A 72,089-nucleotide genomic window follows, 5' to 3' on the forward strand; every position below is an offset into this window, starting at 1 on the left:
TATGGGTTGAAACCCTCAAATTAAGTGATTAGAAATTACCCAATCCATTTTGACTCATTTTAAATATGGTTCACCCAAAACCATTAAAAAGCAGGCGAATATAAACGGATTGATGGGTTGTGACCCATTTTGCCACCCCTATTATAGAATCTATAGTATGTTCATGCATCGACTCTACTGTGTGTTATGATATGTTGCAAATATATATATATATATATATATTGAAAATGAAGAGTGTTTTTACCTTAGGTTAATAGTGTATATAAATTTCATTAATATATACTTAGTGTTTTCACTAAGCATGTCCAAGAAAAAATCTCAAATTTTTTCATATTTTTTTTTTCTTGGATTACCATTAATATCATGCATAAAATAATGATGAAACCTAATAATTTTTATGACGACTCCTCTTCTCCGATCTATTTTTCATGAAAACATCATTCATTTCATGTGGCGTTTAAGATGGTGCAGTAAAACTGAAATGAAATCAATTAGACGGTTTTGGGTTTACCTGACATAATTATTCTTTTTTATTCGCAAACTAGGGAGAGGGAGAGGGAGAGGGAGAGGGAGAGGGAGACTCCAACATAAGACACTCACCCAAAGGAGTCGACATAAACTTGGGTTACTCTTTTTCCAACTAATAAATTCCAAAAATCACTCGCTTGACATTGGTTGAAATGGTCCAAGATAGTGTTTTTGCTAATCTCTCGAATCTAGATAATAACTTCATTTTCATTGTAGTGACACTATTCCTCAAAATAGTTTTTTTTTTTTTTTTTTTTTCCTTTTTTTTCAAACTTACAAGCAGACACACCCATTACATATATTATGCATCAATCCGAAAAGACTTTTTTTTTTTAGGGCATCCAAGGAGAATCGAATGCTATTTGGAGAGGGAGAACTTATACCATTTAGTTTAGTTTAGTACCCATTGAGTAACGTATTCAATTTTGTGAGTGTGATTTTGTCAGTTTAAAATAAAAATAATAAATTTCAAGTGTTGGGTTATGAGTGGCTTGATTGGTCTCTGTATCGGGGAGCAGTCTTGCACCTCCCCCTCCCTCTCTCCAGTAACCCCTGACATGTGTGTCATAAAAAAAATAATAATAATAAAATAAATTCATAACTAAGATTACTAATTAATTTTGTAGAATTTACTTGCTAATGTAATACTCCATATGTAAATAGGATTTTGAAAATGACAAAATTTTGGTAAGTAATTTATATATATATAAAATAAATTCTACAAAATTATATAGGGGAGTACTTTTTTGGTAAGTAAATTATAATATATAAAATAAATTCTACAAAATTATTTAGGGGCGGAGGATGCCATATATATATCAAAAAGATGAGTACATATATGATTCTATAATAGTTTATATATATATATATATATATAAATTTAAATTGTTATAGAAACATATATGTAAATGGATACGGATCCTCCCCTAAAGACATCTCTTCTTTTTCTCTCTCTCTAAATCTTAGATACAATACCAAATTTTTCCCTTCCCTTTTTAATAACTTCCATATGTACCCTAATTTGGCTTGGTAATGTTCTTCTTGTGCTTCTTCACTACTGGTTTAAGCTGGTATATTTATAAAAATAATATACACATATATATAAAAGAAAAAAAATAATTAATTCTGGAAATAAAAAATAAAAATAAATAATGAAGAGGTAGATGAGGATCTTAGATCACTCTCTACACGAGAAAGACCATCTTCAGCTCGTTCCGATCCCAACTCCAAGTGGCTTTCTTCATTCAGAAACACCATTAATGACGGTAACGATAAGGAGACACGTTTTTGAGGCGTGAGAAAGTTGTTTTTTTTTTTTTTTTTGGCAGGTGTGAGGAAGTTCATCAACATTGCCTGATCTCATCCGAGACATCGTTGCCGACTCGATCAATCTATTCATTATTTATTTATTATTATTTTTTTGTTTCCAAAATTAATCATTTTTTTCTTTTATATCTATACATATATACTAGGAAAAGGCACGTGCGATACACGTGACGAATATTTTGTAACTTTTAAAATTTTTGCCTTCATATTGATTAATAACTATTTATTTTATATTAATAAATAAATACTGGAATATTTTGAAATTGGTGATAGAGTTTAACTTTCGTAAATTAATATTTCTTTAATGTTTTTATATTAATACTGAAATATGTATATTTTATTTTTTATTAAATAACAATTTTTTATTTTAATAGTGAAATATTTGAGTTTTGCAAAGTAAAAATTTTTTTTAGGTAATTTGAATTTTATTAGGTAATTTGTAATTTGAATTTTATTAGATAATTCGAAATTTAGTATAATTTTTAATTTACAATAGAAATTCAATTCTTTTAATTTTTAATTAAATTTTAAAATAGAAATTCAATTATACTAATTACACATTAGATTGAAATTGATATAAAAATTTATTATATGGAGTTTGTGGTTTTTGGAAGACCCTAGGTTATATTTTATTTTCTTTAAATATGTAATTTGTGGTAGAATTTTATAGAAATTATTTTATTTTATTTAGATATATCTTTGTAAAATTATTTTTATTCTATTAAAATCCTCATAAAAAATAGATAAATACAAGGGTTATATATTTATATGTAATAGAGTTCTCTTTTTGTATTAATTAATAAATATTTTTTATATTAAAAAATAAATACTTAAATGTTCAAATTCTTTAACATTTATATTTTATTTATATGTATTATTATATTATTATATATTTTCTTTAAATATATCATTGTCTAATCTGATAGAGTTATAGAAATTGTTTTATTTTCTTTAAATATATCCTTATTTTATTAGATAAATACAGGTTATATGTGATAGAGTTTTAAAGAAAATAAAATACTTAATTAGTGGAAAAGTTTTGATAATTTGTGTTAGAGTTTTATAAAAACTATTTAAATATATCCTTATCTAATGTGATAGAGTTTCATTGCAAATAAAATAGGTAATTTGTGGTATAATTTTATATAAATTACTTATTTTCTTTAAATATATATATCCTTGTCTAATTAGATTTTTTTTTATTAAAAAACTCATCATAAAAGATAATTTGTGGTAGAATTTTAGAAAAATTATTTTATTTTTTATACCAATTATTAAATATTTTTTATATTAATAATTCTTGTCTACTTATATTATATTTTATTAAAAAATTCATAATAAATACATAAATAGGTAATTTGTATTATAATTTTATATAAACTCTTTTAAAAATATATTTTATTTTCTTTAAATATATCGTTGTCTAATTAGATTTCCTTCATAAAAAAACTCACAATAAATAGATAAAAACAAGTTATATGTGATATAGTTTTAAAGAAAATAAAATAGATAATTTGTGGTAGAGTTTTATAGAAATTATTGTATTTTCTGCAAATCTATTTATAATAAATAAATAAATTGGTAATTTGTGTTACAGTTTAATAGAAATTCTTTAAAAAACACTTTTTATATCAACTAATAAATATTTTTTTATATTAATAATTCTTAGCTAATTAGATTTCCTTTTATTAAAAAACTCATAATAAATAGGTAATTTGTGTTAGAGTTTTATAGAAATTCTTTTCAAACCTCTTTTTATATTAATTAATAAATATTCTTTTATCTTAATAATGCTTGTCTAATTAGATTTCTTCTGTTAAAAAAACTCATAATAAATAGATAAATCGGTAATTTGTAATATAGTTTTATAGAAACTCTTTTAAAAACTCTTTTTAGATCAATTAATAAATAATTATTTATATTAATAATACTTGTCTAATTAGATCTCCTTTTATTAAAAAACACTTAATAAATAGAAAATTTGAGTTAAAATTTTATATAAACTCTTTAAATATTATATATTTGTCTACTGTGATAGAGTTTTATTTCAACTAAAATTTGTGAATTGTGATAGAGTTTTATAAAAATTATTTTATTTTCTTTAAATATATCCTTGTTTAATTAGATTTAATTTTATTAAGAAACTCATAATAAAAGTTAATTTGTGGTAGAGTTTTAGAAAAATTATTTTATTTTATATGTCAATTAATAAATATTTTTTATATTAATAATTATAGTCTAATTAGATTTTCTTTTATTAAAAAATTCATAATAATAAATAGATAAATAGATTAACTAAATTTTATTAGATAGATTTTAGAGTTTGATTGACATTTTTTTTTTTTTTTTTATGAAAACTCTTTGCATATCAATTAATAAATATTTTTTTTATAAAAATAGATAGTTAAATACTGAAACTCTTTGCATATGTAATAATACTATAGATAAAAAAAAAATTTATACCAATTAATAAATAATTTTTTTATATAATTAAATAAATAGTTAAATACCTTGGCACAACTTCTGTATTTTACTCAGAAAATTAGGTTTTCTTTTATTATAAATAAGTAAATTTGAATTTTATTAGGTAGATTTTAGAGTTTTATAGAAGTTTTTTTTCTATAAAAACTCTTTTCATATCAATTAATTAATATTTTTTTATATAAATAAATAAATACTGAAATACTGAAACTATTTCCACATTTAATAAATATTTTTTAAATAAATACAGAAACTTTAGATTTACTTTTATTAAAAAATTTATAATAATAAATAGATAAATAGGTTAATTTGAATTTTATTAGGTAGATTTTAGAGTTTTATAGAGTTTTTTTTTTTTCTTTCATTTTTTTTTTTTTTATAAAAACTCTTTTCATATCAATTAATAAATATTTTTTATATAAATAAATAAATACTAAAACTCTTTGCACATTTAATATTTTATTTTTTAAAAATATATCCTTGTCTAATGAAATTTAATTTTATTAAGAAATTCATAATAAAATTTATTTGTGGTATATTTTTAGAAAAATTATTTTATTTTATTTATCAATTAATAAATATTTTTTATATTAATAATTCTTGTCTAATTCAATTTTCTTTTATTAAAAAATTCATAATAATAAATAGATAAATAGGTTAATTTAAATTGTATTAGATAGATTTTTGAGTTTGATAGAGTTTTTTTTTTTTTTTTTTTAAATACTTTTCATAACAATTAATAAATATATTTTTTTATAAATAGATACTTAAATACTAAAACTCTTTGCACATTTAATAGTAGTATAGATAAAATCTTTTTTTATATTAATTAATAAATATTTTTTATATAATTAAATAAATACTGAAACACTTTAGTAGCACTTCTGTATACTCTGAAAATAAGATTTTCTTTTATTAAAAAATTGTAATTTGTAATACGTGTTAGAGTATTATAGAAAATATTTTTAAACTCTTTTTACATGAATTAATAAATATTTTTATATTTTAATAATTCCTATCTAATTAGATTAGCTTTTATTATATAAAAAAAAAATGATAATAAAAGGTAATTTGTGGTAGAATTTTAAAAAAATTATTTTATTTTTTATATCAATTAAAAATATTTTTTATATTAATAATTTTTGTCTACTTAGATTTTCTTTTATTAAAAAACTTGTAATAAATAAATAGGTAATTTGTGTTAGAGTTTAATATAAACTCTTTTAAAAACTCTTTTTATATCAGTTAATAAATATTTTTTATTTTAATAATTATTGTCTAATTACATTTAATTTCTTTAAAAAACTAATAATAAATAGATAAATAGGTAATTTGTGTTAGAGTTTTTTAAAAACTCTTTTAAAACCTCTTTTTATATCAGTTAATAAATAATTTTTTGTATTAATAATACTTGTTTAATTAGGTTTCTTTTTATTCAAAAACTCATAATAAATAGATAAACAGGTAATTTGTGTTAGAGTTTTATAGAAACTCTGTTGATAGAGTTTTATGGAAAATAAAATAGGTAATTTGTAATAGAGTTTTATAAAAATTATTTTATTTTCTTTAAATATATATTTGTCTAATTAGATTTAATTTTATTAAGAAACTCAAAGTAGAGTTATACAAAAATTATTTTCTTTTATATATCAATTAATAAATATTTTTTATATTAATAATTCTTATCTAATTAGATTTATTTTATTAAAAAATTTATAATAATAAATAGATAAATAGGTTAATTTAAATTTTATTATGTAGATTTTAGGTTAAATACTAAATCTCTTTACACATCTAATAATAATATAAATAAAAACTTTTCAAACTCTTTGACAGAGCTTCTATATTGGAATTCAACTCTTTTTATATCAATTAAAAAATAATTTTTTATATAAATAAATAAATACTGAAACTCTTTGGCAAAACTTCTATATTTTACTCTAAAATTTTAGATTTCTAGAATTCTCAATTTATGTACCCCTTCCTCCTTCCTCCATGCCTCTATTTATAGGTTTTTTGAATAAATAGGATAATGACATGTGTCCTTTTCTGATAATGAAATAATCATAATTAGGCCGGGCCGGTTATATTGTGATAATTATTCATAAAAAATAACTAAAAATAAGAGTTTTATATAGAATATGATTAATTTTATTAGGTAATTTTTAAATTTTTATAAAAACTATAATTATCCATAAATAAATAAAAAACTAAAAATAAGAGTTTTATATAGAATGTGATTGGTTTTATTAGGTAAATTAAATTTTCTTTTATTAAAAAACTTGTAATAAATAAATAAATTGGTAATTTGTATTAGAGTTTAATATAAACTCTTTTAAAAACTCTTTTTATATTAATTAATAAATATTTTTTATTTTAATAATTCTTGTCTAATTAGATTTACTTTTAGTAAAAAAACTCAAAATAAATAGATAAATAGGTAATTTGTGTTTTAAAAACTCTTTAAAAACCTCCTTTTGTATCAATTAATAAATAATTTTTATATTAATAATACTTGTCTAATTATGTTTCCTTTTATTAAAAACGTATTAGAGAGTTATAGGGAGTTATAGGGAGTCTGGTGAGATAAATTAGTTTTTTTTTTAAATTTAAATTATTTAACAAACTAAAGGAAATAAGGAAAAATAGTATTATTATTCTAAAAATATTGGGGTATGTCCAGAATTTGGTACTCTAAGTGGTTGGGTCATTAGAGTTCTGTTTTTAAATTAAAAGTGTATTTGGGTGCATTCACTATTAATTTGAATTATTAATTAATGATATATCTCATAATTCACTATAATTAATAATGATGAGTTTGGATTAGTCGGAGGGCAGTCAGGGACTGACCTTATGATGACTCTTGGGTATGGTCAGGGACCTACCTATTTGGGAGTGCACTACCCTTTTGTTATGGCCATGGGTCTAATGAGCCCTTATTGTGTGGACGTGATCAGGAATCATCTGGGGAGTAGACGTACAATCCAGCCACACGTGTGTTTTTGATAGTCAGGGACTATACGATTCACACCATTTTATTGGACGGGAGCCCAGGGCTCATGTGAAATATGCCGATTTATTAAAAATAAAAGATGGTTATTTATTAAGTTTATAATTAACTGGGTTATACACATTTGAATAATGAACTTATTTGAGTTGCTTTTATATACAGGAATACAAGGTAAGGTTAATTTGCTGAACGATGATTGTGTTTAGCATTTATTGCTGAGCTTGTGAGCTCACCCCATTATCACATTTCAGGTACACGTTGAGTAGGAACGTGATGGGATTACATGATGGTGATGGATTTTGGCTTGTTTGTCGTATTCTTTGGTTTAGTTCAATTTTTGCATTGTAATAAGAATGACGATATTTTTTTTGAAAGTTAGTTCATTTTGTTCAATTATCATGGATTATTTTTGAACCGAGTTTTAAAATCATCCCAGGTCATAGTTGTAATGTCCACAACCATCCTGGTCTCTGACTGCCACCACTGGCGCGCCTCACCAGATAAAAGAAATGCACCAATCTTCCTTTTCTGCACCTCAATGCAGTCCATCATCTCAAAATACTTTTCCATATCTTCAATCCACTTCTCAGCATCAAGTGGATCGGTAGCTCTAGCAAATTCAATAGCCCCCAATTTGCGGATATCTCTGATAAATCCAATCATAGGATTCGGCACATGAGGTGCATCCTCCAACTGAACATCGTCCTCTGCCTCTTCCAGCTCCTGACATCCTATTTTCAGTAAAGAATGTCAATGATAAGTCTCACAAGTAATTTATACCTAAACTGGAGCATGGTAAGAGAGCAATAATTCGTATAAGTATATGCTCATATTCTTACTATCACTTTTCTTAGCCAGGTAATTCTTAACCTAGGCTCTGATACCAAACTGTCACGCCCCAAAATCCTAAATACATAAACTCTTGTCTCGTATTAAGATTTGGCATGACTTTCTTTACACAACCACAACCTTACAATAAAAATAATTAAATAAAGAAGTACATGTAAACCACCCTCTAATTTATTAAATCGATACAACCATAATATCAAACAACCTTGTCAAAAATAATCCATGATAATTGGACAAAATGAACTAACTCTCAAAAAAAATATCGTCATTCTTATTACAATGCGAAAATTGAACTAAACCAAAGAATACGACAAACAAGCCAAAATCCATCACCATCATGTAATCCCATCACGTTCCTACTCAACGTGTACCTGAAATGTGATAATGGGGTGAGTTCACAAGCTCAGCAATAAATGCTAAACACAATCACCGTTCAACAAAGTAACCTTACCTTATATTCCTGTATATATAAGCAACTCAAATAAGTTCATTATTGAAATGTGTATAACCCAGTTAATTATAAACTTAATAAATAACCATCTTTTATTTTTAATAAATCGGCATATCTCACATGAGCCCCGGGCTCCCGTCCAATAAAATGGTGTGAATCGTATAGTCCCTGACTACCAAAAACACACGTGTGGCTGGATTGTACGTCTACTCCCCAGATGATCCCTGATCACGTCCACACAATAAAGGCTCATTAGACCCATGGCCATAACAAAAGGGTAGTGCACTCTCAAATAGGTAGGTCCCTGACCATACCCAAAAGTCATCATAGGGCCAGTCCCTGACTACCCCTCCGACTAATCCAAACTCATTCATTAATTAATAATTATAGTGTATTATGAAAGGTATTATTAATTAATAATTCAGATTAATAATTAATACACCCAAATACCATTTCAAATAAAAAAACAGAACCTTAAAGACCCAACTAGTGAGAGTACAAAATTCCTAGACATAGCCTAACATTAGATATAATACCCCGCAAAAATTTAGAATCTAACTCTTAATAATTTTTCTGTACTCTCCCTTTTGGTGCTGAAAAAATAATACTTTTTCATATTTAAATTTTGTAAAACTAACGAATAGTCAATTAAAAATCTAGATTTCAGCACAAATAAGATCATTATACCTAAAACTAATATTCTGGAATTTAACACAATTTTTGAAATAACAGTACTATTTTCCATAATTTTCTAATGTAAAACTAATTAAAAAAATAATAATAATAGTTAAATGCATTATTTCAATTCAATACAACAACATACTGTTCCACACCCACTGTCGCCGAGAATGGTTGAATCATAAAAGACACCAAAGTGGGTCTTCTTGCCCACAATCATATCTGTATCATTTTTCTCAACTATCTAGTCTGTTTTAGTTAATTCCCAACATTCACTATATATTATAGTGTCATAGGACTTTGTTTTGAAATATTACAGTGAATCTAAAACTTAAACTATACATTAATTTATGTGTCACGCCTCAAAATCCTAAATACATGAACTCTTGTCTCGTATGAAGATTTGGCATGACTTTCTTTACACAACCACAACCTTACAATAAAAATAATTAAATAAAGAAGTAGATGTAAACCACCCTCTAATTTATTAAATCGATACAACCATAATATCAAACAACCTTGTCAAAAATAATCCATGATAATTGAACAAAATGAACTAACTCTCAAAAAAAATATCGTCATTCTTATTACAATGCGAAAATTGAACTAAACCAAAGAATACGACAAACAAGCCAAAATCCATCACCATCATGTAATCCCATCACGTTCCTACTCAACGTATACCTGAAATGTGATAATGGGGTGAGCTCACAAGCTCAGCAATAAATGCTAAACACAATCATCGTTCAGCAAATTAACCTTACCTTGTATTCCTGTATATATAAGCAACTCAAATAAGTTCATTATTCAAATGTGTATAACCCAGTTAATTATAAACTTAATAAATAACCATCTTTTATTTTTAATAAATCGGCATATCTCACATGAGCCCCGGGCTCCCGTCCAATAAAATGGTATGAATCGTATAGTCCCTGACTACCAAAAACACACGTGTGGCTGGATTGTACGTCTACTCCCCAGATGATCCCTGATCACGTCCACACAATAAGGGCTCATTAGACCCATGGCCAAAACAAAAGGGTAGTGCACTCTCAAATAGGTAGGTCCCTGACCATACCCAAAAGTCATCATAGGGCCAGTCCCTGACTACCCCTCCGACTAATCCAAACCCATCCATTAATTAATAATTATAGTGAATTATGAAAGGTATTATTAATTAATAATTCAGATTAATAATTAATACACCCAAATACCATTTCAAATAAAAAAACAGAAACTTAAAGACCCAACTAGTGAGAGTACAATATTCCTAGACATAGCCTAACATTAGATATAATACCCCGCCAAAATTTAGAATCTAACTCTTAATAATTTTTCTGTACTCTCCCTTTTGGTGTTGAAAAAATAATACTTTTTCATGTTTAAATTTCGTAAAACTAATAAATAGTCAATTAAAAATCTAGATTTCAGCACAAATAAGATCATTATACCTAAAACTAATATTCTGGAATTTAACACAATTTTTAAAATAACAATACTATTTTCCATAATTTTCTAATGTAAAACTAATTAAAAAAATAATAATAATAGTTAAATGCATTATTTCAATTCAATACAACAACACACTGTTCCACACCCACTGTCGCCGAGAATGGTTGAATCATAAAAGACACCAAAGTGGGTCTTCTTGCCCACAATCATATCTGTATCATTTTTCTCAACTATCTAGTCTGTTTTAGTTGATTCCCAACATTCACTATATATTATAGTGTCATAGGACTTTGTTTTGAAATATTACAGTGAATCTAAAACTTAAACTATACATTAATTTATGTATAAAATATATATATATTCTAACAGCCTCTAATTCTCATTCAAAAAAGAAATATAATCACACCAAATCAGATTCTTATATATTCATTTATATATATATATATATATATATATATATATATATATATATCCGTACACATGCATTATTTCCACCAAGATGATTTCACATTCAATCATACACAAATAACTAATAGGAAACGATTACTTTAATATTATAAATGTTTAATTCCATACAATTTATTATTCATAATGCTGCCATCCTAAACTAACATGACCTTGATATACTGTAACCCATTAACACTTGCTATAATGATTTATAAGTAATACACATAGATCAAGTCACAAATATATATAAGTGTACAAAGCAAGATTAACTTGTTTGGGATAATAATTAATTCTTCCTTCCTACGCGAATTCCAGATTATCGTTCCTTCCCTCGGCTACTGCAGAAAGACACGACGTCAGATCACTCTCTCTAGGTCTCCGTCCTATCGCGCTGTATCGTGCTAATATTATTATTATTTTTTTAAAATAAATCCTCATAGAACTGATACAACGTGAAAATATAAAGGATAAATATAACTGCATTTGAGATAACCTAGGACTCTTATTTAAAGTTTTAAATTTTAAAAGAAAAACTCTATTATCTCTACTATCACATTAAAATACTAAATACTAAATAATAAAAATAATGTACGAAATTTTAGGGTTTTACATTCTACCCACCTAAAAAGAAATTTCGTCCTCGAAATTTGCATACCTTATTCGAAGAGTTGTGGGTACTTTTCCTTCATTTCTGACTCTAGCTCCCAAGTAGCCTCTCTCTCGTCCTGATGATTCCACTGCACCTTCACCAAAGGTATCTCTGCCCGCCTCAACTGTTTCACCATACTGTCAACAATGCAAACAGGCGTCTCAACATAGGTTGCATTAGGACGAATCTGGACCTCTGTGCAGTCAATGGCCTGAGTTTCATCCCTCAAGCACCTCCTCAACATAGAGACATGGAAAACATCGTGAACAGCTGATAGTCTAGGTGGTAGAGCCAATCTATACGCCACCTTCCCAATCCTCTTTGTGATCTCAAAAGGTCCGATGAATCGAGGAGCTAACTTCCCTTTCTTTCTACCAAATCTCATAACCCCCTTCATTGGTGATACTTTCAAGAACACCAAGTCACCCACACTAAACTCCAAAGCACGACGGCGTCGATCTGCATAACTCTTCTGTCGACTCTGTGCTGTGCGAAGTCGATCTCGAATGATGGTAACCTTCTCCGTAGTCTCTTGTACCAACTCTGGCCCCAAAAAACTACCATCACCAACCTCAGCCCAACATACAGGTGAACGACAAGGTCTACCATAAAGTGCCTCATATGGTGCCATGCCGATACTAGCCTGATAGCTATTATTATAAGCGAACTCAACCAATGGAATGTGATCCTCCCAACTGCCCCGAAAATCTAGCACACAAGCACGAAGCATATCCTCCAACACCTGAATGACCCTCTCGGACTGGCCATCAGTCTGAGGATGAAAAGCAGTACTCAAACTCAAAGGAGTACCAAAAGCTACTTGGAAACTACTCCAAAATCGAGATGAAAAACGAGGATCACGATCTGAGACAATAGACACCGGCACTCCATGAAGCTTAACTATGTCTCTAATGTAGATCTTACACAATTCCTTTACAGTATCAGTAGCTCGAATGGGTAGAAAATGAGCTGATTTAGTCAATCGGTCCACTATCACCCACACTGTATCATGGTTATGTATCGAACTCGGTAACCCCACAACAAAATCCATCGTCACATGTTCCCATTTCCACTCAGGCACAGGCAAAGGCTGTAATAGTCCTGCTGGTCTCTGGTGCTCAGCTTTCACTCGCTGACAAGTGAGACATCTAGATACAAACTCTGCCACATCACGTTTCATGCCTTCCCACCAGAACTGCCTCTTAAGATCATGATACATCTTAGTGCCACCTGGGTGCACTGTGTACCTAGAGTGATGTGCCTCCTCTAAAATCTCTCTCTTGAGGTCTGCTAAGTCTGGAACACATAGCCTACCTCGAAATCTCATACCACCATCAGCTCCATACGCCCAGTCAACATTACCTTCATCATTAACAGACTCAACTGCTCTGGTCTGTAACCTGTCATCCTGAGTCTGAAAATGAATGATCCGGCTGATCAAAGTAGGTTGTACAGTCAAACTACAAAGAATAGCCCCTGTACTCTGAGAACTCGGCATGATAGAAAACTCTGCCAATGCCTCTAACATCATCCACTCCTGAATCATCATAAAGGCAACTAATCCTCTCGGTTTCTGACTCAAGGCATCTGCTACCACATTCGCCTTTCCAGGATGATACTGAAGAGTCATATCAAAATCCTTCATCTTTTCCATCCACCTCCGTTGCCTCATATTCAACTCCTTCTGAGTGTAGAGGTATTTGAGGCTCTTGTGATCAGAGAATAACTCAAATTCCTCGTCATACAAGTAATGCCTCCACACCTTTAATGCAAGAACCACTGCTGCCAATTCCAGGTCATGTGTAGGGTAATTTTGCTCATGTGGCTTAAGCTGCCTAGAGGCATACGCTACCACCTTATCATCTTGCATCAATACATAGTCAAGACCCTGATGTGATGCATCTGTGTAGATCACAAATCTCTCACCACTAGCAGGAATGGTAAGAACTGGTGCTGATGTCAATCTCGTCTTCAGCTCCTCAAACGCCTGCTCATAGCGGTGGTCCCAACCAAACTTCACATCCTTCCGAGTCAACCGGGTCAAAGGTGCAGCAATCTTGGAGAAACCCTCAATAAAGCGCCTGTAGTATCCTGCCAGTCCTAAGAAGCTACGAATCTTAGTGACAGTAGTAGGCCGTTTCCAACTCATCACAGCCTCCACCTTGGCAGAATCTACTGAAACTCTATCCTTAGAGATCACATGCCCCAAAAACTGAATCTGCTCATGCCAAAAGTCACACTTCTCAAACTTAGCATAGAGCTGATGCTCACGCAAAGTCTGAAGTGTAATGCTCAAGTGTCTCTCATGCTCCTCCTTCGTCTTGGAATATATCAGGATGTCATCAACAAATACTACAACAAACTGATCCAAGTAAGGTCGAAACACTCGGTTCATCAAATCCATAAAAGCTGCCTGAGCGTTAGTCAACCCAAAAGGCATGACTAAAAACTCATAGAGGCCATAACGAGTCCTGAAGGCAGTCTTAGGAATATCCTCCTCCTTAATCCTCAGTTGATGGTATCCAATCCTCAAGTCAATCTTAAAAAACAACTGCGCCCCTCTAAATTGATCAAACAAGTCATTAATGCGTGGCAATGGGTACTTATTCTTAATAGTGACCTTATTTAGCGCACGGTAGTCAACACATAAGCGGAGTGACCCATCTTTCTTCTTGACAAATAAAACAGGTGCTCCCCAAGGTGATGTGCTAGGTCGAATAAACCCCTGATCTTGCAACTCTTGAGTCTGCTTTTTCAACTCACTCAATTCAACTGGCGCCATTCTGTAGGGTGCCCTAAAGATATGTGAAATACCAGGAGTGAGGTCGATGCAGAAATCCACTGCCCTCTTAGGAGGCAAACTCGGAATATCCCGAAACACATCTGCATACTCTGACACTGTAGGCAACTACTCTATAGTCACGCATTGCTCAACCACCTCGATGTGGGCCAGAAATCCCATAGTCATGGTGCCCTCAAACTCCCCACACTTATATCGAGAAGGAAACTATCCCGGAACTGAGAATACAATAATCCTCTCATGGCAGTCCAACTAAGCATGATATCTAGCCAACCAATCCATACCCAGTATAGCATCAAATTCTCTCATACGTAATACTATTAAATCAATAGGATACTCCAACTCCCCAACTGTAACAGGGCAAGCACGACATATTCTATCAAGTGTCGTCGCGCTCCCGAGTGGAGTTGTAATAGATAAGGCATTACTTATATGTCCAGGTTCTAATCCCAGTGTATTCACAAATGATAGTGCAATTAAAGAATATGAAGAACCTGAATCAAATAGTACTCTAGCTATACTGCCATAAATAGTAAGTGTACCTTCCACTGTTGGTGGTGTACGATCCTGTCTCCCATCTGGAACAACTGCATAAACCCTTGCACCTCCTTGTTGCTGTGGTGCCTGACCTTTCTGCTGGTTATTCTTGTGAGGCTTGGGACAATTACGAGCCAAATGTCCTTGCTCACGACAATTGTAGCAATGCCCGCTGAACTGATATGGCTGTGCATCATGAGGTGTGGCTGGTACTAAAGCTGTGGATTGCTCACCTTCACCAACTCTCTGCCGTTTTCCTGCTCGCCAATCTTGTCTACCTCTCTGCCAAGATTGACCCTGCCAGTTTCTCTGAGTCTGCTGCTGCTGACCCCTCTGATTCTGTTGAGAGCTACTCTGATTCTGTTGAGTGCTGCTAGCCCCCTTACCTTTCTGTTCTGCCCTACGCTCCTTCTGTTTCTGAAAGGCAATGTTATTATTCTCCTCTACTGCCATAGCACATTCCACCACTCTAGCATAAGTGTCAAAACGATGACCCACCACAAACTTCTTCACATAAGAGACCAATCCTCGCTCAAACTTTCTAACCTTATGTAACTCATTCGCAACAATGTGAGGAGCGAATCGGGATAGCTCTGTAAACTTCCTCTCATACTCACTAACTGACATCTCATTATTCTGTTCCAGCTGCATGAACTCTGCTGCCTTCTTCTCCTTCACTGATTTTGGAAAGTATTTGTCATTGAACCGAGTTTTAAAATCATCCCAGGTCATAGTTGTAATGTCCACAACCATCCTGGTCTCTGACTGCCACCACTGGCGCGCCTCACCAGATAAAAGAAATGCACCAATCTTCCTTTTCTGCACCTCAGTGCAGTCCATCATCTCAAAATACTTTTCCATATCTTCAATCCACTTCTCAGCATCAAGTGGATCGGTAGCTCTAGCAAATTCAACAGCCCCCAATTTGCGGATATCTCTGATAAATCCAATCATAGGATTTGGCACATGAGGTGCATCCTCTAACTGAACATCGTCATGGTTAACACCACCACGACCGACACCTCCCTGACCTCTGCCTCTAGCAGGTCGTCCTCTGCCTTTTCCAGCTCCTGACATCCTATTTTCAGTAAAGAATGTCAATGATAAGTCTCACAAGTAATTTATACCTAAACTGGAGCATGGTAAGAGAGCAATAATTCGTATAAGTATATGCTCCTATTCTTACTATCACTTTTCTTAGCCAGGTAATTCTTAACCTGGCTCTGATACCATTTGTAACGACCCACTCCACCACATGGTATGATATTGTCCGCTTTGGGCCTGAGCCCGCACGGTTTTGCTCTTGGGCTTTACCCCAAAAGGCCTCATACCAATTGGAGATGATGCACTTACATATAAACACTTCACCTTTCCTCTACCCAGGCGATGTGGGACTTGTGCACCCGTAGCTCGCCAGTGTGGTAGCCTGACAGTGTCTTTTGCACCCGCCCATGGCACACCCACCCACAAGGTCATCACAATGGCGACCAACCAAGTGATGGTGATGGCAAGGATTATGTTATTGGCAACGGTGGCGGTGGCGAGGATTATTATGATATACTCCCTGGTTACAAGGATGCAGGGACTCGGGCGACAATTGCCGCCCTTCAATTTTTTTGTTCACTATTCGGCCCCATTATTATTGTCAGTCTGATATATATACTAGAGAAATATTATCCTTAGTTCCTTACCCCTCTTAAAATTATTTAAAAAATTTAATATTGCCCCACTCCCTTAAGTTTCTGGGTCTGTGTTACATTTATTTTTTAAGATTGACAACTATGTTATGTTATTATTGCTTTGAAATATGAAATTTAAATAACGTGGTTATTCAAAAAAATTTACTTAAATAAACATCATTACTATTCTTGTTTGTTTTCATAAAATACTCTATTTCCTTTTTCTTATTTTTTCGCTTTTCTATAGCCATTTCCTTTTTCTTTTTTTTTTTTCTTTTTTTTTCTCGATAACCATATCATCTTTTTTTCTTTTAATTTTCACACTAAGTATCATGATACTCAAATTTAATAATTTGATTTGTACAAAATCTAGATCAAGAACTGCAATGTTTTATAATTTTTTCATGCTTTTACAATTTTTTTTTTTTACATTTCTCTTCTTATCTTTGTTTTTGAGATTAGATAGGTAATTAGCTTTGATCATTGTAGCAATTAACAAATGCTTATCAAAGTAATCAAAAACACAATCAGAAGTATCTCAATGGTCCTTACAGATATGCAATTTGAAATATAAAACAAATATCCATATAATCATCTACAAAGATACTAAATTAAGATAAATTTAGAAAGAAAAAAAAAGATTTCAACTTTTCAAATAGTTAATTACCTTATATTATAACATAAGTCTCATTATATTTGACACATGGGTAGGCACATAGACTTGGTGAAGTAGTTTCCAAATAGCAGGACTCTTTCAAGAACTCTAAACTTTATCATTTCAAAATTCATTTTTCTTTTCTTTTAGTATTTCTTAAAATACTCTTTTATAAGTGCAGATTTAAATAATTTTCTTCTTTTATTTTATATTTGTCAAACTTTCAAATACAAGACCCTTTTTTACATAAGGTGTGTTTGGGCTAGGGATAGTAAAAGTTGACACAACTAGAACACGACACAAGTTAAATAGGTTTGGGTTGACCTTAAACATGTTCGGGTTATAAACGGGTCAACACAATTTACCCGCTTAATTAAAAGTCGTGTGTCGGTTAAGGGGTTCAACCACGTTTAACTATATATATCTTAAATAAATTTCTATTTAAGTTCTAAAATTACTATATAAATTTGTGTCTCATAATTTAATCTTTTTAAACTAAAATTATTTAGTAATTTGGTTGATTAAAATTTATATATTTTTTAGTATTTATTATTTTATTGAGTATTATTGATAATTTAAATAATATATATATATTTTTTATAAATAGGTCATTAAAATGGTTACACGTGTAACCTATTTAATAAACAGAGTTAGTGTTGAGAGTTCTAACACGATTATTAAACGGGTCGTGTTCAGGTTGAGTTGTTTAGTATGATATCCTTAAGTTGACACGTCACGATTACGACCTGCGAACATGAATTGCCACCCCTAGTTTAGGCCTTTAAACTTTTTGTATCTTCTTCCATTTTTCTTTTCTTTTTTTAAGTCCATGTCCTAAATTTTGAGGCCATTCCAGAATTTCAATATGGAATGGTCTCAAAATTATAATTAAAAAGATATGGACTAACTGCAATTTATACCATTATTCCAAGTTCTTTGATATAGATTATCTATTCTTAATTGTGGTAAACGGAAAAAAAAAAAAAAAAAAAAACCCTGGTGAGAAAAATAAAAATTCGGATCAATCCCTAATTTCTAACCTTAGGTCAATTTACTTTCTCGAAAGGGAAAAAAATTGTCTTCTAACTAATCCTTTTATATTCGAATGGGTCCTTTTATACTTGAATGGGTGAAGAGCCTCAATTCCTCGTGAGGGGATGAATCAAGAGAATTTTGAATCAGACCAAAGATTAGGGCATGGACTAAAAAAAAAAAAAGTTACATACAAGTTTAAAAGGCCCAAACATACCTTATATATAAAGGATTTCACATTAAAAAGTTTGATAAATATAAAGTATGAAAGAAGGAAATTATTCAAATATGCACTTATAAAAGAATAATTTAAGAGATATAAAAATATATACATATATATATATGGAAAAAAAAAATGAGAGAATTTTGAAGAAAAAAGTTAGACTTCGATTGAGGAAAAAATATTTGACTTTTTTTTCTTTAAGGAATTTGAATAGTAAAAGAGAAAATAAAGAAGTTCAGTGATAATTTTAGAAACTAAAAAATTTAGCGTGCTACATATAAAAAATTTCATATATATATATATATATATATATATTTATATATTTATATATTTACACACACCATATATTATAAAGAGTGTGGTTAGGTGGGGGAATTACCTGGCCTACATTGACTCTATCACGAATGATGATTCCTCTCTCAAATTCTGAATTACATATTATATACTCCATTTCGTCTTTGTTCTATATTCGAAAGTTTGTTTTGATGTGTTTGACTGGGTCTGGGGTTTGTCACAAAAAATTTCATTTTTGTATTAGGCTTTGCCATGTTTTATTCTGGCCTTTTTACCTGGGTTTTGGTCTCATCAAACCAGTTGCAACATTTTCTTCTATTAGTATACCATTTGCTTTTCCTTTTTTTTTTTCCCCCAAAACATGAGATTAATGAAATTAAAAATTAAAGGACATAATTAAAAACCTAGATTATGGATATTAATCATAAAATAATTTTGTTGAAAACTATTATGGAGAAAGGTATTATTAATTTGATGTAAGTGGAAAAAATTTGTACCAAATTTGAATCTTAGTGTTGAAAATATTAGCTAACATAAATTTTACAACTAAATTTATAGGATAGGTTGAGTTTCGATTAAAATAAATAAATTAAGCGTGTTATATAGTGAAAATTCTATAATTCTTTCTCGAAAATGAGACCTATTGATGGTTACTTAAATAGTCACCTTATCACTATATTGTTAAATTAAGTTGATAAATACTTTAGATATTTTTATACACACCGTGGCTTTGACAAACCAATCATAATAATTTGTCATGACTTGTCTCGCACTAGTAGACATCGTCTGTTTTGCACTCCTCGTTACTCACGTTTTTGCTCAAAATACATCAAGTCTTTAACAATTTATTCCCCAAGTGATGAGATACACCACAATCGCCCATCTTGAGACCCATCATCCTCTTTCGCCACGTGGCCTTGTGTAGGCCCCTATTTTTTTTGGGTAAGTTTTGGGTGAATTTATTGCTAAATTATTCTTAAAAATTTTGTGGGATTCCGTCCAAAACTATTTTTGCAACCAAACCGACTACTTTGGGTAGATGTAAAGTGCAGAAGATGAGCTTATTATTATACTAGTATCATGTTGTCACCAAATTATAAAAGAATTTACTTTATCGATAAAATGAGTTTAAGGGGTTTCAAAGGACTTACTTTGTCCATAACATGAGATAACAATATATATATATATATATATATATATATATATATATATATATATATTAAACATGTTCGTCAATTGGCAACAACATTTTAGTACTGAAATTCTGAGTGAAATAGCTATTAGAGGCCTGCATGTTTTGGTAGGGGAGATTTTCTATCACACTATGAGATAAAACGACCACCATAATTAGTGTAGCCTCGCAATATAAATGGTTTATATATATATTTGTATATTATGCTGTATATTATGCTCCCTAAAATTATTAATTTCTATCACACTATGAGATAAAACGACCACCATAATTAGTGTGGCCTCGCAATATAAATGGTTTATATATATATTTGTATATTATGCTGTATATTATGCTCCCTAAAATTATTAATTTTCAAAATTCTTTTAAACTTTATGTGTGTGTGTGTATATATATATATATATATATGTATATTACTCTTTAAATTTCTTTAATTACTCACAGATTGGAACACTGGTAATTATTTAACGATTTAATGGAAGGGGGTTCTTATTCACAAAAAAAGAGATCCAAAAAATAGAAATACAAGAGTTTAGATTACACAAGACGAAGCAGAGAGGGAGAGAGTCGGTTCTCCCTTGGAGGGAGCCGGCTCCTTTAGGATTTCTAAACTATTCTCAACATTTCAACATCATATAAACAAAAATGGTCCTCCACACATCAAGCAATAATCAAATTTTAGCCTTTAATATAAAGTGATAAACAATAATACATGACATCACATATATTAAATAATACCTCTATAATTCCAAACCATGGATAAATATACAAAGTCTACCGGGAAATAGAATTTGTCCACTTTAATAATGACATCCTCAAGAATGCCTCGTGGGTGCTTAACCGATCTATCGGCAAGCTGCAAGACCACAGAGGTTGGCTTCAGGGGCCTACAGTGCATTGCAGGCCCCTGCAAATTTTGAATCTTTCTGCCTAGAATTGTGGGTGCCCACAGCTCCTTGCACTTTTGTGTAATTTTCCCCTTATTTATTATGATAATATGAGAATATGTTGATTGCCAAATGATTGAATTGTGTTGCTTGATTGTGGGTATCATCTCTGAAAATCCTTACGAGACTTCACTCGTCTAAACTAAATTGTACATCTCCATGTTCTGATTAAATTAATTTAAATTTACACAATTGATTAAAATAATTTAATCCCACAATATTTAATTAATTTATCTTTTTTACTTTATTTTTAAAAACCCTAGCTAGATTTATTGTATAAATCTTACTACATTAACTCTGGAATGACAATACTCTATTTACTAAATCTATTGATAGTAACTTATTGATTGTTCAAATTTACGGTTCTTCCCTCCTCCACTATTTGATTGTGGAAAAGTAGGAGAATATATAAATGGGCGATTGCTTCTATTTTTTTTGAGTTTACTCAAATATCTTAAAATTTTCATGGCATTAATAAATAAATAAAAAATTGTTACTTGAATTTGAATAGTAATAATATGTATTAGATCGAGTCAGTTTTTTTATGCAGGATACGAGGGATGAAAAAAAATAAAATAAAATAATCATGTAAATTGGTGGTTCTGTCATGAACTGATCATTGCAAGTGGTATCTTACACAAATCATAACTAATAATGACTAAAAAAAAAGAAAGAAAACTCAATTTAGCTGCAATGGATGAGGATGATGTCATGCCATTCCAATTTATTAGTTTTAAACTCACTCCAAATTTTTTTTTTTTCTTTTCTCATACACCTTTTCTCTCATAATGCTTAATTGATAAAGCTCTGAATATATAAAACCCAATAGTTTTAAAGTCACCTGGGTTCAACAAGTCTTTCCTGTGAACCGCTACCACAAAAATAAATAAAATAAAATAATTACACCATATCGTGACCAAAAAAAAAAAAATTACAATTTAGCCACTTTCGAACACTAACTATCAACCAAAAAAATCACCCATTTTATGGACAAGAAAAGCAAAAACATAAAGTATTGTTAATTTATAACCTTATTGCAACCTCAAGTGCTAAGCCTCACATATAAAGTTGGATTCTTTTCATCTTCTAAGACTTAATGAATTATGAACAATTATAATATCAGAATTTAATAGACTTATTTATTTCTATGATGTGAGAATTATTTATTTATTTTTCCCCTTATTATTATTATTTTTAACCAAACTATATTTACAATCAACATACAAAGAAACAGCTCCAAACAAAAAACATGGCAAAAGAAAACTCCTCAGACAATAGAGTGCATTATGATTCAAAGGAAATTAATATAATTCAATCACTCACGCGACCATGATAAAGATATATTTTCTAGAACAGGGTGGGATAAAACCACTATATGATTAATGTTTTTTTTTTTTTTTTTTTTTTTTTTTTTTTTTTTTTTTTTTTTTGGGTTGGAAAAAAGAATCGTGGTTGAGATATTTGGTGCTGATGAGATATAAATGGGGAAATGATAATACACGAAGAGGTGCCCAAATTGCCAAGCAGAGACGCACGGTTTTGTGCCCTTCTATACTTCATGTAAACTTTAATAATTCATGTTAAGCCATTAATCACAAATTTATATGAATTCAATATTTTAAAACTTCATGATATTCATATATCTATAATGCATAAATAAATTGTTAGATATAAATACCTCGATTCATGATATCAAACCTTATTGAGATTAAATCCAACGTCTAGATTCTTTAACCACGAACTAATTTGCAACTCTGATCAACAGGCAAATGTGGAAACTGGTTTCTCTCTCTTAACTTTTTGCACACATAAAACTTTTACGTATTGTATCATTAATCGTACATAATTGATGGAGTATATGCACTTTTATAAAGGCATGAGAGGACCAGTTTTCCTTTTAGTAACATAATTCTACTTTCCATCAAAGAAAAGAATAAGAAAAGAAAACACTTCTCCAATAAATAATTACCAAAAAGGTAATTATAAATTAACCAAAAATAAATAATATTAATTGATATCTATTTATTTAGCCACCAAGTAATATGTCACATGTCCAAATTATGTATACCACAATTAAATAAATAATCTTACATTCTCCTACTTGGCACATATGATAATTTCTGTAGTGGTTTAGTAAAATAATCATTAGTGTGCACCATAAATCAGATTAAGGTATTAAGTTGGTCATCATAAATACCATGGTAAACAAACTACCAATGTGAGTCATGGTGGTTGTATGTCCCTAAATGACGCAGTCCCTTCCATGTACCACAACACTAGTAACATATTCAACACAGTCTATAAATGAGAAGTATCAATAATGATCTAACAATAATGTCTTTTCCAAGACTATTCCTATTACCACTTATTAAAGCAATACGTACATGTACATTAATTAATAGGAAATATCATAAACACATTTAATAAGCGCAAAATGTCAAATATATATAAGCATTGTTAAGCCATCCACAATTAAAAAATAATCATCATGTTCAAGACCCATTCTTTTAACATGTTACATAAATGTCTTGGGTGGTAGTCCATTCGTTAATGAATTGCAATCATAAGTTGTATACTTATATATTCAATAGACATTCGTTATTTCTAAACATCTTCTTTAATGATAAAGTATTTCAACTTTAGAATATCTATCATTTTCATACAAGAAGATCAACAATTGCAGCAAAAATTTTCAGCAATCTGAAAATGGTACCCATAACTCCAAATCCTGAAATAAATTCAGCAATAATAAATTGTAACCTCAAAGCATGCTACTAATTAAAAACTCATAATAGAAAGTAATAAAAAAATTACTTTATATCATAATATTGTTCTCACAGCCAAAAAAAACAAATAACCAATTAAAAAATATATTTCTAAGTGTGAGCATATAATATTTTTTCCCCTACCAACTTGTATATACATCAAACTCTACAATATATGCATAAGGAATATTTTTCGTTTCTTTACCTTCTAGCAAACTCATTCTTTGGGATTGCATTAGGCTGAATTTATCCCCTTTTATGTATGGAACAATACTGGTTGAATAATATTTCATACCAAATCTTTCTAAAACTCTTTCAATATATGTTTTCTGAGACAATGCTAAAAATTCACGTGATCTATCATGAAATATTTCTATTCCTATCATGTAGGATGTCTCATCCATATCTTTCATTTCAAAGTTCTTAGAGATAACTTTTAGTTTCATATAATAAACTAAGATCACTACTAGCAAATAAAATATCATCAATATATAGAATCAGACATATATACTTACTCCCACTAACTTTCTAGTATATACACTGATTAACAATGTTTTCTTTAAAACCAAAAGAAATAATGGTATCATTAAATTTAATATATCATTGTTAGAAAGTTTGTTTAAATTCATATATTGGCATCTTAAGTTTACAGACCATGAATTCTTTACCCTCTAATGTGAAGCCTTCAAATTATTCTATATGGACTTTCTCTTATAAACTCCAATTCATAAAATTTGTATTCACATTCATTTAATGTAACTCTAAATCATAATAAGTTACTAATGCCATGATATTTTTAAAAATTCCTTCTTAAATACTGGAGAGAATATTTCTTTATAATCTCTTCATTCATGGTACAAACCCATTTAGTAAAATCATTACTATTAATGGCTTGTGAATATGTAACCGGATCCGTATATAACTCACTATATATCAAAATCAAATTCTTGCAGATATATCACATAGTCATCCAGAATAGCATATCTCCTTTCTCTTTAAGATCGTCTTAATGTTATTCCTTATGATTCTTCTACAATCTATTCATTAGTGACAATTTCATTATAGAGTTGTTGATCATTCAATTGTTCTTCGTTGTTATACGGTTCAACAACTGTAGGAACAATTATTTCCTTAGAAGTTATGGGTAAAAAGATTTGTACCCTGACTTCTGGAATGATTAAATTCTTATTTTTATCACTCCCACTGATTTCACCATTTTTAATGAATCTGTCATTACCGGTTTCAATAATTATCGTACTATGTTTAGGATAGTAAAACTTGTACCCTTTAGATTACTTAATATCCACAACATTATGGGTAACAAAGAATTACTTAACATACTCCTAACCAATTCCATAAGAGTACGATTACGTCTTACAGTTACACGTTTTTGCTGTGGCATGTATAGCAAAGTGTATTGAGCACAAATGCCATATATTTCAAGGAGTTTAACAAACGGTTAGAATATTAACCCGTTTCATCATACTTTCCATAATAAATAACCACCTCTATATGACCTTATGATTTTCATTTTTCTATCTAATTATTTTTCAACCTCATTTATGTATACTTCAAGAATACTCACTATTTGAGATTTTTCATGCAACAAATAGATATATCATTAACGTGAAAAAATCAACTATAAAGGTGAAAAAATCAACCATAAAGGCGATAAAATACTTTTCTCCACCAAAAGATGGAATATCAGAAGGTTTACAAATGTCTTTATGAATAATTTAAAGAAGTTATGTACTTATTGTGGCTCATTTCTTTGTATATTTGGTTTGTTTATCCTTAATACAATCCACACACATATCAAAAACAGTAAAGTTTAGATTCAGAAGAATCACATCCTTTACTAATTTTCCTAACCTTTCACTAGATATTGACCTAGTCTTTTATGCCACAAAAAAGATAAATTTTCTATTAATTGAGCCATGCTTAATTCTAACATTATGATGTAAGATCAAAAGGTTTTTAATAAATAAACTATCAGGTTTGAATTTGCAGAAATCATCAAAAGAATACCATAACCCACAAATTAAAATTTCTAAAATAAACATCATTATCAAATTTAAAGGAAAAATCATTAACATAAAGTTTTTAAAATAAAATCAAATTATGGGAAATTGAAAAAACATAAAGAGTTTAAAATAAATTTAAATAAAATCAACTGTCTAACATTAGACATAATGTCACTATGGTTTCAACAAAACTTTTTCCCAATTATCATAAGTAAGAAATTCTTATTTGAATTTGTGGTTTAGGCCATAAGAAATTTTTGCATCTATTAGAAACATCAACATTAGTACTTAAATCAACATATCATGTATTAGAAGGAATATCAATAAGTGATTCGAAATATACAAAAACCAAAAACTTACCATTCTTTTTCGAATCATTCTTTATATTTCATGTAATCTTTCTAAAAGTGTTCAATACATTAATGACACTTTTTCATTATTACATTCCTTTCTTTTAGTAGATTGACCTAAATATTTTAATTTTGGGTGTTGCTCACTTAATGCCTTTTTTTAGGCTTATTCCCAAAATTTATTTATAACTTCTTGAGTCATCGGATGAACATAATGATTACCTTACTACTTAAGTCTTGTCTCCTCCTAAATTAACATAATGGTCAATTAAATCACTTTCCACTTGTCTTAATAATTTTAATTCTCTAAATGACCCATACTGAATAGACAAGAAATTGAGAATAAATTGAATAAGAAAATTCTCATTCGCAATCATCCTTAAGGTTCTTAATTTTGCAGCAACATTAGTCATCTAAAAAAAAAAAAAAAAAACATACTCATACATGGTAAGAGTACCAACAAAATTGCATAGTAGTGATATAAATTAATAATTTTCGTTTTAAATATTTATCTACAATACGAACACATTCTTCTAGTCAAAATATTCCTTAGCACTATCACTATAGGAAACAATTATTCACATAGCTATAAAACTTAATCTGTTCGATCTCTCCCAAACTTTATGGAGAACTTTTCTCCCTTATGATCTTTATCAGTAATAACAGTAAGTTTCTCAATTTAAAATGTTAAATCAAGATTTAACACATCTAAATTTTGAACTCAACTTACTCATTCCATTATGAGAAGTTAGTCCTATTGAGAATCAGAACAGATGTAGCATGCGCATTAAGAGATATGATAAAACAAATATAATAAGATAAAATACTCACAACAATAATGCTTTGAATTAACAACACGTTTATATAACTTAAAAATATAAATACAATGTATAACTATAGTACCCATTTGGGTGGCAACTATAAAATATTAATAATGTGCTTATTTGTATTTATATGTATACCTTCATTGGTGATATGTTATTTAATTAAACATATAAGTTACATTTTGATATCCTATACCTACCTAATTAAAAAATACATGCAATCCCTTAATTTTCATTTAATCACTTGAAAATCAATTCCCTTTGGAGAATTATTTCTCGTAATTAAATAAACTCAATATTCAAGAATATTACAAAAAATAATAAGCATTATAATTCATGAAATATTGCAATTATATTTACTACTAAAATTAATATTCATCAACCATTATGGTTAGGCCACTTTGGTAACTACCAACCTTTATATAATATGAATATTAAATTAGATAGTAACTAATTTATGATTAATTATATTTACTACAAAAATTGATATTCATCAATCATTATGATTGGCCACTCTGTTAGCTACCAATCTTCATATAATATGAATATTAAATTAGACAGAGATTAATTCATCATTAAGTTATATTTACTACTAAAATTAATTTTCATCGACCATTATGGTTAGGCCACATTGGTAGCTACTAACCCTTACATAATATGAATATTAAATTAGCTAGTAACTAATTCATCATTAATTTACCCATTTAACATTATACACACATACTTATGCTGATCGATCATAATATAAGAAAGTTCAATCCCAGAAACTTAATAGTCCAAAAATTCAATAAAAATATCTTTTTACTTTATATATATAATAAAACAATAGTCCGAAAATTAAATAAAAATATCCTTTTACTTTATATATATAATAAAACATATTATTTTTATTTTCGGACTTGGAAATCATAATTGAATCAATCTAAAATTGATTCTCCATCATGTATATATGTTTGGGTACAAAACAATCATTTATTTGTATGTCCAATACGATCAAATTAAATTTCTAGACTCACATATTATTCTAGAAATTCAAATTTTCTAATAAAATAAATTAATTCATAAAATTATTTAATTATGCACACAACAAACTTAACTTATATGACCATTGTCCATTAATTTTTCATATGCAATTAATGACCTATGATAACAAGTACTACGCATATAAGTCTGTACAAAAACAACATGTATTATTAAAGTCTACGATTTGTGCGAAAAGCAAAACAAACTTTTTGAATTCCAATTGTCAATCTAGTCATACACCATAATGAACACATGTTTGTCTTATTATACATGTGCAATTCATGTTTCAGTAATTAACTTTCAAGCAATATAATCATATTAAAAAATTGAGGTGTGTAAATCAAATAAATGACCTAATTGATCAAAATCACATCAATCAAAACATACATTATATATATATATATATATATATATATATATATATAATCAAAACATACATTATGTAATACCCCTAATTTTAAAAGGATAGTCTCGGTATTTATTTATTTATTTTTATTGTATTTTTTTAATTGTTTAATTGATTATTTGATTAATTGTTTATGTGTTTAATTGAATTAAGTGTTACTTGATTAATTGGTTACTTATCTATGTGTTATTTGTATTTTGTCTAGGTGTTATTTGTATTATTTGTTTAATTAGATTGGGTGCTTAAATGATGTATTTGATTAATTGTAATTAATTATAAATTAAATGATTAAATATTTTATTTTATTTTATTTTATGGTTATGGTTAGTGGTAATGAGCTAACTAATTGGGTCCCATGGACTACTTGGATAGGAGGTTGAATGGGTATGGATAATTACCCATGGATAGTTGTATATGTATATATATAGATATATATGTATATACATATATATAAAAAGGAAAGTAATTTATTAATATTATAGTAACTTTAGTATTAATAAATAATCTGATGTATATATTTTATTTATTTAATGAAGATACAGATAGATTATATACGTAACATGTTTTAAGTTACTTTTTAATATTATGGTAACTTTAGTGTAAATAAATAATCTGATGTATATATTTTATTTATTTATTGAGGATATAGATAGATTATATACGTAACATGTTTTAAGTTACCTTTTAATATTATGTTAACTTTAGTATTAATAAATAATCTAATGTACATATTTTATTTAATTAATAAGGATATACATAGATTATATACGTAACATATTTTAAGTTACCTTTTTAATATTTTCATTTTTTATTTTTCTTTATTAAGTTGACTTGGATTGGGAAAAGGAATAGGGCTATTATTTAGCCTATAAATACACAACTATAGGTTGAAAAAGGAGTGAAATTATATCACGTAATATATTCTATAGAGAAAGAGTTAGAGAGAAAAGGAGAAAGAGGAAGGAAGGAGGAGAAAATCCTGTAGAGAAGATCAAGGAAGAAGAAGTTTAACTTTTGATTCGAAAGTTTAAGGCAAGTTCTTCTTCTATCTCTTTCCCTTTGATTCGTGTTTCTGTACATGCCTAGGAAATTTCAGAATTTATTAAACACATAAAATTAAATAATTATGCATGTTTAATTGGATTAGAATATAGATTTTATGAATTTGGTTCACATCTGTTCTTGTGTTATGAATTGATAAATGCATGATTTTGATTTAATTTCCGATGTGAATTTTTACATGTTTAAATTATGTATTTTTCATATCTGTGGAACGATGGAACGTAAAAACATGTCTAGGATTCCTGAACATTAAATAGAAACTAGGTTTGGGTTTAAATAAATTTAAATAGACTCAATCATAATGATGTTTGCTATTTGAATGTTTTAAACAAATGAATGAATTTAATCTTTTAATATGTTTTAGCAATTGAGATTATATGTGTAGGATGAATTGGACATGGAGAATGCTTATTTGACGGTATAATAAAATATCATCATATGTATAAGATTTAGTTTATGTAGGACATATGATATAGGAAGCTTAAATAAATAATAAGTCATTCCTATTTTGTGATAACTTGATATCATATTATCATAGTTATTTCTGGATTATTTGATGTATTTCCTTAATCGTTACATTAATTGTTAGATTGTGTGGTTTAATGCACCGGTATGGGACGGTGGCATTCTAGGGACGAATTAACTTATCAGTTAAGTCCTACCTATTTTATATAAGGGAATGGATTAACTAAAATGTTAAGTCCTACTTATATTCAAGTCAGGTCAGCTGAACAAGTTGAATGACTTATGGATGATTAATTTATTATATAAGAGAATGGATTAACTAAAATGTTAAGTCCTACTTATATTCAAGTCAGGTCAGCTGAACAAGTTGAATGACTTATGGAGGATTAATTTATACCAGATAGGATGGTTACTAGATTTTATATATATAAGTATGGAGCCATGATATGAGCTTGAGTCTCAGGATCAGTGGTTAGGGTGCGTATATCGCCAGGGATGTGTAGCTAGATATAGTGTAGTTGTGTACCCTGGTAGGTCTAGGTATTCATGCCCACTATATGTGCGTTTTGCATGTTGCCTACTATTCAGGTTGAGACAACCCTATAGTCTAGTGAGGTTCCTTTAGTGTGTATATATATATATATATACGGACTACTAGTTACTGTTGTATTGACTAGGATGTATATGTGTATCGGATCTCTGCTTGGACTGTAGTAGAGTAGAACTTGTTTGTGGGCCTGACCCACCATTATTTTTCAGGTGTTCGTCAAGAGTAGAGGTTGTTCATGCTGAGCAAGGATCAGTCTACTTCATTTTTCCGATGTTACATAGAAGTTCCTTTATGATTCAGTTTCTTGATTTAGACAGTTATTGCTATCATTTGTTTAGTTTGAATTTTCTAGGGGTCCACACAATATGGATTCCCGAGTTGTATTTTGGAGGATCAGTTGTATCAGAAGAGTTTATTAATTAATGGAAATATATTCTGAGGTTTATTATTAGATTATCATTTTAGTTTCTTGTCAGCATTTTATTTATTCTTCTTTATTCTTTTGTACTCTGTGTTCGTTTATTATCAATTTGTTTTGATATCCTCGGGTATTTGGGCGTGGGCCTTGCCAACCCGCATTCGGAAATCCGGGGGGTATCGCAGTTGGTATCAAAGCACTCCAGGTTTAAGTGTCCTTAAGAGTGTCTTTCATTATGTAACTTTCGCGTTGCGTCTCTTAAAACTTAGAGCCCGTATTAGGATTCATTGTACTCTATTTACGGTTCGTTAGGAGGAATTTGTGATACCCCTCGGATCCGAGACACGGGTTGATCAGGCCCAGGCCCAAACCCGAGGGAATATCAAACAATTAATATTTTATAATGAACACGGAATACAAAATAAATTAAGAAATGAAATTAAAGCTGGAAGGAACTAAAAATAGAATCTGCAAAATATTATAATTATTAAAATCCATCAAACCCAAACTCTAAAACTCTATCAGTTTACAACTTGGGAATCCATATCTAGTGGACCCCTATTAAACATCCAAACGAAAGATAGAACAAATGTAATAAACGTCCAGAAATAAAACTATAGAGAGAGCCCTACATCGTCGGAAGAGTGAATAGAGACATCTGTTCATCACGAACACGTCTAAGCCTGGAACTGTCGTGTACCTGAAAAATAGAAGTGGGTCAGGCCCACGCGCAAGTTCTATACTATTACAATCCAAACAGAGGCCCGATACGCATGTACATCCTAAACAATTCAACAATAGCTAATAGTCCGTAAATATATATATAGTCACACTAAAGGACTCTCATTGGACTACAGGCCGGTCTCAACCTGAATAGAGGTAACATGCTAAAACGGACACGAAGTGGGCATATGTACCTATACCTAAACAGGGTACATCTCCAACCATCGTAGCCAGTTACACATCCCGATGCATATACGCTCCCTAGCCATCGGTCCTGAGGCTCAAGCTCATACCGATGCACCATAACAGTACATATATAAAATCCATCCAAAACCCCTGGTATTGCCGCTCAACAAGTAGTTGCCATGACAATACAAATCCACGGGACTTAACTTTTAGTTAATCCCATCCTTATTCCAAGTAGGTGGGTAATGGTATTGTTTTAAAAACCAAACTCATACTTAGTATGCCACCGTCCCATACCGGTGCCTACTTTCCAATCCTCCAGTAGTCAATAATACCAATAAATCAAGTATATATCAACTAAATTCCAACATCCAACATTCAATGTTAGCAGTGATAAAATAAGCATTGATAAACAGGGTCACAACAACAACATTTACATGCCCAATTTAAGTTGTTCCCTTTAGTCTGATATAAAGACAGAATTAATTAAAACTTCCATTTAACACCTTACAAATGACATACAGATATGTAGGGTACGTATCACAAAATCCTAACCTCCACAGTTGATACTAACTGTGACAATGTAAGCATCAAAACAATATTCACAGTATGTATGTAGACATGCTCAAATTATAGTGTTCCACAAAACCGATCTAGTGTTAAACTCAAATCCTCCTAGTATTTAAGTTCCAACAGTTGCTATTACAGAAGTTAAGATAGCTATCATCTAGACCCATCCTTTCAATAATTTATACTAGCAGTGGTAAGGAAAAACGTGAACCACAGAACCACAATGCATCCACAAACATGCTTAGTCTAGGTTGAACAAGCATACAACACTACTGTACCTACCAGTTTCATAGCAAAACAGATATCATTTTAGTTTGGTTTAATCTTCATTAATCCTGGAATCATTTAAGAGTGTAAAGAGTATGAAGCCTAAGGGAAAGAGTAAGGATAGAATCTTGCCTCAAAAACTTTTGTTCAAAGTTTCAACGTCGTCTTCTTAAAAAATCCCGGCGAGTTCCAAAACCCAGTTACTGTTCACGGGTACGAAACACTATTCCTGAACTCAAAATCTGATCTCCACCGTTCAGATTGTGCGACACTGAGTCATGAACCTATCCTCCAAATTTCAGCTCGATCGGACCACGGACGAAGCGGGATCGGCTGTTTGATGAAATCTGGGCAGAATGGAAAAAAAAACTTGTGCGACCCCGTTACTGTTCACGAGTACGAATCACTGTTCCCGATGTCAAACTCTGATCTCCACCGTTAGATTGTGTGTCACTGAGTCATGAACCTCTCCTCCAAAATTCAGCTCGATCGGACCACGGACGAAGCGGGATCGGATGTTTGATGAAATCTGGGCAGAATGGAAAAAACCTGCGCGACCCAGTTACTGTTCACGAGTACGAATCACTGTTCCCGAGGTCAAACTCTGATCTTCACCGTTCATATTGTGCATCACTGAGTCGTGAACCTCTCCTCCAAAATTCAGCTCGATCGGACCATGGACGAAGCGGGGTTGGAGCTTTGATCAAACCTTGGCAGAATGTGAAAAACTGCGTTTTTCCTTCTCCACTTCCACAAAACGTGTACTTTGTTTAAAAAACCCTACACAGATGTCTACCTTATACTTATAGAGTTTTCCTAAACCCTAGGTTCATTTAAGTCCAACTCACAATCCTAACCAGCCCATTCAATTAACGTAGAAACCTACGACGGCTATAATATAAAACCCTAATTTATACTGTAATTAAAACCCTAGTTAGATGTATTTACCTAATTACCCTATTCACCATTAAATACTTAACAAATAATCTAATTGAACAAAATAATAATTAGTAAACCCAATTAAACCAAATAAAACACACATAAAATAAGACACACATAGAATAATTAAACCAATTACACTTAAACCATTAATGCCAATTAAATAATTAAAACACTAACAAGTAATTCCAATCAAAGAACAAAAAATAAATATCATTTAAATAAATTAAATCACCACAAAAGAAATAATTAAGTACCTAATAAAAAAATAATGACACATAATCAAATAAAATGCACTTAAATAATAAATTAAATACCATTAAATACCAGGAATATCCTTTTTAAAATTAGGGGTATTACAGAATTGATGTCAATTGTATTCTGTAGTTACAGAATGGTTGGCACTAGGAAAAGGATGGGTTCAAGGCGAAAGCGATAAAGACACAATGGAGTAAAGGAGTACGTTATCGATTTCGTTGCCAGAAGGCAAAGTTAGGGATCGATGGTTTAAGTTCATTTAGCGTTACTTTAAAAGTATAAGCCAAGGAAGGATTTAGGTGTACGTGATAGGTCATCGCATATCGAGGCCAACACGACTTCAGTTGATCTTAAAAAGGAGACAAGCGAGGAGTAGGAGCCGAAGAGGATCCTAATGGAGAAGATTTATGTGCATTCAATAAAAAGGGTACTAAATCTTGAAGATGGATGATTGCGCGAGGTAATCTGAATTGCTACTAGTATAGCGAATGTTATTAGTAGAATTGGGGTTGATCAATCTACAAATAATTAAGCTTTCTTATCATCTCTAAAAGAGATATATAAGAAGTACTCTTCAGAAGATTGGGGATTTGATGGAGTTCTTATCAGAACGAAACGTATGATTTTGTATCACATTCAGGAAGGTATTGGTATTATGTTGTGACGTTCTAATTCGCTTTATAAAGCCAAGTTAGATAGTTTACATTCAGCGTGTAGGGAGGATGAGGGTTAAGCCTTTAGGATTTGCTTAGGCAAACATATATTGCTTTTAAGCTCTATTTAAAGGATATGTTTCGAGGTTGGATGATTACCTACGAAACTATAAAAGGATATTGTGAAATAATTTGGTAGTGTTGATTTCAAATGAGACTTTCTTTTCTAGAAAGAACGATGTCCTAAGTAGGAGTATATTTTGTGCTAGTGTGTTTGTTATACATGTTTTATTTTCGTTGATTATTTCGGTTAATGGTATATGGTTTAGTTGGGGACACAAGTATGTGATCAGCCAACTATTATTTTTAATAATATGGAGTAATGGCGCTATTTACGCTAGATTTGTGAGCATGCGGTCGTAGGATATGGTAGATAAACATAATTTTAGCCAATCTATTAGACCTGGACATGCGTCATTCTAGTATATTGTTTGGGATGGGATAGTTAAACCATCACTGTGAGTCAAATAATCTAGTATGATTAATTTGATATACTTTACGTTAGGTATGGATTCGTATCATATTACAACGCCATGATATTGGTGATTGTTAATGTTTCGGTATGCGTGAGGTAGTGGTAAATAAAGATCACTAAAACGCCATGATGATATATCAGAGATGCTGAATTTGCTGAACATCTTCTTGAAAATTTCAGAAGTTGTTACCAAGTCAGAAGGAGGATTTAGTACTGGATTAAGTACTTATTAGAATGACACCGAGTGAGGATAGGAGACTGAATAAATATTCATCAGTAAATTCTTAATCAAGAATTTATTCAAGAGGTTGTGTCATTGGGAGGAATTTGCCGGTGTTGCACATGGAGGAGGAAACTAAGTCTCTTCATTTCCATAAATAATATGGAATTATTTTTTTAGTCACAATTTGCAACAATTAGCTGTTGCAAGGAAATTGATGACTTATGTAGAGGATGGAAAGATTTCATATTCTTTTGAAGTTAGATAAAGAAGTCGGATTGTCATTAACTTGTCTTAAAGAAGCAGGGTGTGTCAAAGACAAGATGGTGAGACCAAATACTTATATAAAGATGAGGTGCATGGTATGTATGGAAAGGTCGTAGTTTGTTGAATTTTGTTGAGTTAAAGTCATAGTTAACTATTGATAAATTGAATTACCGATTGATTTTTAATATCGGCAAGTTTATCACAGATCAGTGGTGGATAGATTTAGTTACAGAATTCGCTTTTGAAGATGCTCCAATTTAAACAATGGGTACAGACAAAAGATGGTGATACCGAACTAACGGTACTTTCTGTAGACAAATTTGATGGAGGATGCAAGGATTAAGTTTCATAACTCTTAGTTCTTTATTCACCCTAGTAGAAACATGATGCTTCACAGTATGAAGCAGGTGTTTGGAGGACAGGCAGGAAGAGGAATATAGTATTTTTTCTCTAAATCTAATATTTATTAAATAATAGAGATGGACCATCAGAGATTACTGGATTCTTGCAGCTATTTTCTATACTGAAGTGGAAATGACAGAGCATTTTCACGGATTTAGTTGAGGGATTGCTAATTTGATGCAAGGGTCAGGATTCTAGATGGGATATTGGTTGACTGATAAAATTAAATCAGTTTCATTTTATCTATTTTGATCAAGCTGGTAAGATATCAGTTTATACGAATATAACGGATCACGAGACGGCTTAGATGGATGCAAAGTGTGAATAATAACACTTGTTATTACCAAGGTAGTTCAGGAGGTCAATTTTGAATATCGGAGCTAACCCTAGAGAAGGTGTTACCTTACTCAGATGGAGTTTAAGGTACTGGAGGAGGAGTTAGTAGTTTCTATAAATAGTGATATGACTGTTGGGCGACTGAGATGGAAATTTATAATTTTTCTTGGTACACCCAGACGGTTAGAAGGTACATCACGACATCAAATGTCAGTTTTGGTGAACAGGTACGGATAGGGACGTGTATATAATTGCCCTAAGTGTAAAACCTGCTACAAAGGTGGAAAGTTGATCATAAGATATCATAGGAATCTTTAGCCACTTCCTATAACAAATATGGAAGTTGAACTAAACAGGAGTGATAGTTGGTGGGAAGGATCGACATTGATTTGGAATTTCAATTTTCCATATGGAATCTGAGTGGTGGATTGAGAAAGATCGCTTGAGGACATAAATTTGAGTGATGCTTATTTTAGAACTTCATAGTAGTTATATAATTCAGTGATAGTGGTGTTATAGTATGTGGATGTCCATATTAGTGGATGCAAAGTGCTATTTCGAAGGAGCTTTATGAAGATTTTGGAGCAGCAGCTCTACTTCATATATATAGACGGAGGAATTAATCGAGAGATTAAATTAGACCATAAAGGATATGTTTGAGGCGTATATCCTAGATTTTCATGGACTATTGGAAGTGTGTACTTCACTTGTCGGAATTTTGTCTGTGATATTGTTGGCACAAGGAGGTTAGTATGACAACTTTGGAGGTTTTGTATCTTTCACAATGCATACCTCTCATTTGTTAGTTAGAAATGGAAGTATGGGTTGTACAATTAGACCTTGACTTCATTTAAAAATATGTCGAAAAGAGATATTTCCCTTTGTATTGAACTGCGCGCGGTTGGGAGACAACAGTAAGATGTTGTAAATAGTTGAACTCGTATACTAGAGTTTTTCTATCAGGGAGTAGTTTACTCATTCTGTTTTCTATGTAGGAAGAAGGCGATTTTTGGAGAAAGGTAAATTTTACTTATTACATTGACTTTTAGAAGATTGTGTTTCGCAATTGAGGCAGTCGCCTCTGAATTAGCGTTACCAAATTATTAGCGCTGGGTGCATAGGAGTTTGTGCGTATATTCTATAGCACTTGGAGGTATGTAGATCATTCTCTTGTCGACATGTGAGGATTACGTTGATACAACCTACGCATCGTATGATTATTGTGTTTCTTAAAATATAGGAACCCTGTATACCACTTGGTATATTGGAGTTAAGTGAAGCCCTTATAGTGAGGCTGCGTCTACTTGGGAATATGAGGATGTTTTTCGCTCACAATTTCCAAGCATAATGGAAGAATAATGTAAGGAAGTAAGGGCGAATTCCGAGGACAGAATTCCTTTTGTTAGGGGGTAAGAATGTAATACCCCTAATTTTAAAAAGATAGTCTCGGTATTTATTTATTTATTTTTATTGTATTTTTTTAATTGTTTAATTGATTATTTGACTAATTGTTTATGTGTTTAATTGAATTAAGTGTTCCTTGATTAATTGGTTACTTATCTATGTGTTATTTGTATTTTGTCTAGGTGTTATTTGTATTATTTGTTTAATTAGATTGGGTGCTTAAATGATATATTTGATTAATTGTAATTAATTGTAAATTAAATGATTAAATGTTTTATTTTATTTTATTTTATGGTTATGGTTAGTGGTAATGGGCTAACTAATTGTGTCCTATGGACTACTTGGATAGGAGGTTGGATGGGTATGGATAATTACCCATGGATAGTTGTATATGTATATATATAGATATATATGTATATATATATATATATAAAGGAAAGTAATTTATTAATATTATAGTAACTTTAGTATTAATAAATTATCTGATGTATATATTTTATTTATTTAATGAAGATACAGATAGATTATATACGTAACATGTTTTAAGTTACTTTTTAATATTATGGTAACTTTAGTGTAAATAAATAATCTGATGTATATATTTTATTTATTTAATGAGGATATAGATAGATTATATACGTAACATGTTTTAAATTACCTTTTAATATTATGGTAACTTTAGTATTAATAAATAATCTAATGTATATATTTTATTTAATTAATAAGGATATACATAGATTATATACGTAACATATTTTAAGTTACCTTTTTAATATTTTCATTTTTTATTTTTCTTTATTAAGTTGACTTGGATTGGGAAAAGAAATAGGGTTATTATTTAGCCTATAAATACACAACTATGGGTTGAAAAAGGAGTGAAATTATATCACGTAATATATTCTATAGAGAAAGAGTTAGAGAGAGAAGGAGAAAGAGGAAGGAAGGAGGAGAAAACCCTGTAGAGAAGACCAAGGAAGAAGAAGTTTAACTTTCGATTCGAAAGTTTAAGGCAAGTTCTTCTTCTATCTCTTTCCCTTTGATTCGTGTTTCTGTACATGCCTAGGAAATTCCAGAATTTATTAAACACATAAAATTAAATAATTATGCATGTTTAATTGGATTAGAACATATGTTTTATGAATTTGGTTCATATCTGTTCTTGTGTTATGAATTGATAAATACATGATTTTGATTTGATTTCTGGTGTGAATTTTTACATGTTTAAATTATGTATTTTTCATATCTGTGGAACAATGGAACGTAGAAACATGTCTAGGATTCCTAAACATTAAATAGAAACTAGGTTTGAGTTTAAATAAATTTAAATAGACTCAATCATAATGATGCTTGCAATTTGAATGTTTTAAACAAATGAATGAATTTAATCTTTTAATATATTTTAGCAATTGAGATTAAATGTGTAGGATGAATTGGACATGGAGAATGCTTATTTGACGGTATAATAAAATATCGTCATATGTATAAGATTCAGTTTATGTAGGACATATGATATAGGAAGCTTAAATAAATAATAAGTCATTCCTATTTTGTGATAATTTGATATCATATTATCATAGTTATTTCTGGATTGTTTGATGTATTTCCTTAATCGTTACATTAATTGTTGGATTGTGTGGTTTAATGCACCGGTATGGGACGGTGGCATTCTAGGGACGGATTAACTTATCAGTTAAGTCCTACCTATTTTATATAGGGGAATGGATTAACTAAAATGTTAAGTCCTACTTATATTCAAGTCAGGTCAGCTGAACAAGTTGAATGACTGATGGATAATTAATTTATTATATAAGGGAATGGATTAACTAAAATGTTAAGTCCTACTTATATTCAAGTCAGGTCAGCTGAACAAGTTGAATGACTTATGGAGGATTAATTTATACCGGATAGGATGGTTACTAGATTTTATATATATAAGTATGGTGCCATGATATGAGCTTAAGTCTCAGGATCAGTGGTTAGGGTGCGTATATCGCCAGGGATGTGTAGCTAGATATAGTGTTGTTGTGTACCCTGGTAGGTCTAGGTATTCATGCCCACTATATGTGCGTTTTGCATGTTGCCTACGATTCAGGTTGAGACAACCCTATAGTCTAGTGAGGTTCCTTTAGTGTGTATATATATATATATATACGGACTACTAGTTACTATTGTATTGACTAGGATGTATACGTGTATCGGATCTCTGCTTGGACTGTAGTAGAGTAAAACTTGTTTGTGGGCCTGACCCACCATTATTTTTCAAGTGTTCGTCAAGAGTAGAGGTTGTTCGTGCTGAGCAAGGATCAATCTACTTCATTCTTCCGATGCTACATAGAAGTTCCTTTATGATTCAGTTTCTTGATTTAGACAGTTATTGCTATCATTTGTTTAGTTTGAATTTTCTAGGGGTCCACACAATATGGATTCCCGAGTTGTATTTTGGAGGGTCAGTTGTATCAAAAGAGTTTATTAATTAATGAAAATATATTCTGAGGTTTATTATTAGATTATCATTTTAGTTTCTTGTCAGCATTTTATTTATTCTTCTTTATTCTTTTGTACTCTTTGTTCGTTTATTATCAATTTGTTTTGATATCCTCGGGTGTTCGGGTATGGGCCTGGCCAACCCGCATTCGGAAATCCGGGGGGTATCACACATTATATATATATATATATATATATAATCATATATATATATATATATATATATATATATATATATATATATATATATATGGCAATTCTAAAAGAATATATTATACAATCATTTAATTTACTTTTATTTATGCAACTTTAAAGAAAAATTATGAGTTCCTAAACATCAGCTCTGATACCACATATAAATTTTAATAATTCGTGTTAAGCCATTAATCACAAATTTACATGAATCCCATATCTTAGAACTTAATGATTTTCACATATCTATAATGCATAAATAAATGGTTAGATATAAATACCGCGATTCATAATATCAAAACTTGTTGAGATTAAATCCAACGTCTAGATCCTTTAACCACGAACTAATCTGCAATTCTAATCAACAGGCAAAGGTGGAAATTGGTTTCTCTCTCTTGGCCTTTTACATACATAAAACTTTTACGTGTTGTATCATTAATCGTACATAATTGATAGAATATATACACTTTTATAAGGGCAAAGAGATGACCAGTTTTCCTTTTAGTAACATAATTCTACTTTCCATCAAAGTAAGGAATAAGAAAGGAAAACACTTCTCCAATAAATAATTACCAAAAAGGTAATTATAAGTTGACCAAAAATAAATAATATTAATTGATATCTATTTACTTAGTCACCAAGTAATATGTCACATGTCCAAATCATGTGGGCCACAATTAACTAAATAATTTTACACTTCATGCATTAGACTCTCTATGTTACCTTTACCTAAAAAAATTAGAAGTAATATATATTCACCCATATATATTACTTCTACATTATTACTAGTTTCAGCTCGTTCAACTTCGATAGTAATAATATAGAAGTAATATAGTGTTTTCATGCAAAAATAATAAATACTGGTAGAATTTTAGTTTACTTAATTTTGGATAGGAGAAGTCATAAAAACTGTTAGATTTTATCAGTTTCTTGCTTTAAAATCACTGAAGAAAAAATAAAAATAAATAAAAATAAAAAGAATTTATCTCTAATAATCTTCACTTTAAAAAAAGGCACAATACAAATTAGTAAGATTTATCTCTGACAATCTTAACTTTGAAAAATCAACATCAAGCAATTAAGAGCAGTAGAGCACCTACTTTGTGAAACAAAACTATCATATTACTTTGTTATAATTCATATCAATGAGTTTATGAGCTGCAGAATTGTCTAATATTAGTAGGAGGAGTAAAAATGCAACTATTCAGCACCAAAAAAAAAAAACTGAATTTGGTTGCATGACCATCACCTGTCCAGGTTCACCCTGAACCTCCGCCCATTAGCGAGCCCTCGTTGATACCGAGTCAAATAACGAGGCTCTGACTGCACATTGCCTCTCTCTGTCGATAATGGGCCTCGTTGATACCGAGTCGAATAATGAGGCTCTGACTGTATATTGCCAATCTCTGTCCATGATCCCCTCGCTTGGTCTCTCCTATTCTCTCTTCCTCCTTCAGGCACTCTTCTTTCTTCCTGTCTGTTTAGAAGAAGTCTTGATTTTGAAGGGTTCAAACTTTTTAGTCTGCTATCTTCAGAGGACAAGGGTTGAAGTCCCTGCAAATCAGGCTCTGGAACAAATCCAATAGGCCATTTTGATTGATCCATCTTTCGGAAAGTAATTGATATCCTATGAGTTAGACAGGAAACATATTAATCAAAATCATTTATTCAAATAAACAAGAAAGAATATAATATCAAAAACTGCATCTAAAATAACCAAACTAGAGAGTGTCATGTACCTTTTAGTAGGTACTGCAAACACACAATGCTTAGCCACATTGATAAGCACTGAAAAGTGCGTATTTAAACCCCTTAAGCTTAGGCATTCTAGTACCTTTATCTATCTTACTTTACCGTTTTAGATTGATTTCGTATTATTTTCATTTTCAGGCACTTATCCCGAAAATAAGCTAACTCAACCAAATAAGAGTTTAATTGAAGCAATTCTGAGATTAAGCAAAGAAATGAGCAAAGTGGCGGAAGAAAGAAACAAAATGAAGCAAAGCAGCAAGTTCGATCAATCTAAGTCCAAGGTTCGATCAATCGAACATTGATCGATCTCAGCCTTCAAGATAGATCCAAGCCTTGACCCAAAGCACTTAAGTCCAAAAGTTCGATCGACCCAACATCATTCTTCGATCGATCGAACACCTTTGTCCTTATCCAAATGATTGATCATATCCACAGCTGTACCACCCACCAACCACTTTTGTCCTTTTCCCATAAATATCTCCTACAAATATCTCGGATTTGTCTTTTTCCAAAAAACTCAGCCAGTTGGATCGATCCAACCTAAGTTCGATCGATCTCACTTTCTTTCGATCGATCGAACTTCCTCCAATGCGAAAAAGTTAAAATTCCATCCCATTGAAAGTTGTCCTTTATCCAATCATTAGGGAATATTGTGTGCACGACCCCAGCTCATTTTGGGTGTCATTTTGACCTACATATATGAGGATAAGGATTGCTTTTTCAAAGAGGAGCCAACATTATTTTTGATATCATCTCTTGGAGAGGAAGTTTAAAGGAGAAGGCTAGAGACACCAATGGAAATCTTCATCAACAATGAGCAAACCTCTTCCATGGAGTTAGCCCTTGAGGGTTGGAGCATCATCACCATGAGTGGCTAGACATCCTCTTGGGGCTAGAGTTAGCCCCAAGCATGCTTTCTATATCTTAATCTTGTGTATTATTGAGGGATTAGTGTTGTAATTGATGTTTTAACACTTTGATATATATAGATCTTGTTTATTCAATGATTTATGTGGTTTAATGCTTCCAATTGGTCATTTCAGTCTATCCATATCTCTATGTATGCTAGAATAGATGTTCATATGTTTATCTCTAGATTTTGTGTTATTGATGCATGCCTATGTGTATTGATGCTATAGATTTAGAGATTGTCAAAACATTGTGCTTAAAAGAATGCTTTTGTGATTCTCTTGATGGTTCATGCTTACCTCTTGATGGATTGTGCCTCTCCCCTAGTTTATTTTCATGCTAGTAGTGTAGATGTAGTGTAGTTGTAGTGTAGTGTTAAATGGGAGGACAATCTATGCTTGTTGTTTGATGATCCAAGCTTGTGAATGCAATTAGCATATGTCTCTATCCTTGTGTTGTATTTGGATTGTGAGCTTAATGAAATGATTAATAATTTGTTTTGATTTATTGTGTCTTTCACATGTTGTTTAGACAATATATGCTTCATAACTTAGATATATTGTGCCTTTCACATGATGTTTAGACAATACATGCTTAACTAGTCATCCTTACTTGTTGAATCAACCAAATACACACACACACCAACATTGCAACACCCTAATTGCCCTCATTATTCACTTGTCAATAATATAGAAATGCATTACTTGGTGGTGATCTCTAAACCCCAAGACTCTTCTCTTTCTTACTTACTCCTAATTGTACTCTTTTGCTATTACTTAGTTTAATTTAGTTGCTATTTAATCAACAAATTATTTGATCACTCGACCTACTAGCCCTAATAGCGATTCCACAATCAACTCCGACATTGCTCAATCCCCATAATCCCTTGGGACGATCCCTTCTCACTCTTGCTACTTTAGTAGTAGTGTGGTAGTGGTTTTTATAAATTTAAACTTGATCCAAAAGGCTTTTCTTGAACCGCACATTAGTTACATTAATTTGGCATGTAAGAACAACCATTATTCGTCACACATCGGCCCCATTTCCTTTTAATACAAGGACAGATCTCGATGAGAACCAAAAACAATGAATTTCAACTTTAAGAATTTGATTTCTCGGAAACAAAAATTAAATTTAATAAATAATAAATAAAAGCATAGCATGCAGTAGATGGAATAAAAGAAACAGAAAATGTATGAAAGCTGATATGCACATCAGACTTACACCAGGGGCAGCGGGATTTCGCTAGGACCAGTAAACTCGCCAGCACCCATAACTTCCAAGTGTGTTCCAAAGATTATATTATACTAACTCAGAAATGAAACAGTACAAAATGGTCGAACAAACTGATGGTTGTCAATGTGAGGAGGTATGCAGTCGCCTTCATCATAAATGTTGACGATACAGCTGTCAGGTACACAGGATGGAGGAAGAACATGCCATCTTATGAGCCTCCTGATGATCACTTTAAAAAGATGTGGTAGAGGATCCACAATTTCATTCCACATGATGCCTGGTCGATTACCATTTTATCCTGCCACAGTATTGAAAATTTGAAATTATAAGCTCTTCTATTCATTTTACACACTTTTTTCACTCTAGAGCTGTCACACAATTATCATATCTACTAGAGCTTTGATTAGAAAATTTTACCAGTCAACAATTAATTGTTATCCAAAACTATGGTTTAATTATATTATATACTATAGTATTATTTATTTAAATATTATCTGTAAATATAAAATAATAATCTATAATTATATAATTTTTTTATAATATATAGTTTAATATAATCAAATAAAACTATAAAATAAATGAACCTGATTAAAAGTCGAGGCTATAATTTGATTCTACGTCCTTAAGACAAATTCGTCCCGCTATGGTGTTAACGGATTCAGTGGCGTCTATCTCCCAGAATACAACGACTTGTCTTCCTTCGGTAGTAGCACTGTAAACCAAAGGAATAGGCGAACCGGCTCGGTGAAATACTCTCTGACTCGAACTCGGACTCGGAGTGACTGACTAAGGTTCAAACCAAATACTAAGGCTTGAACCCACAGACTCAAAAGAGAAAGAGGAAGAAGAAAATTCAGAAGAAGAGAAGAATTCTCTGAATTTTGGTGTGTCTTGGAATGAACCCAATGAGGGGTATTTATAGGCTACATGGTGCCTTTTTCCGAATGGGTGCAACTATTGGTTCACAATGGTTCAGGAAAAACTACAGGTGGTTTATTCTATAAAATGGTGCAACCATTAGTTCATAATGGTTCACATAAAACTGTTTTATGGTTTTAATTTAAATTAAATACCAAAATTGTTTTAATCCATTATGAAGCCCAGCAAACAAGCCCAATTTGGCCATCTTAATAAGCCCAGCAAAATAATATTAAAATCCAACTACATAAGCCCAATTTCGTTTAATAAAAAATTAAACATATTTCATAATCAAGCCCTGCCCTAGCCCTGACGGGACGGGACGTGTGTGGTAGTTGGTTCAGACCTAAGCTTGCTTAGGTCCTCCCCTCTTAAAAACTTGGGTGCGCTTGGGCCCAAACCCAAATCCCATACTAGGCTTATATGAACTCAATTTGGTTTTAATACTTTGTCGATGTGGGACAAACATTTTCCACATTTTGCAAACCCATTTAGGCTTAGCAAATACCTTACTTTGGAGCTAATTTCTCATTCACCTGGAAACGGATTTGAGGAAGTAAATATACCACGTTCATCTCCTTGCAGAGATGAATGAGCTCGTCTATAGATCCGAAAATAATTTTTAACGGAATCTATTCAAAATCTCATCCAAAGTTTATGTTTTTAATGCCCTTGTTTCCAACAATCCCCCACATGAATGAAAATTTGCGTAAATTGCAAATGAAGAAGATACAGACATTAGAGAAAGTACTATTGGAAAGTAACTACATTGGGATAGGTAACTTTTGGCCTTGAACCTTCCCTAGTGTATTACTATCGGATTTATTGGCTAACCAGTGAACATGATTTCTTGAACTGTTCAGTCGTTGATGTAAACCAAGACAATAGCAAACACACAATTCCTTCCCACACAAAGTCAGTTCTCACGGTTGTGTTCATATGGCCCTGAACAACTCCTAGTATTTCACGAGTGCTCTAGAAAACTTAACCTTAGAAGTTCTCATAGAAGCGACCCCACTTCACACTCATATAGGTGACTTCTTATTAAGAGTATCCTACTATATACCCCACTTGAATTTTCAAGGTATAAGAGTCATTAAAAGCATAGCTTATCCTGCTCATCGCTGTAGGTAGCACTGTCTCATCATAGAAATGGGTAGAAGATTAAATCTTCCCAGTGCTTCTGATAAGCCATTTAGAATTTTTGTTGTCCCTTTGAACCTAGATCTTGAGATCTCCAGTCAACTAGGTTGAGTTTCCATTAAGATGACTCGTTAGCTTTCGGCTTTAATCCCATTCCCCTCGATGAACTATACACTTGCTCTCTTGTCAAACCTTTTGTAAACGGATCCACTAAATTATCTTTTGACCCAATATAATCTATTGATATTATCCCACTTGAGAGGAATTGTCTAACGGTATTATGTCGTCGACGTATATGTCGAGATTTACCATTATATATATTACTTTGTGCTTTTCCTATTACTGATTGACTATTGCAATGTATACATATAGCGGGCACAGGTTTAGGCCAATTTGGAATATCTTCTAAGAAATTACGAAGCCACTCAACTTCTTCACCAACTTTATCCAAAGCAATAAATTCAGATTCCATAGTGGATCTGGCAATACAAGTTTGTTTTGAAGATTTTCAAGATATGGCACCTCCTCCAATAGTAAAGATATAGCCACTTGTGGATTTAGAATCATTCGTATCTAATATCCAATTAGCGTCACTGTATCTTTCAAGTACTGCTGGATATCTAGAATAATGTAATTCACAACTTATGGTATATCTTAAATACCTTAGAACCCTGATTATTGCAATCCAATGGTTCTTTCCTGGATTACTTGTATATCTACTCAATTTATTAACTGAGTACGTTACATCTGGTTGTGTGCAATTCATCAAATACATTAAACTTCTTATAATGCGAGAATACTCAAGTTGTGATATGCTAGGACTAGTATGTTTCGATAAATAAATATTTACATCAACACGAGTCTTTACTAGACTACTGTCTTCTTTATTAAACTTTTTAAATATTTTCTCAATATAATGAGATTGAGATAATACTAGACCATTTGATGTTCTAGAAATCTTGATTCCTAAAATGACATCAGCTTTGTCTAAATCTTTCATATCGAAATTTTTGATCAACATCTTTTTAGTAGTTTTGATTATAACATCATTACTACCCATTATTAGCATATCATCCACATATAGGCACACAATGATATATCTATTTTGAGTATTTTTCACATAAACACATTTATCGCACTCATTAATTTTAAAACCATTTGATAACATCACTTTGTCAAATTTTTCATGCCATTGTTTAGGTGCTTATTTCAATCCATATAAGGATTTTACAAGCTTGCACACCTTCTTTTCTTTTCCTAGAACTATAAAACCTTCAGATTGTTCTATATAGATTTCTTCTTCTAATTCACCATTCAAGAATGCAGTCTTAACATCCATTTGATGTATTTCTAAATTTTGCAATGCCGCAATAGTTAGTAACAATCTAATGGATGTTATTCTTGTGACTGGTGAATATGTATCAAAATAATTTAAGCCTTCATTTTGCCTGTATCACTTAGCAACAAGCTGGGCTTTATATTTATCAATTGAACCATTAGGCTTTGTAATACCCCTAATTCTCAAAATGATATAACTGGAATTTATTTATTTATTTTATGTACATTTTAATTGATTAATTGATTATTTGATTTGTGTGCATTTAAATATGATTATTTGGCTATGTGTTTAATGGTTTTATTTGATTAATTGGTAATTGTGTCTGTTTAAATTAATTGTAATTATTTTTAATTTAATTATTGGTTAATTTAATTATTTGATTAGTAGTGACTTAATTGACGTGTATTTTTGGTAGCTTATATAATTTATGTGTGTTGTATTTATAGTTTAGGTTTAGGGTTTTATTTTCATGTAGTCGCCGACTTAAATTAGGTTTTAATTAAAGCTTATAAATATACGGTTATGATCTGACTTAAGATTGGGATGCCTATATAGATATTCTTGTATACGTCTGCTAGGGTAAGAAACCCCTATTCATGTAATAGTGTCTTGAGAGGAAAAACAGAGAGGGTCCGGAGAGGAAAGCAGGGATGGTTTTGAGAGAAACATAGAGAGGCTCAAGGAGGAAGAAAAGGGGTTGCTTCTGGATGGAACCAAGAGCAGCGGAGGCGTTGAACGGCAGTCAGGAATCTGTCAGAAATTACAGAGACGGTGGTTTAGGTTTCAAAGCTGAAACCGAAGGCAAGTTTCATTCTATCTCCTTCTTGTAAACTTGTGTTCTGTGCATCCTTTATAGTCTTCAGGAATTAAATTCAACTTTTAAAACTGATGGTTGATGCATGTTTTATCGGACTGTAATTTGTTTTACAATAAATAACTGGAATCGGTTTCTTGCATAAACTGTGTTAAGTATGTTTTTAAACTTCCATAAATTAATTCATATTGGGATGGGAAGATTTTGTAGAACTATTTAGATGTCAATTGGACCCTAAGAAGTTTAAAAACAATTGGGACAGAAACATGGAACTTCGCCGGAAGCGAAGTTGACAAACAGAGGAAGCATAAATTGTTACGATCATGGTTTAAGCGTTTGTTAAGTAATTCATACTGGAATTGGAGACGTTTCTAGGATTGTTAGGACTTAAGTTGAACATTAAAAATCTTTAACAAAAGTGGGACAGAGGACTGAAACTTTTCCAGAAGCGTAGAAGGCAAACAGAGGAAGCAGAAAAGGAAAAACGGAGGCTGGGTGTGTGGAAGCGGCTCCACCCTTCAATGGAAGCGGCTCTATTGAAGTGGAGCCGGCTCCAAAAGGTGTTGAGGCGGCTCCAATGTGGGTGGAGCCGGCTCAACTTAAATTGGAGCCAGCTCTACTTTTTGTAATTGCCCAGAAATTATTTCGGGTAATTTTTTGAGTCCAGGGGCTTAAATGGAATTTCTGAAAAATGTTGTGGGGTTTTAAATGTTTAAAATTAACTTGTTAAAGCCTTAAAATAGTTGGTTTATGCTAGGGTGCTAATCCTAAGGGGCGTCATGAAACATAAACAAATAATAGGCATTTTGTCAAGGAAGGAAGGAGGAAGGTGTAAATCGTTAGTTTATTTTAGCAACTTAAACGGACTGGTGTTAAATTATTTCTGGTATATTATATAAATGATATATATAATTTGATGAGGGCCAGATAGATTGGTTTAGGATATGGTTATAGACATCATGTGCTTTAGATATTAAGATACACGTTGTCAGGAGTTGAGGAAGTTTTACTCGCTGGTTGTGTTTTAACCAATTTAAATGGATTAGTATGAAACTATTATTGGGAATTCATATAGTGTACTCCACCTAGACTTCTGAGTGTCATTATGTTAGGAGTGGGATTTATGCATTAAGGATTAAAGGGACGTCATGGGATTAACTACTAATTTGCATGCCGTCGAGGATTGCGGAGGATTTCATTACTAGTCTTTGTTTTAGTGATTTAAATGAACTAGTATGAGAGTATGGTTTGGGATTTCTCGTATAATGTGCTCGGTTTATAATTCTGAAAATCATTATATCATGTTATGGATGTTAATTGCTAAACTAATATAATTCATGTTCTGTCAATTATATGTGGAATGGATAGTTTAAATTGTTTATCACTACTGTAGCAATTTGAACGAATGTTTCATGATTTTAATCATGTACTGTAGACATAATAGAATCTTGCTTATATCTGATTGCTATTATGTCAGACTCTGGATGTATTTGATGTTCTAATGAATGTGCATCATTTGTGGATCATTTGCATCATATGTACCGGTATGGGACGGTGACATATTAGGGATGGAATAGATCAAAAAGCTAAGTCCTACCCCTTCATACATATGAAATGGATTAACTAAAACAGTTAACTCCTACATGGATGCATGTCCTGTCAACTAAAACTGTTGAACGACATAACGGATGATTACTTTATCTTTCTGCATTAGGAAGGAATTTATATATATACTTATGGTACCGTGATACGAGCTTGAGTCTCCTGATCACGGTTAGGGTGCGTATATCGCCTAGGATTGATAACCAGGCCTAATGATGTTTCCCTGGTTGTTCTACTCGGGTTGAGACGGATTATGTGGGCTGGTGAACGTCCTATAGTGTGTACTTATATCTATATGGACTACTTTAGTTATTGTTGAGCTATCTAGGATATATCTGCATATCGGGTTTATATATGGATTGTAGTAGTATAGAACTTGCATGTGAGTCTGACCCACCCTTATTTTTTCAGGTGTTCGATAGTACCAGGCTTAGAGCTTATTCGTGGTGATGCAGATAAAGTCACTCACTCTTCCAATTAAATAGGATTTTCTATCTGATTTTAGTTTTGGATTTTAATTCTGTAAAGTTTTATCATTTGGGATTATTAGGGGTCCACTAGATGGATTCCCGAGTTGTATAGATTGAAAAGATTTAAATGATATTTATTTACTATTTAAAGTTTGAGGATTTTTATTTTAGATTTATATCAGTGGATTATTATTTTATTCTTATTTCAGTTTCTATTATTGCTTATTTACATATTGATTGTTTGGTATCCTTTGCATCTGTGCTCGGACTTGATCACCCGTGGCTCTAGAATCGAGGGGTATCACGGGCTTCATCTTCCTCCTAAAAATTCACTTATACCCTAAAGGTTTAGTCCTAGGAGGAAGATCTACCAACTCCCAAGTATGATTTTGCATTATAGATTCAATTTCACTATTTATGGCTTCTTTCCATAAAGGAGCTTTAGGAGAAGACATAGCTTCTTTATAGCTTTGTGGCTCATTCTCCAATATATATGTCAGAAAATCAGGACCAAATGACTTAGACACTCTACCTCTTTTACTACGTCTAGGTTCTTCCTTATTTTCATCATCTATAGACTCTTGGTCTATATTCTCTTGTATATTGTTATTAGCAATATCATGATTTCTTTTAAGAGGATTTTTACATGGAAATATATTCTCAAAGAAATAAGCATTCCTCGACTCAATAATTATATTGACATGAATATCAGTAATGTCCGATTTATGCACAAGGAAACGATATGCACTACTATTCTGTGTATAGCCTATAAAAATACCATCAAATGATTTTGGTCATATCTTAAATTTCTTAGGAGTAGGAACCGCAACCTTAGCTAGACACCCCCACACTTTTAAGAATTTATAGGAAGGTTTTTGACATTTCTATAATTCATAAGGTATCACATTTGTTTTCTTTTGAGGTATTTTGTTGAGAACATAATTAGCAGAAAGCAAAGCTTCCCCCCACAAATTCTGGGTTAAACCAGAACTTATCAATATAGCATTCATCATTTCTTTTAAGGTACGGTTTTTGCATTCAGCAACACCATTCTGTTGCGGTGAATAAGGAGCGGTAGTTTGGTAAATAATACCATGTTCTGAGCAAATGTCAGCGAATGGTACTTCATATTCACCACCTCTATCACTTCTAAACGCCTTTATCTTTTTGCCAAGTTGATTCTCAACCTCATTCTTGTAATGTTTAAACATTTTCAAGGCTTCATCTTTATTTCTTAACAAGTATACATAACAGCATCTTGTACAATCATTAATAAAAGTAATGAAATACTTTTTTCTACCTCTAGGTTGACACAGATTTAAAGTCACAGATATCACTGTGAATTAATGTTAGAGGTTCAGTACTTCGCTCTATAGAGTGAAATGAGGTTCTAGTCAATTTTGCTTCTACACATGTTTGACATTTTTGATTTAAATCAATACTAAATTTAAGTATAGAATCCATGCTAATTAATCTACGAATCATATCATAATTAACATGTCCTAACCTACCATGCCACACATCAGATGACTCAATCATATAAGCAGAAGAAACATTAGCTTTATTATTATTATTAATAGCTTTAGGTACAACAGTCATTATATTGAACTTAAATAGTCCATTACTTAGATACCCTTTGCCCACATACACCCCATTCTTAGTTAGCACAAACTTGTCAAATACAAAGACCAGCTTGAACCCATTTTTGCTTAGAAGTGACCCAGAGACCAAGTTCTTCTTGATGTTTGGTACATGCAGCACATTATTAAGAGTGAGTTTTTCCCTAAGGTCATTAGTAGCTTGATCTTTCCTTATCCTTCAACCTTTGCAGTAGAAGAGTTCCCCATGTAAAGTTGTTCTTCATTATCTATAGCTTCATAGGTAGTGAACATCCTCTTTTCAGAGCAAACATGACAAGTAGCTCCTGTGTCCACCCACCATTCTCTATTGTTGCTTACCAAGTTGATTTCAGAAACCATATCTAAAAGATTTAGCTCTGGCACATCAACTGTCAACTTATCTTCCTCAGCAATGTGCACCTCAGTAGTCTTTTTCTTGGGGTTGTGTTGTGCTTTGCGGATACGACAGTCTTTAACTCGATGTCCTAGCTTGCCGCATATGAAGCACTTCCCAGTGAACCTCTTATAGTTTCCTTAGCCGGGACCTTCGCCAGAGTACTTCCTCTTCTTATTCTTCTATCCAGCTGCCACTATAATTGCCTTTGACACCATTGAAGAATTCCCGGCTTTCTTTTCAGATGTACGGTTATCTTCTTCAATTCTCAACCTGACAATCAGGTCTTCGAGTCCCATTTCCTTGCACTTATGCTTCAAATAATTTTTGAAATCTTTCCAAGTAGGTGGCAACTTTTCAATGATTGAAGCTACTTGAAAGGATTCACTCAATGTCATCTTCTCAGCATGTATCTCATGTAGGATCAGCTAGAGCTCCTGCACTTGACTCATGATTGTCTTGGAGTCTATCATTTTGAAGTCCAGAAATCGTCTGACCATGAATTTGTTCAAGCCAGCATCCTCTATTTTATACTTTTTGTCTAATGACTCCCAGAACTCTTTAGCCGTATTTATTAGACTGTACACATTATACAAAGTGTTGTCCAATCCATTGAGGATGTAGTTCTTGCATAGGAAGTCTCCATGCTTCCATGTATCAACAGCTCTTAGCTTAGTAATGTCAGTCTCACTCGTATCTAGCACTGGGGCAGTCTCAGTTAAATACTTGCTTAGATTCAGAGTTGTAAGGTAGAACATCATTTTCTGTTGCCACCTTTTAAACTCCGCACCCATTGAATTTTTTGGACTTTTCCCCATGACTGACGAGAACATTAGGCATAGTAGTACTCGTACTTGCCATTTGTTTGATATATATTAAATATACAGACCACAGTCAAATTTACAGAAATAAAATAACAATAATATTTAAATAATTAAACTATAGTATAAGCAGAATCTGTCTTAAGATTGTTATCCAAAATTATGGTTTAATTATATTATATACTATAGTATTATTTATTTAAATATTATCTGTAAATATAAAATAATAATCTATAATTATATAATTTTTTATAATATATAATTTAATATAATCAAATAAAACTATAAAATAAATGAACCTGATTAAAAGTCGAGGCTATAATTTGATTCTATGTCCTTAAGATAGATTTGTCCCGCTATGGTGCTAACGGACTCAGTGGCGTTTATCTCCCAGGATACAACGACTTGTCTTCCTTCGATAGTAGCACTGCAAACCAAAGGAATAGGCGAACCGGCTCGGTGAAGTACTCTCTGACTCAAACTCGGACTCGGAGTGACTGACTAAGGTTCGAACCAAATACTAAGGTTCGAACCAAATACTAAGGCTCGAACCCACAGACTAAAGAGAGAAAGAGGAAGAAGAAAATTCAGAAGAAGAGAAGAATTCTCTGAATTTAGGTGTGTCTTGAAATGAACCCAATGAGGGGTATTAATTTATAGGTTACATGGTGCCTTTTTCCGAATGGGTGCAACCATTGGTTCATAATGGTTCAGGAAAAACTGTAGGTGGTTTATTCTAGAAAAGGGTGCAACCATTGGTTTATAATAGTTCACATAAAACTGTTTTATGGTCTTAATTTAAATTAAATATCAAAACTGTTTTAATCCATTATGAAACAGTATATGTGCGCGCTGCAAAAGTAATACAAATAGATAAATGTTATAGCATAAGCATGGACACTTCTCAACCAGTGCATGGAAGAATGACAATAAAAATGAAAGAAAAGCACCCTTTCTAGGGAGAACCAAAATAATATCTAGATAATTAAAATTTTAAATTCTACACGCAGACGTGTATAGAATCCACGGCCACATTAGCCACCGGCACATTCATCTCTTAATATGCAAAGCAACAATAAATTTCATTCTTAGTCATCTAATTAACCTACAAATCAGATGAAAAACTTTACCCAGTAAGGAGTACAGAAATCGGATGAGCTAACATTCAAAATTTGGAGACTGCTATTATCTCTTGTGGTCACAGTTTGAAGACTCTTAAGTATAAAATGCCCAGATAGGCATCTGACACACAGGCTTAATTACTTAATGTAGCATAACATGACGGACAGACGGTTATTTGTAAGAGGCTAGGCCATGTCTGTCTAGCATCCTGCCGGAGACGACATTTCTACGCTCCTAGATACATGGCATACACATCTCAAAAACGTCTACAGTTTTTTCCAGAAGAAACTTATAACATACACGTCAAGGAAACAAGTCAAACATGTTATGGACACTTCAATTTAGCAAAAGAACACATTTGTGGAAATAAAGATTATAATAGAGTAGAATTAGCAGTATTGCACATTTTTAAGTACATGTACTATATTATTTGAGTTCATTTTCTTAGACAGATATTCATATAAAATTTTAAATAAATGAATAAATCTTAATCGAGAAAACTAATAAAACTAGCATACCAATCATTCATTCATTCTCTTTCCAAATAGCAAGCAGAGGGAGCTCAAGCACTAGGCAAATGCCTAGGGCCCCACCTGAACAGAGGGGCCCAGTAAAAATTGAGAAAACTAATAAAACTAGCATAACAATCATTCATTTATTCTCTCTCGAAGTAGCAAGCAGAGGAGGCTCAAGCACTAGACAATTGCCTAGGGCCCCAATAAAAAAAGGCCCAATCAGATTTCATATAGCTCCCAATGTAGTTTTACATTTGATATGCTTCAATTCCTTGGTGTGGATCCATAAATATTTTGAATTTAAAAAATAAACTCTTCCAATTCTTAGATTTCTCTACTCTACTTCAATTACATCTTTTTCTGGTACTTTTCTTTATTATTCTAGAATTTGTCCAACTTGTATTACCCTTTTTTTTCTTCTAAACTTCTCTTTACTAACTATTTGTGTGATTGTTGTCAAAACCTAACTTTTCAGTCGTCAAATCATACATCACACAAGTCTGGTATCTGAAAATTTCTTAAAATTGTCAGAGGCAAACCAGGAAAGAAAGAAAAAAAAAAAAAAAAAAATTGTCTAAAAATGAGAAATAATCACAAAATGGCATTATGTTTCAAAGTATCTGGTTCAAACTATTCAAGGTTCAAAGTTGTTTCAATGGAAATTTAATGGCACCTTCAAATTTTCATCGGAACTTTAAACAGTTCTCCTTAGACCAACAGTTGTATTGGACTGACCCTGATAGAACGGGTAATCTTGTGAATGAGCCTTGTCAATATCGAGTTGGTAAAAATACCGGAACATATCGGGGACCTCATATAGGACCTAATACCACAAACATATTGTAATTTGAAATATATGTATATATATTCAATATTTTTGGTATTCCTAGATGCATGACCAACACATGCCTAAGATGATGAGAAATTGAATTTCCAATGGGGAAAATAAGTGTGTAATCATTGTAGAACACAAACAAATTTTGAATCCTAGGGTCATCTTTAAAGAAAAACAAATGGTGCATGTTAAGAGCAAATTGTGTAGAACCTACTCTTGACTCAGTAGCCTGGAAAATAACCTTGGGTTTCTATGTGCATATTAGGAAATGTTATATTTTAGTTTTAATATATAATTTTTTCAAAATTTTAATAGTACACCCAATTCAAACATACAAAAAAGGCCTTTAGTCTCGACCTTGAACACTTCCTTTTTACTGCTTATCATCTTTCTCTCGTAAAGCCTCTTTCCAATTTTTTTACAAAAGACATATAGTTCCTCTCTTAGTCATTGATATCTCTCTTTTACCATGTCATTCTTTCTTCAAGACAGAAACGGAAAGAGAGAATCATACAAGTCCTCTTTCAGTCTCACTCTTTGTGAATGAAATTTTCATTTTAGGTTAAAAAAAATAATTATTATAAGAATTGTGAATTGACATTTCAAATAATTAAAACTACAGTAGTCTAGTTATATTATTTCATATATCAAATAAATTATCATGTTACGTTCAAAATATAAAATCTCGTCGACGACAGTCATAAATGTATAGAAAAGAATTATTTTCAATCGATATTTAAGTTTTCATATTTCTATTTTAGTAAAAAAAAAAAAAAAAAACATAATAATAACCATGACATTGTTCAACTCTGCCCCCACTAATTTAAATTCATGGCTCTGCCATTAGTTATTTATACCTTCATAACTTTTATGACCACAAATGCACATGAACGATAAATATAGAAGTTATTCAATTAAAAATGTTTAAACAATTTGATAACATAATCTAAAATATGAGAAGTGCATATTTTAAATAATTATGCAAATACAATTATAAAGGTGACTGATAACGTGATTGATATATGTATTGATAATTAAGAAATTACTAGTTAGTGAATAATAATTAATAATTTGGTATATACTATATCTTTTTTATTTTATTTTATTGATAAATTCGTATACTATATTTAGTTCTTATTAAGTTAATAACTATTGTTTACCAATAAGTAATCTATGCATCAAATAACTAGTACTAGCGGCCTAGTAGTTTATTAAATATTAACTTTATAAGATTGCAATTTTATATATTAAACTCTTTATAGTATTTAGTAACTATTATTATCTAGTATTAGAATATGTTGCCGGTGGGTTTAGAGGTTGATGTTGTTTTAAAAATAACAATAAAAAATGATTTAGGAAAAAGTAGCAGTAATGGAAAAACCTTACGGAGTTATTGTTTAATTAGATCTGACCCCAATAAACTCAGTTTTGCAGAGGTTCACTTCAACATCAAACCAAATGCCCTGCACAACATATTTACTTTTTTGAGTACCTATTACTCAGGCCATTTAATATTGAATTCTTGAACCTTTAATTTTTTGATTAATCATTTTAACTAAATATTAGTAAATGAGATGTCTCACATCCTTACATTTTTGTACACATATCCATCCATTAATAAGAAGTTGTTCAAGGAAAAAGCTCACAAGGTTCCTTTTAGATGAAAAATATAATAGCTACCATGGTATATTTTGATTGTTTAATAGATTCAACCTTAATAAAACTTATTCTTTTGTTCGAATTAAAAAAAAACTTTTGTTCGAATTAAAAAAAAAAAATCGATACATCCCCATCAATGAAGAAAGTAAAAGAAAAAATGACTAATTTTCTCTGAAAAAAAAAAAAAAAAAAAAAAAAAAAACTGATTCAACACGTGCCTTGTCTTTACGCCGTCACAGCGAATTGGCATTACTTGAGTGTTTTGCGACAGCTCTGTTCCGATGGATGGAGAGAGAGAAAAAGAGGGCCAAGGCCACGGGGTCATGGATGGACAGGCAGCTACGTATAGGTGTATACATATATATGCACACACACGTACATAGATATACATATACATATACATATATATATATGCTGCAAAAGACATTTCTTGAAAATGGTCTGCACCCAATTGAATCTTGCTTTTACATATTTACCAAAACAAAAGGATCTAAGCCAGCATTTTCTCCCCACAAGTCCATAACTTTGCTTCTAGCCTTCTAAATATCTGATGAAGGGGCCATCCTTGTCTCAGCCTGAGTGGATATCTGATGAAGGGGCCATCTTTGTCTCAGCCAATGAACCACATCTACCATTTTTGTCTCAGCCAAGGAACCACATCTACTTGCACTCTTCTTCCCAGTGCATCTGTGACGATAATTTAAGCACGTCATTTTCAGACAAACATATTGCAGAACTGCATTGTTCCAATGCATGATTTTGAAGAAATGATTTTAAAATGGAACAATGCAAATTGAAAGGTAGAGACTTCAAATGACAAATGAATTACTGCAGTGCATATAAATTCATGGAATCCCCACCCAACAACGGGTGCATGATCGCACATTGCCTGGGTGTCAAAAAGGTGAAATGCTTATACGTGGTAGTGATATCTCTAAATGGTATGAGGCCACCCAAGAACAAAATCATGCGGGTTCGGGTCCAAAATAGACAATATCATACCATGCGGGGAGTGGGTTGTTACATAAGCTATTTACAAAATACGAGTTTTGAAATGATTCTACGAAGGAGATTTCTAAAACAGGTCTTTTCCTATCGAGGCTCCATGTAAGTTGAATCATAAAATCGGGAGGATGGTTAAGGCAAGGGAAGGCAAGGCCTTAGGTATCCCCAAAGCATCTGCAAATTATTTTGCGGTTACCATACTGTAAGATAATATTCTAATATCTTTATATCCTAAAGATTCTCAAAAATTGAATTGTTTTTGGAAGAAAAAAATGGTTTTAGAATTTTTACAACAGATGTAATGCCTTTGAAAATGGCTGAAAATGAACCAAGCTAAGCCAAAGTTTAGTTTGTTTGGGCTAGGGTTCAACTCAGGATTGTAATGAGCTCAAAAATCCGAGTTCGAGCTCAGCTCATCATTATTTTGAAAACCTCGACCCTAACTCGACTTGACTCGTTTAATAAAAAAATTGTCGCAACCATATTCATGTTTAGGCTCGGTTTAACTTGTGTTCAACATCGTTTTGGCTTGCTCATAAACTTATAGAGAGCCTAGACAAGCCACATCACCAAGTGGTTGCACATGCGTGTGCGTCACATACTAACTCATATGGGATTGACCTTTAAGGCGTGTATGTGCGTCCTAGAGTGTCGTGTTCATGTTAACCTACATAGCAGCATACCCATGCCATGACACGACATGAATACAACACAAACAAAAATTGTCACCCTTACTCATTTATAGCATTAACTACAACAAATCATTGGAAAGGGCAATGGTTAGGATAACTAAAAGTTTAACCATCACCCCAAAACAAATAAAGTAATACATATATGAAATGAAGACGAAAAAGGAAAAGAAGGAAGACAAAGTTTTCACTTTACCTTCATCCCTAGGTTGAATGGGAATTGATTATAATGTCTCAAAAACCATAGAGGCTTTCCCAAGAATATATAGACAATAACACCAATAAAAAAGATTTGTATATACCAATCGCCAAGACCTACTGGCAATCTAAAAAAAAAGGACATCACCAAGGCCACGATGGTAATCCTCATCCAGTAGGTCCTGAAATCATGAGAAAGAATCAAAAAATGTTCAGTATCCCATATTCCCGTCTCTATTAAAAGCATCAAAAGAGACCTATTTTTTTTTTTTTTTGATAAGTCAAAAGAGACCTAAATTTAACATATATGTACACATATGCATATATATAACTAATAAACTATATGACACAATCTACAAACGTACATAACAAATACACATTGAACTAATTGCCCGTCTTTGGAGAATTGGACTGGATGTAGGATGCCTTCTGAATTCATATTATCACACTGGACAATTCAAGTATATATAGCCTAAAAATAAAAATAAAAACTCCCTGAATCAACTTTTTCTTTTCTTTTTATTTTATTTCATGGTAAGTCCAATCAACTCTATTAAGGAAGTTTTTGTAAAGATGAAAAAGAAGCCTTGCAAATACATAAAGCTGGAAAAGGTTGTTACAAGATTCAACATAAAAGGCAACAACTGCCCCTCTCAACCCCATTCCCTCTTCTAGTACAACATTGAACATGTGGTTAGCATCAGCATTGTTTTAAACTTAAAACTTCCACATTGGAAGTCATATGAAACCAAGCTTGGTCCCATAGTTGACATCTGATCATTAAGTACTAGAACAACTAAAGAAGCTAACACAAGCACATACACATACATATATAAGATACTCACCAGAAGTCATACTCTCGGAGTCCGCAAACGAAGGGCTTGAATTCGGCCTGGGAAATTACGGGGAGAGGCTGATCTATAAAGTGAGGTAGGTCCGGCGATGACAGATATTTTCCCAGGAAAAACATCAACCAAACCATACCATTAATGGTAACTAAAGCAAGTCCACCAATAAAAATAGCTCGATAAATGTAAACCGCTGCCAAACAAAATGCCACAATCCATCGCCGCACCATACAATAGATAATTTTATCCCTCCACCGTTGCCTAAGAGCTGCAAAGTAAGAAGCCAAGCCCGTCCATGTTGAAGAAACAATGTCCTTAGGTCCATTCAGGAGACTAACAAAGTTCCTAGCCTTTTCCTTATGGCATATCAGAATAAAAAAAACAAAAATTAATAAATGAATTAATAGGGGGTCAGTTGGTAATGTTTCTATTTCTGTTTCTTGTTTCCAAATGACTGAAAAACACAAATAAGTCAGATAAACATGTTTGGTAATATTATTTTTATTTTTGAATTTGAGAACATTTAATTTATCATTAATACTTGGCCCTACTTTCTCAAATAAATTTAAATTATAGAAAATTGACATTTAAGTGGTTCAAGTTCGAGTGTGATAAAAAAGGGTGGGTGATTATATATGTATTTTTTTATGGTAATAAAAGAAAATCCATTAACTGCTGATTGGTTTGATCACCATATCCATTCCAAAATGAAGATCTATGGCAATCAAGGGACCTTGTAGAGTTATAAGTTCGCCATACATTCTTAAACTTTCACTCCAAATATCTTCCTTAAACATGAGAGCTTCATAATTAACTTTGCACCTCAACCGTTGGTATTCCGGGCATTACAGGCTCAGATGCCGAAGTTGGAGCAGTCCAAACAACAAGCAGAGATCAAGCTCACCAAAACCAAGGCTTTATGGGCAGATATGAAGGCCAAATTTGAATATTTTCACCAAAATTTTAAACAATCTTGAATATTTGTGGTTTTATGAACAAGTTCTCCGTATCGTCATTTATTTATTATTATTATTATTTTTTTTTTCCATTTTCACATCAAGTTTAATGCATGGTACTCAAATTTAATAATATGATTATGGGTGATTTGAATATAGGGTTTCAGAAACAAACGAATTAATAGAGGCTTTTTTTTGTTTTTTAATGGTGTTGCAGGTCTAGAAACATCAATTCGCATGATTAATTCCAAACTATTCACTCCAAATAGACAACCCTTACGAGAACTCAATTGTGTCTGCTCTTACGGATTCTATAAGTCGGATGATTCAAATACTTTAATTAATCTTAGATTAAATTCTTTGTGGAGTTTGATATTAAAATGAATTAGAAGATGGTAAATTAGTTCGATCTATCCTGTTTTAACTCCACAGACTATGAAATTTCCGATAAATCTGAAGAAAACCTGTATTTTTTACTAAAGAAATACAAAAAGGTTGAAACCCTTGGAATAACAAAAAATAATATTCATCGATATAAAACTCAAAAACTGAGTGTCTGGAGGGGAAAAAGAAAGTACCAAAGTAAAGATCTCGCAGAAGCAGCAGTGTCCTCAGATCCATTCACATGAATAATAAAGCTGTTAACTTTCTCGTTGTTGCATAAGCATCCATGAAGAACCAAACATAAGGTTGATGTGGTCAGATAGGAATGGTTTCTTTGATCAATAGAATTAAGAAATATGAAATAATAGTACAAGGATATAATCTTTAAAGAAAATTTATATATTCTAGCTTTCATAGGCAAAAGTTAGATGAAACCAAGTCAGATCTGGCTACCACCACTGCCAGCCAGCCTTCATGGTTATCCAAGACCAGTCTGAAGAAGACGAAGAAATGGTAGAAGATCCAGAAGTTCACGGTGCACCAGGTACGTACGTGATCGGAAGTGTGAAGCCTTATTTATAGTGGGGGTGTTGGTATATATAACTATGTAGTATATTGTTGATGGTAGTTCGTAAGTAGAATGAGGAGATCATTCCACGTCTGTTGGGATGCTGAGATCAGAGGCTGAGTGGAGCTCCAAGCTAGCACAAGGGATTCTCCATAAAGGAGATTAAGAGAGAAAAGACAGATTTGCTTAACACCCATGGTGGCGTGAGTCCTGGAAGACCATTACTTATGGTTATAGTTGGGGTGGTGTATATGTATTTTTCAGCCCCCTTTTAAATGGTGAGGGTTAAACCCTATTTATACTACTTCATTTGGGTAAGGACCGTTGGTCACGAGAGCTAACTTTCTCTTTATCCAATGGTCGCTTTACCTAGGTAAGGATCTTTGGTTATGATGTAGCTCTTTCTTTATCCAATAGTCATTATATGAGATATATATTTAATGTATTATGTGGTCTCTATTACTCGAGCTCAGTTATTGGGTATTAAACATTCTCTCCCCCTTGTGTAGACCTCAAAGTGAGGCGATTCCTTGAAACTCAGCCACCTAACCACTGATACTCAGATTCCCGCAACTGAAGATAGGGAAAGAGCCTTCCTCGTTGTTCTGCCTTCTCGGCCCTGCGGGCTCTATCCTAGCTCTGCATCTCGAGGTCCTTACAGTTAAAGGGAGCTCGAGAGAAAAATGCTCAAGGTTACACCTACAGGAAGCAACCTCGGAAAAAGGGGGAGGAGGAGCCCATCCGACTGGAACGGGGCGCGTCCACAGGAGAGGAAGGGTAGCGACCCCTTCCTCGGCCAGTGAATTCAGTTTTAGGACAAGTAGCTCGAGGATACTTAGTCCTTTCAGGAGCACGCCAGATAAGTACTGGCCAAGTGTGCTTATTTTCAGAAATGGTGCCACTCAAGCAGACGTCGTGGCACGTGTATCAACATATATCATTCTGAGTGATTGTGTGTGTGTTTTCTTGTTCTATTTTTTGTGTTAATTTTATTGGTTGATTAACTTACAATGTTTTATGGTAAAATGGTGGTATAAAGATAATATAATAGTGTATGAGTCTGCTGCTGTTATTGTTGCTGTTGCATAAGCATCCACGAAGAACCAAACATAAGGTTGATGCAGGGCTGGCCCTGGCCCAAGGCGGTCGCCTAGGGCCTCAGAATTTAAGGGGCCTCCAAGTTTATAGGCCCATGTATGATGGGCTACAAAAAAATAATAATAATAAAATAAAATAAAATAAAATAAAAATAAGATTTGTAACAAAATGCAGCAAATCTTTTAAGGGACCTGAAAATTTATAGGCCCATGAATGTTGGGCCACAAAAAAAAAAATTATAACCAAATGCAGCATATCAAACCTCAAGAATGATGGGCCACTAAAAAAAAAAAAAAAATTATAACCAAATGCAGCAAAAAGGGCCTCAAAATAAAATAAAATTAGGGTTTGAACAATTGAACCTCACCTCCAAATCCAAATTCTCGTTCTTAACAGACTCAACTCTCAAGCTTACTCCCTCTCTCTCAGACTCTCTCTGTCTACTCTGCAAGATTGCAACAATCAGAAGCTTTTTTTCCTCAAAAATCAGAATTTCAAAACTTAGTTCCTCTGGCTCTCGTTCTCTATTCGACTGTCCTCTCTCTCTCTAGACTCTCTTCGCAATCATCGTCATCGTCTTATTCAGTATTCTTCACTGTAAGTTTTCTACTTCTAACTCTAAATTCTAATTCAAGTCTTTAAGACTTCAAGTAGTTATTTTGATGAACTTAAATCTTAAACCAAAAAATTATAAAGAAGTCACATCTGCAATTCAGCCTTCAGGGAGTAAATATATTAAAGTTCCTGGAAATGGTATAAAGAAGTCACATCTGCATTTCTAGAGATAAAGAAAATAAAAATTAAGAAGTTAAATGTAAAACCAAAAAATTATTTTGATGAACTTAAATCTTAAACTAAAAAATTATTTTGATGAACTTAAATCTATAATTCTATATCAATTGTTCTTATGGAATTATTGTTTGACAAATGAATTTGTTGTAATACAGGAGTTCCAATCCAGATTCCAGCAATCCTTCACTTGAAGACATATTATTTAGATATCTCATTAGGTATTTTTGTTTTTCTATAAATGATATTATTGCATATTAAGCCATTGAGATCGAGGTAATCTATATTTTCTTTCAGCAAAGCATTTTTTTTTTAAGTTTAGTTTTATGTTAATTGTATTTCATGTTATTTAGATTTCTAAGTTTGCAAGATTTTTGACAATTATGTCTACAAGAAAATTTTTGACAATTATGTCTATAAGGTTTTTTAGGAACGATGCACAAACTGAAAGTTTCGTTGAAGATTTGGTGAATGAAGAACATCGGAACAAAGAAAATTTTAATGAATGTGACGATTTGTCTATTGAAAAAGATGTGTTGGAGAAAGTTGATTTGAGCATTTTAATTAATAATTTTGTAACTTAAAATGCATGACGATCACATTTACTTTAAAAATAAATAAAAAAATTGTACGTGTGAAACTTATATATAAAGGGCTTCACATTTAAAGTTCACCTAGGGCCTCTCAAAAAATTTTCAATCTCAGGGCCGGCCCTGGGTTGATGTGGTCAGATAGGAATGGTTTCTTTGATCTAGAATTAAGAAATATGAAATAATATTAGAAGGATATAATCAGAAAAGAAAATTTATATATTCTAACTTTCATAGGCAAAAGTTATATGAAACCAAGTCAGATCTGGCTACCACCACTGCCAGCCAGCCTTCATGGTTATCCAAGCCCCTTGCTTTGCCGTCCCGATCGAAAGAGGAATAGGAAGAGGAAGAACAGTTACCTGGGAACAACACCGCTTGTTGTCGCCGTTTCCTCCATCGCCATCGCCGTCAGAGTAGAAACCCCATGCAGCTGCCTCTTCTCAACTACTAAAAAAATAATAATAATAATATTTGAGATAAGTATTGAAATCTGTTGGACAACTATTAAATTTCACTATTGAAAAATGAAAGGAAATAAAAATTTTAATATATAGAAATAATTTTTTTGGGGAGTCTTTATAAAATTAACATAATGGATAAATATAAAAATCTTTTAGGCCTACTATTTAAATTTCTTTTAGAAGAAAAATAATTTATTTTAAAAGATTATACTTGTGGAAAGGCTCATCAGCAGAGACTCCGTCCCTGCAACCACCGATCCTTTAAAGAGTGTTTCCTCCACGAACCTAACAATCATCCCGAAGACCAGTGTCTCTGCCTGCCTCTACCACCCTAACCTCACCACGACAACCAACCACAACCTCCCTGTCCTCTCCTATACTTTCACGGTGGCGGCTTGAATTCATGGTTACCAATTCAAACACCTTTACATTCGTGGATGGCAGGAGATAGCACTCAAATTAATAGATAGTAGTCCATGGATTTGAGCACTCTTATCATAAACTGCATAACAGAGCATGCTGCTGAGGAATTGGATTTGAGCTCAAAACGTTTTTCCAAAATAATCTGTTTTTGCTTCGAAAAATAAGCATTTTTGAAAACTTCGCGGTGGCAGCCAGCCCAGTCACGACCGATCGCAGATTTGGCGATCGATTGCTTGGCAAGCATCAATGACCCACATTGCTCGAGGGTGGATGTTTCGTTTTATCAGCCAACCAGTTCTGTCGGAGAAAAGATTACCCACCTCCTCCAGAGTAATATATTTTGGGCGTTAGGCTACAATTGAACCCTAATTATTATTTGTAGAATGAACTTATTCAAAAGCATTTCTCAAAGGATTCTAACCACCATATTGCTAAATTAAGTTGATAAATACTTTAAACATTTTTCTGCACATCACGGCTTTGAAAAACCAGTCAGAATAATTTGTCATGACTTTTCTTATGATTCAAAGGAAATTAATATAATTCAATCGCTTACACAACCACACAAGTATTTAATATTAGTTATTAATTCCTATATTGTAAGAGAATAAGAAACATATTCTTGTATCAGTTTGTTGGACCTCTTTTATCACTGGAATTTGAGTGAAATGGTTAGTAGAGGCTCTCATGCTCTGATAAGATAGATATACTTTCTAGAACAGGGTGGGATAAAACCACCATATGATCAATGTTTGGTTTTTTTTTCTGGGGTTGGAAAAAAGAATCGTGGTTGAGTTATTTGGTGTTGATGAGGTATAAATGGTGAAATGATAATACACGAAGAGGTGCCCAAATTGCCAACCAAGCAGAGACGCACGGTTTTGTGCCCTTCCATACTTCAAGCATTATTAGTATTCGCCCCCCAACACCAAACAGATCACCCACAACTCTGTGTGTAACCTTTACCAAAAAAAATTTACAAGTAATATACATTCGCTCATATACTTTACCTAGTTTCAGCTCACTCAATTTTGATAGTAATAATATACAAGTAATATAGTGTTTTCATGAAAAATAATAAATAGTGGTAGAATTTTAGTTTACTTGATTTCTTTTTATCTCCGACAACCTTCGCTTTGAAAAAAAGGCACAATACCAACTAGTAAGATTTATCTCTGACAATCTTAACTTTGAAAAATCAACATCAAACAATTAACAGCACCTACTCTGTGAAACAAAACTATCATATTACTAACATCAATGAATTTATGAGCTGCATAATTGTGCAGAATTGTCTAATATTAGTAGAACATGGAGTAAAAATGCAACTATTCAGCACAACAAAAAAAAACACACTGAATTTGGTTGCATGACCATCACCTGTCCAGGTTCACCCTGAATCTCCGCCCATTACCGGGCCCTCGTTGATACCGAGTCGAATAACGAGGCTCTGACTGCACATTGCCTCTCTCTGTCGATAATGGGCCTCGTTGGTACCGAGTCGAATAATGAGGCTCTGACTGCATATTGCCTATCTCTGTCGATAATGGGCCTCGTTGGTACCGAGTCGAATAATGAGGCTCTGACTGCATATTGCCTATCTCCGTCCATGATCCCCTCGCTTGGTCTCTCCTATTCTCTCTTCTTCCTTCAGACACTCTTCTTTCTTCCTGTCTGTTCACAAGAAGTTTTGATTTTGAAGGGTTCAAACTTTTTGGTCTGCTGTCTTCATAGGACAAGGGTTGAAGTCCCTGCAAATCAGGCTCCGGAACAAATCCAATAGGCCATTTTGATTTATCCATTTTCCGGAAAGTAATTGATATCCTATGAGTTAGACAGGAAACATATTAATCAAAATCATTTATTTAAATAAACAAGAAAGAATTTAATAACAAAAACTGCAGTAAAAATAACCAAACTAGAGAGTGTCATGTACCTTTTAGTAGGTACTGCAGACACACAATGCTTAGCCACATCGGCCCCATTTCCTTTTAATACAAGGACAGATCTGGATGAGAAACAAAAACAATGAATTTCAACTTGAAGAATTTGATTTCTCGGAAACAAATATAAAATTTAATAAATAATAAATAAAAGCATAGCAGGTAGTAGATGGAATAAAAGAAACAGGAAATGCATGAAAGTTGATATGCACATCAGACTTACCCCAAGGGCAGCGGGATTTTGCTAGGACCAGTAAACTCGCCAGCACCCACAACTTCCAAGTGGGTTCCAAAGATTATATTACACTGACTCAGAAATGAAACAGTACAAAATGGTCGAACAAACTGATGGTTGTCAATGTGAGGAGGTATGCAGTCGCCTTCATCATAAATGTTGACGATACAGCTGTCAGGTACACAGGATGGAGGAAGAACATGCCATCTTATGAGCCTCCTGATGATCACTTTAAAAAGATGTGGTAGAGGATCCACAATTTCATTCCGCATGATGCCTGGTCGATTACCATTTTTATCCTGCCACAGTATTGAAAATTTGAAATCATAAGCTCTTCTATCCATTTTACACACTTTTTTCATTCCAGAGCTGTCACACAAGTATCATATCTACTAGAGCTTTGATTAGAAAATTTTACCAGTCAACAATTAATTGAAAAAAAAAAAGTAAGAGAAACTTACTGTTGCGTAGTTGTAACAGCAACCAAATTGTATGGTCACACGCCCCTTGCCCCTCATCCACTTTTCTGGTGCAGTATATGTGCGCGCTGCAAAAGCAATACAAATAGATAAATGCTATAGCATAAACATAGACGCTTCTCAACCAGTTCATGGAAGAACGGCAATAAAAATGAAAGAAAAGCACCCTTTCTAGGGAGAACCAAAATAATATCTAGATAATTAAAATTTTAAATTCTACACGCAGACGTGTATAGAATCCACGGCCACATTAGCCACTGGCACATTCATCTCTTAATATGCAAAGCAACAATAAATTACATTCTTAATCATCTAATTAACCAACAAATCAGTTGAAAAATTTTACCCAGTAAGGAATACAGAAATTGGACCAGCTGACATTCAAAATTTGGAAAGTGTCATTTTCTCTTGTGGTCACAGTTTGAAGACTCTTAAGTATAAAATGCCCAGATAGGCATCTGACACAGGCTTAATTACCTAATGTAGCATAACATGACGGACAGACGGTTATTTGTAAGAGGCTAGGCCATGTCTGTCTAGCATCCTGCCGGAGACGACATTTCTACACTCCTAGATACATGGCATACACATCTCAAAAATGTCTACAGTTTTTTCCAGAAGAAACTTATAACATAAACGCCGAGAAAACAAGTCAAACATGCTATGGACACTTCAATTTAGCAAAAGAACACATTTGTGGAAATAAAGATTATAATGGAGTAGAATTAGCAGTATTGCACATTTTTAAGTACATGTACTATATTATTTGAGTTCATTTTCTCAGACAAATATTCATATAAAAATTTAAATAAATGAATAAATCTTAATCGAGAAAACTAATAAAACTAGCATACCAATCATTCATTCGTTCTCTTTCCAAATAGCAAGCAGAGGAAGCTCAAGCACTAGGCAAATGCCTAGGGCCCCACCTGAACAAAGGGCCCCAGTGAAAAATAAGAAAACTAATAAAACTAGCATAACAATCATTCATTCATTCTCTCTCCAAGTAGCAAGCAGAGGAGGCTCAAGCACTAGACAATTGCCTAGGTCCCCAATAAAAAAAGGCCCAATCAGATTTCATATTGCTCCCAATGTAGTTTTACATTTGATACGCTTCAATTCCTTGGTGTGGATCCATAAATATTTTGAATTTAAAAAATAAACTCTTCCAATTCTTAGATTTCTATACTCTACTTCAATTACATCTTTTCTGGTACTGTTCTTTATTATTCTAGAATTTGTCCAACTTGTATTACCCTTTTTTTTCTTCTAAACTTCTCTTTACTAACTATTTGTGTGATTGCTGTCAAAACCTAACTTTTCAGTCCTCAGATCATACATCATACAAGTATGGTATCTGAAGATTTCTTAAAATTGCCAGAGGCAAACCAGAAAAAAAAAAAAAAATTAAGAAGAAGAAGAAGAAGAGAGTCTAAAAATGAGAAATAATCACCAAATGGCATTTTGGCAATGCTACAACTTCACCCCCAGTAACAATATCATGTTTGAACCAGATACTTTGAAACATAACCTAAACTGGTAAGAAACTCAAAATCCGTTGTTTTGACTTTTCAAGGTTCAAAGTTGTTTCACTGGAAATTAATGGGACCTTAAAATTTTCATCAAAAACTTTAAACAGTTCTCCTTAGGCCTGCAGTTGTATTGGGCTGACCCTGATAGAACGGGTAATTTTGTGAATGAGCCTTGTCAATATCGAGTTGGTAAAAATACCGAAACCTATCGGGGACCTCAGATAGGACCTAATACCACAAACATATTGTAATTTGAAATATTTTAAAATATATATATATGTATTACTGTATTCAATATTTTTGGGTATTCCTAGATGCATGACCAACACATGCCTAAGATGATGAGAAATTGAATTTCCAATGGGGAAAATAAGTGTGTAATCATTGTAGAACACAAACAAATTTTGAATCCTAGGGTCATCTTTAAAGAAAAACAAATGGTGCATGTTAAGAGCAAATTGTGTAGAACCTACTCTTGACTCAGTAGCCTGGAAAATAACCTCGAGTTTCTATGTGCATATTAGGAAATGTTATATTTTAGTTTTAATATATAATTTTTTCAAAATTTTAATAGTACACCCAATTCAAACATACAAAAAAGGCCTTTAGTCTCGACCTTGAACACTTCCTTTTTACTGCTTATCATCTTTCTCTCGTAAAGCCTCTTTCCAATTTTTTTACAAAACACATATAGTTCCTCTCCTCCACGTTAGTCATTGATATCTCTCTTTTACCCTGTCATTCTTTCTTCAAGACAGAAACGGGAAGAGAGAATCATACAAGTCCTCTTTCAGTCTCACTCTTTGTGAATGAAATTTTCATTTTAGGTTAAAAAAAAATAATAAGAAGAAGAAGAATAAGAGTTTTTGTGAATTGACATTTCAAATAATTAAAACTACAGTAGTCTTGCAATTTAGTTAGATTAGACGAGTCATAAATGCATAGAAAATAATTATCATCAATCGATATTTAAGTTTTCATATTTCTATTTTAGTAAAAAAAAAAAAACATAATAATAACCATGACATTGTTCAACACTGCCCCCACTAATTTAAATTATGGTTCTGCCACTAGTTATTTATACCTTCATAACTTTTATGACCACAAGTGTGCATGAACGATAAATATAGAAGTTATTCAATTAAAAATGTTTAAACAATTTGATAAGATAATCTAAAATATGAGAAGTGCATATTTTAAATAATTATGCAAATAAAATTATAAAGGTGAATGATAGTGTGATTGATATATGTATTGATAATTAAGAAATTACTAGTTAGTCAATAATAATTAATAATTTGGTACATACTATATCTTTTTTATTTTATTTTATTGATAAATTCGTATACTATATTTAGTTCTTATTAAGTTAATAACTGTTGTTTACCAATAAGTAATCTACGTATCAAATAACTAGTACTAGCAGCCTAGTAATTTATTAAATATTAACTTTATAAGATTACAGTTTCATATATTAAACTCTTTATAGTATTCATTAACTATTATTATCTAGTATTAGAAAATGTTTCCGGGGGGTTTAGAGGTTGATGTTGTTTAAAAAATAACAATAAAAATTGATTTAGGAAAAAGTAGCAGAAATGGAAAAACCTTGCCCACTGAAACTACTTACGGTGCCACGACAGAATGTGATGGTATGCAATGGCTTTTAATTGCATGTAACAGCCCGTCACAACTTTTAAAGCTGTGAATTTTAGTAGGACAATGTTATTGTAAGTGATAGCATCGCCAAATGCCTTCATGTAATGTTACGGCCAATATTAAAAGCCATATTCTATATTTTATGAGCTGTTTTCTATTATTGTTATTTTCTGATGGACATTGCTCTAAGTTATAATGCCATAGAAAACCCAGTTTAAAATCTCGAAAGCAGTTCCCCAAGATCAAACAGCTATACTAATAGAGTCAACTAGGACGAAAATTCGTACCATGCCAAAAAGAAGAAAAAGAAACTTTTTGTAGATGTCAGACAAATAATAAATTCATAATTTCATTTGTTTTTCAACTTATGACCCTATTAAGAAACTGCAAGCTTATATGAGAGCAGTGAAGCTACCCATATCTATCAAAATTAATACCGGAATGCATTTAAAAATAAAGAAAGAAAGAAAAATAGAACAAAGAATCCAATTATTTAATGCATATAGATTATGGAATGGAATGATCAAT

General features: G+C 32.1%; 2 protein-coding genes across 2 annotated transcripts in view; both read right to left on the reverse strand.

Moving 5' to 3' along the window:
- Positions 1-13,740: 13,740 nt before the first annotated feature.
- LOC132301289 (uncharacterized) lies at positions 13,741-42,158 on the reverse strand. Its single transcript, XM_059798557.1, has 5 exons — positions 41,803-42,158; positions 14,956-16,286; positions 14,315-14,769; positions 13,820-14,233; positions 13,741-13,773 (listed from the first exon to the last, which is right to left on the reverse strand). The coding sequence occupies exons 1-5, from the start codon at positions 42,156-42,158 to the stop codon at positions 13,741-13,743; spliced, it is 2,589 nt and encodes an 862-aa protein (XP_059654540.1).
- Positions 42,159-66,941: 24,783 nt separating this feature from the next.
- LOC132299970 (RNA demethylase ALKBH9B-like) overlaps positions 66,942-72,089 on the reverse strand; it is a 7,112-nt gene continuing 1,964 nt past the window's right edge. Inside the window, exons 3-6 of the mRNA XM_059796893.1 lie at positions 68,353-68,438; positions 67,880-68,190; positions 67,650-67,721; positions 66,942-67,537 (exon numbers count right to left, since the gene is read on the reverse strand). Coding sequence (XP_059652876.1) covers positions 67,090-67,537; positions 67,650-67,721; positions 67,880-68,190; positions 68,353-68,438 — 917 coding nt within the window. The 3' untranslated portion in view covers positions 66,942-67,089. The remainder of the gene's footprint in view (positions 67,538-67,649; positions 67,722-67,879; positions 68,191-68,352; positions 68,439-72,089) is intronic.

Source organism: Cornus florida, unplaced genomic scaffold (genome assembly GCF_030987335.1).
Source record: "Cornus florida cultivar Cherokee Brave unplaced genomic scaffold, ASM3098733v1 CherokeeBrave_3.0.0_Hap2_Chr03, whole genome shotgun sequence".
Classification (NCBI taxonomy): Eukaryota; Viridiplantae; Streptophyta; class Magnoliopsida; order Cornales; family Cornaceae; genus Cornus; species Cornus florida.

What these genes read in the sequence shown, in the direction of transcription:
- LOC132301289 (XM_059798557.1), bottom strand. Translation starts at nt 42,158, where the DNA reads ATGGATCAATCAAAATGGCCTATTGGATTTGTTCCAGAGCCTGATTTG. An exon ending in AGAATTTGATGCTATACTGG is followed by an intron (nt 14,770 to 14,955) that starts GTATGGATTGGT and finishes AGTTGCCTACAG; the next exon opens with TGTCAGAGTATGCAGATGTG. An exon ending in ATGGCCTCTATGAGTTTTTA is followed by an intron (nt 14,234 to 14,314) that starts GTCATGCCTTTT and finishes TACTTGGATCAG; the next exon opens with TTTGTTGTAGTATTTGTTGA.